The 72,089-nt window shown below is 35.4% G+C and overlaps 2 protein-coding genes across 4 annotated transcripts in view; one reads left to right on the top strand and one right to left on the bottom strand.

Moving 5' to 3' along the window:
- The first annotated feature begins 21,180 nt into the window (after window positions 1–21,180).
- LOC149789519 (CD63 antigen-like) lies at window positions 21,181–52,231 on the top strand. The gene is made up of 7 exons (XM_089971567.1): window positions 21,181–21,584; window positions 24,879–25,067; window positions 26,835–26,909; window positions 30,664–30,759; window positions 41,554–41,679; window positions 48,009–48,092; window positions 48,908–52,231. Exons 1-7 carry the CDS (start codon window positions 21,522–21,524, stop codon window positions 48,971–48,973), a joined length of 699 nt encoding a protein of 232 aa, XP_089827693.1. The 5' UTR covers window positions 21,181–21,521; the 3' UTR covers window positions 48,974–52,231.
- An 18,508-nt stretch (window positions 52,232–70,739) lies between these two features.
- LOC149789518 (outer dynein arm-docking complex subunit 2-like) overlaps window positions 70,740–72,089 on the bottom strand; it is an 88,502-nt gene continuing 87,152 nt past the window's right edge. For all 3 annotated transcript variants that reach the window (XM_089971565.1, XM_089971566.1, XM_089971564.1), the window contains exon 20: window positions 70,740–72,076. In XM_089971565.1, coding sequence (XP_089827691.1) covers window positions 71,963–72,076 — 114 coding nt within the window. In that variant the 3' untranslated portion in view covers window positions 70,740–71,962. The remainder of the gene's footprint in view (window positions 72,077–72,089) is intronic.

The following is a 72,089-nucleotide window of genomic DNA, read 5'->3' as shown; positions in this document are numbered from 1 at the left end:
AAATGGGGTAGAACGGTGTGTCGATTCGCTTCGATAGAGAAAGTCTGGAAAATAGCGATTGGCCATTTCTGTCATTCCAAAAGTTTTAGGCATTCGACTCAAGGGCATGGTCAAGTAGCTCATCGAATCTTTAAATTGCACTACTTGCCCCACTTGCATGGAAATGATTTTAGCTACGTTCAAAGTACTTTCAGATGTTCTATACTTTGTTCCGTATAGTATCTGAGAAGAAAATGCTCATCGTGTCCCAAGAAATTGTGAGCCATCACTATGGTATAGCGATGACATTTTCCGTAACGTTCGATGTCGTCTTGGCTCCACGTCTCGTCGATGGGGTATAAGATCCACTGGGCGAAATCGGCTAGCGTGTTTGGTCCCCGAAAGATTTTTTCACGTCCTCCAGGAATCTTGCTGCAGTGAGGACAATGATTAAAGATAGGCTCTTGGGTTCACTTCTCACACGCTCGATGAACCACGCAGGTATTAGGAATGTGAATTCAGGTCTCTTGCATGCATTCGAAATAAAAAAAGATGAAATTGTCTTTCTTCTGGTCATCTTCTTAATGTTTTAGACTGGTATTTTTTAATGTAATATTCGTGTTCCAAATCCACGATTTGGTGATGAATGTGACATCGTATCTTTACTCTACATACGTGCGTTTTTGGCATTATTGCTATGTATGACTTGTTCACAAGTAGAGCACAATCTCAGAAGTTAACAAGCAATTTTATGCTGTGAACCATTCATCTACAGATGTTGTTGATAACAGACAGGGCTGACAAAAGTGCGCTGACAAGCAGGGTAATGCACTCGTTATTGTCTTTCGTCAAGACAGCGTTGAAAGGCCATAAAATGCTGAATATTTCGATCCACAATCCTTGTGTCGCTCTCAATTGTTATAGCCATAGTCACATTTCTCACAATAATATCCGTATCCCAGAAATGCGTTTATACTGGCAATGTCATCGAAATGTTCTTCGTTATGATAGACGTGAATGTATTTTCCGTGTTTGAAATGTTTGCCTCGAAACAATAGAGGTCCATGCACTTCTTGAGGGTGTACTTTCAAGATGTATCGTGGAGTCAAGACGTCTTGCAATGTTTGCATTTCAAGAATGCCACAGAGGGTGTCTTTGGATGGAACCGCTTGCTGTAACAGAAGTTCTGCTTCACTTCGTTGTTTGGCTCCATTCGGTTTTCGAATGTTGGCCGAGGCTTTTTCCATTCTGCCGTGTCGTTCTTGTCGGCATACGTTCGTCCTACGACGATGACACGGGCTAAACACACATTGTCTTGAGGGTTGTTAATTCGGACGAGGCTCATTTTGGTGCTGAGAAGGTCGTCCACCAATAACACCTTTTTTGCGTTCTGTCCCTTGGGAAAGAGAAATGTGGGTCATGAACAGCGTCGCTCTTCCATCGGTGATGTGAAACTTGTTGTTGGGTTGTTGCACGTGTTGAATCTTGTCAATGACTTTGGAAGTTGTCAGTTCTGCTGGGCTAAACTTGATCCGAACGGAGGACTTCAAACTGTAGTGATGAATGGAAAGTCTCAAGTGGTCGTTTTCTTTGGCTTGACATTGTCGTTTCAGTGTGGTTAACAAAGAATTCCACACCTTGATGAACCCGTCTACTTTCTCCAACGGTAAGTCGGACTTGAAATCTTTAAACTTCACCGTGTAAGTGTAAGCCGTAATTCAAAATTTTCTAGACGAGCTCTTTTCCGTCCAACGATTGTGGAATAGTTTTGATGGGTTAATGGTGGTGGACTTTGGTTTGGTGTAGAATCTCTGGTTCTGGACTCTGACTCACTCATGTCATCTTCAAAATCGCTGGTACAAATTTGAGCCAAGACTTCAGCTACTGTGCGAGGTAATAAGTCATGTTTCTGTCTCTTGCTTCCTTTTCCTTTCTCCACGAAATGATGCGATCGTGTCATCTGGACTGGGAAAAGTCCCTTTAAATCCATGTCAGACCAGTGTATATATAAAGGGACCGTATTCATGTCACTCTCAAACCGACCATAACGACAGAAGAGCCCACACAGATTGAACTTCTAATCAGAGCTTTGCGAGGCGTCATACGAAAGTTTTCTTCTGACAAGCAGACGGACAACTCCCCCTCCTTTCGAAATAAAGTCAAGATACTTGCTATATCTGAAAGAAGAAAGGGCATCGGGCTACAGAGTGTTCAGACCGTCAAAAAAACAAGACAGGTATTAGAAGAGACAAAAGTCAAAGGTAAATGCTATCATTGTCAAGAAAAAGGATATTGGTTTCAGAATGGCTTAGGAAACAACAGGAGCAAGAGTAAGAGAGGTGTTTCGAAGAGGAAGAAGAGGTACCCTCCCCAACGATAGAACCCAGACACGTTCAGAACGAGAAAAAAGAGAAGAAAAGAAGACGATGAGAAAGTGATGAAGAAGAAGAGGATAAACCTGTGAAAGTGAAGAAATTTTAAAAAAGTAGAGAGAGTGAACAAAGACACAAAAGAAGTTGTGGATTGGATTGTAAAATATGTACCAAAATAGACCAAGCAAAAACGTAAGTGTCTCTTGGTTTTGATGTTTTAGAATAAGAACCTACACTCACACACTCACTTACTCACACACGTACATCATGGACACAAAAGGGATATTGAGTTTTAATTGATTTTGGCAAAATAAATGTTATCTCTTTTCGAGAGAAGTGGGTGGCCCTGAAATGGTCCGTTGTATGTTTGTTTTAAAAAATCAAACTCAAGGACGGGACTTAGTCAGCTTTAACTTCTTTAATTCTTTGCCATGGCCAAGGCCTACTTCTGGTCGGGCTCCTGTCGATGGTGATTTGGTAGAAATCACTAAGGGTGGTATCGCAGCGTAGTAACAGGGTTAGGTTGTTTGGCCCGGGAAGGTCTTTTTCTCGTGGGTCGCATTAACTAAGTCTGATACATTTGTTTGAGACTCCTTAATTCTGCTAAAATGTCTAAGAGTACCGTCACTGTTTGACTTTGACTGTCCTCCTTTTCTCCTTGACCTTGTTTCTTCTCTGCTTCTTCTTCATCTTCCCGTCATTTTATTCTTCTTGCCTCTTCTTCTCGTTGTTGCTGTTGAAGGAGGAAAGCTTGTTCTGCTTCTTTCTGCTGCTGTAAAATTCTTCTTTCTGTCTCTGTTTAAAATCCTCGACTTGTGGTAAGGAAGAAGGTGGCGAAGGTACTGGTACCGGGTCAAATTCTTGTGAAGAAGAGTGAAACTCGACTAAATCCCAATTAAAATCGACCACTTCTGAAAGTAGGAGTGTGTTGACTTTGGTAGCCGATGCTATAACCATCGCTTCTCGTCTCCACGGCCGGTGCACCCCAATCCATTTTCTTCTTATTTTCTTATTGGTGTGGTCCGCCTCAGAATTACATCATTTGGCAAACCCCCGAGCTCCTAAAAAGCGAAGGATTTTATGTATGTTTGCTGTTTATTTTAAATGTGTATGTTGTTTGTATATTTTATTTTAGAAATTTCGTTTGGATAAAATTTTGATAGTGTTTGCAACACCGCCCTATTCTAGTGTTTTAAAAACTCCATTGCCATGGCTGGTTTTGGAGTTGTTTACATGAGTGATCCATCGCCAGTGCATCGGTATTGTCTGGTGTGTGCTATATGTATGGTGCTACATTGTTTAGTTGTTTTTATTCTTGTGTTTGTGTTCGGACTGGCTTACTAAGTCAAATCTTTTCAAGTTGTTCTTTGTTGTTTTTATTTAATAGTGAATGGAAGCATTTTAGTGTGGGTAAATAGTAGAATTTAGAGGAGTAGTATTTATCGTTTTCTTTTTTCTTCTTTTTTCTTCTCCTTTGTTTGAGTAGAGTATGTAAGAAGCGGTGTATGTATTATTTGTGTGTTTATGTGTGCACTGTATGTGTAGTTGTTGTCAGAGATAGTGAAGTCTTACAAGGACCTCTTTTTCCCAGAACAATTTCTGTCACCTTACGGTATCTATATTTTTTTAAATATTCTTTTTGGAGTTTTAGTGTATTTAATTTAGAATTATATTTTAGAATTTAGCATTTATTATTCAAAAACTTCCCTTCTTGTTTTCATAATGGAGTTGATACACCATATTATGTCTTGTATAACCTCATTTCCTCGATATTATTTGTAAACAGTAGTTGCATGGTATTAAAAGTTCTATATTTATTTATGATTTTGTTTTTTTATAATTTGTCTCCGTATCTTTCTCTGTGCATCTTAATATTAAATTTTGTTCTTGAATCAATACGGTTTTTACATAACCTACATCTTGGTATTGTGTTGATTATATGTCTGTTTAAAGCCGCCTCACCGGTCATCCAGCTTCCATGTAGATATAAAAATAGTCTACCTTGGACAGCTGGTGATTTTATGTTCGCATAATTTTTCCATATTATCGGCCAGTTTAAGTTAGGATACTTGAATTATATTGTGTGTTTATCTTGCCTTGCTATATTTTTTAGTATATTGCATGTCTTCTTGTTTTTATCCCATATATATTTGTTATTTCTATATTTATATAATTGATCGCTTATTCTTTTACAAGTCCCAGGTGGTTTTAATAGTTTAGTTAAGAAGATATTTTGATGTATTGTTAAAACGACATAAGTATCCATATAAGTATATGTAAATAGCTTCCCATGATAGTTGGGGAAGGTTATTTATATATTTAAATCTATTCAAAATGTGAGACTTTTTGTGTTATACTTAAGTTGGGTAGGGCTAATCCTCATTTGTCGTTATGTCTGCATATAAGGTATTTCTTTAAATGGTGGATTTTGTTGTCCCAAAAAAAGCTCAGTATTTTCTTTTCAATGTTATTAATCATTGCTTCTATTAGTTGCATCGGGCTCATTAATCAGAGGGAAATTTGGAATTTTCGCGCCTTTTCACCTTTCATCTTCCGTCTTGAACTGAAGTGAATTTCTGTGAAGACACTAGAGGAAAAGAAGTATTGTGTGGATAGAGAGAAGAAACAAAGGAGAGTAACTTCTAAATATCTCTTTACACACACACACACACACACACACACACGTAATTGTTGGATAAAATCCTATCAATAATAATAATCCTTGCAAATTTAAAACACTAGAGTGTTTAGTTTTAGAAACAGAAACTTTGAAAAAAAATCGAAAAATGGCAGCAGCGCCCACAAAATTTATCAGAGGAGATGACCTCCTTAGAAAATTTTTCACGACTGAAGAAGAGGAAATAGAACAAGGCAAATTATTTAATGCCTAAAGAGACCAGTGGTCTCAAGACATTGATCTCTCGGAAATTCCAGCAATGGAAAGACCCAGTGACGTGTCAATTTTAGTGGGATTGGATGCTAGAGGAATTAATTCCACAAATCTGGGAACATTTTACAACATAGGGAGGGGAATCTACATCCTCTACCCCAAAAAGAAAGAACTTCTATTAAAAATAGGAAACATTATGATAGGAGACAAGGTAGCAAGGGTGTCATCATCACCCCACCCCACCCCCAATCATAAGACTGGTGGAGAAGAAATTTACGGAGGTATTTGTCTCCAAATTTCCTAAGGAGATCCCCATGGAAGTATTGCAAGAGGGTTTTCATAAAAGAATAGGAATAAAACCCATAGGGATAATAAGAGACTCATATAAAACCTTCCAAGGACTATACAATGGCAAGATAGTGGTTAAGGTAGAAACTAAAGATGATCCCAAAATACCAGAAATATTTAAAATTTATGGCATTTTAGTGCAAACCTGGTATTATGACTGACAAATGTCCAAGGCTTGTGGAAAGTGTGGCGCAACGGGCCATAGAACATGGGGATGCAAGCGACCCAAACAACAGCCACAACAAAACAACACAAAAAACATTTGCGCAAGCAGCAACACAAAACATAGAACCAGAAAACATAGAAGACATGTTTTTGGATGAAAATCCAATACCACAGGAAATATATACTCAACAACAGGACTTGACACAAACAACATCAGTAATAACAACAATAGCAACAAAACAAGAAACAGCACTGCCACACACTGCTGGAGAAAAAAATGACAATATCATCACCAGATGAACAGCCTCAACAGGAAAAGAGGATAGAAACAGTACAGAATACAGAAGAAACACAACAAATAATAACAACACAACTTAATGAACAGATACAAAATTAAAGAGAATATACATCTGAAAGTCAGGAACAAACACCCCAAAACAACAGCAACAATAAAAAAAAGTTAAGAAAACGACAACAAACAAAGAAAAATTAGCATCCCCAAAAAAGAAACCCCAAAAACAAAAAAGCAAAATGAATCACCTGGAACTCAAAATATTAAAGAAATGCTAAAAGAGATCACACAAATCCCACAACTAATTCCTAGTTTGCAACAAGAAACAACCAAGAAAGCCACATTACAAAGCAGCAAGAACAAAGTACCCCAGGACATCCACTCTGCTACACCAATCCAAACAATCAACAAAAATGTCTCAGATAAAATGACCAAACCAAATGCAGGAAAAAAGCAAAGCCCAAAACAGACAGCAAAACAAAGTGGAAAATACAACAGCACTCACCAAAATGAATCCACATAAGAAAAAAAACCCACAATAGTGTTTAGCCATACAGATAGACAATACAAATAAATAATATTTAAATTAAAAAGATGTAAATTCAAAATTTTTATATAAAAAATGGATAAACAGAAAAAATTAAAAAATCATATCAATTAATGTAAATGGTCTTGATTTTGAAAAATCAAATTCTTTAATTTAACTAATTAAATCTTATGATATCATTTGTATACAGGAAATACATAACATAAAACAAAAAATAATACAATACATAGAAGAACAACGCAACGCAATATTTATTATAGGCAAAGATCCAAATAACCCGTTTTCAAGAGTTGGAATAATTATTAATAACAAAACACTACAAAACAATTGGAAATTAATGTAAGTACAAATTAAATGCAAAGGCAGAGTCATACATATCTACACAAATAAAAAAAATATTATTAATGTTTATATCCCCCTACAAAACAGACCATTTCTTTACAGATTGTCTAATTATATACATGCATTTAATCTAGATAACTTAATAATAATTGGAGACTTTAACACAATAACCAATGACCTTGATAGACAACAAGGTATCACCAGATGGGTAAAAGAATTTACACTAATAACGAAAGGCATTATACAAAATCACAATTTCAAAGACACTTACAGATTTTTGCACCCAACTAAAGCAGAAGACACACATATGACAGAATTTACAGCTTCAAGAATAGACCACTCATATGTAACAGAAAATCTACAAAATTGTATTATAAATAGTAAAATTTTAGAAGAAAAAATATCTGATCATAAAGCTATAATGCTTGAAATTAAAATATCCTCAACCAAATGGGGAAAGAATAACTGGAAATTAAACAACTCAATACTAAGGTTATCAGAATATCAAGAAAAAATCAATAACTTTTCTAAAAATTTAAAAAGATTTAATATTTATGAACTGTGGGAACGGATCAAACAAGAATATAAAATAATTAGTCAAAATTACTCAAGAATGCAGAAATATATACAATTATTGAGACAGAGTGTATAAAAATAATAATAATAATAATAATTATATATATATATATATATATATATATATATATATATATATATATATATATATATATATATATATATATATAAAGAGAAGAAATTAGGAGAGGAATGCAAAGAAACATAACTAAGTTAAAAGATAATGATCAGGAAATAGAAGGAAAAGAAGCAATTTTAGATTATATAAGAGACTTTTATGCTAAACGTTATACGTCACAAAATATTCCTGATGAAACAATAACAAATTATATAAAAAATTTACAATTCCAAAAATGAAGTGAAATTAATAAAAATGAATGTGATGACATAATTTCAGAGAAGAAATAAAAAAATCCAATTGATAAACTCAGCAAAGATAAATCTCCAGGTCTTGACGGCCTAACAGCTGAATTTTATAAGAATTTCAAAGATTCAATAACAGCACTACTAAATAAATCATTATATAAAAACATAATTAAGAAGAAAAAAATGACAAAAGTATGAAAACTGGGACAGTAACCTTAATATTTAAAAACAAGGGTGAAATAACAGACTTGAAAAACTGGCACCCAATATCCTTATTAAAACTTGATTACAAAATTTTAAGGAAAATGTTAGCAAATAGATTAAAAACACCTCTAAAAGAACTTGTTAATACAAATCAAACATGCGGAGAGAAAGGTAGGAATATTCAAAATAATATTTTGTCCATTAAAACCATAATAGAATACATGGAGTCAAATGATCTGTCAGGTACATTAATTATCTTTGATTAAGAGAAAGTATTTGACAGGATAGAAATCAATTTTATAATACACATACTTCAAAAATATGGATTTGGACCAGTTTCAATACAGTGGGTTCAAACACTATACTACAACACTGAATCTACTGTACAAACAAATGGGGCTAGAACAAAGCCCTTCCCAATAAGCAGATCAGTAAAACAGGGCTGTCCCCTGTCTCTGTTGTTATATGTAATTGGTATTGAAGTACTTCAATTAGCAATAAAAAAGATGAAACTATAAAAGGAATAAACATATCCAATATAAAAAAGAATGCAAAACATTCCAGAATGCAGATGACTGCACTAATTTTATTACAACACATCAGTCCTATCAATATCTAATAAAACAATATGACCTTTTTGGACTTGCTTCAGGATCCAAAATAAATCGTGCAAAAAAAGAAATTGTACTCATAGGAAAATGGAAAAATAATCATTCAGGAATTCCACCAGAAAAAAAAAATTAGACAAAATGCAAACGTTTTAGGAGTATATTTAGGGCAAGACAATAAAAACCTAAATTTAGAACAAATTAAAAATAGGATTATAAAGCACAAGGCACCTGGAAAAACAGATACTTCAATATAGTAGAAAAATCACATATTGCTGAAACATACCTGTATAATTCTATATATGGAACAATGGAATACAAAAATTATCTAAAAATACACTCCAACAAGGAAAACACCAAGGGGGACTAAATGTCCTTAACCTAAAAATAAAATAAATAACAAACTATATAGAGAGATTTAATAATTTAACTAATGAACCAAGATATAACTGGCAAGCCATTTATTTATATTGGTTTGGTTTCTTAATGTCCCACCGACAAGATATATACCAAAATAATAAACTTACCAAAATCATCAACCCAACAATTAATGCATATAGACAAGCAAATACATTAAAAGAATATAGAAATAATAAGGAAATATGGGTAAAAAAGAATAAGGAGGAAATCTGCAAGCTTATGAGAGATATAGAATTACCACCAAATAAAATGAAAATACAGAAACCCCACATAATATGGAAAGATGTTTGGAAAAATTTCGAAAACATTAAAAGGGCCAAATAATAAAGCCAAAACATTTGAATATATTCATGATGCATGGTGGACTGGAGAAAAAGCCTTTTTGAGAACAATAATCAGAAATAATCCACCATGTTCAATATGCAAAAACACAATTTGATAATAAAAGACATATTATATTATTCTGTAAAAAAGTAGAAATACAGAGAGAAAATATAAAACAAAAATAATACATAAATAGGTTATTTTGAAGATTCCATCTTACTATACACAAATTTAATTAATGAAAAAGATTTATATAAAGAAGTAACCAACTTCATAATTTTATCAATCGAAACCAGGAAAAGTAAAATATGGCTTACTGAAAATGAATAAATAAATATATACAAAATAACAGAATATGGGAAAGCTGTCGAAAGATGAGCTACCTAAAAAAAACGTAACTGTATATTCACAACTAGAATATTGAAAAGCCGTTGAAATATGAGCTATCTAAAAAGAACCCAATAACTGAAAATTTCATAGCAATACTCATGGGAAAGCTTAGGCTATCTAAAAAGAACCCATAAGTAAACACCTTTGCCACCTTAACTTCAAATAACATTCTACTGTAATAGAACTTTCCTAATGTACTCTATTCCAAATTTAATTTATCCAAAATGGAATTGATCATAAAGAAGAAACAGAAGCAAGGCTCTTTAGGTGATTAAGCCATTGATAAGATGTGCACTTTAAAGAGAGATCACAGGAAGAGCCTTGTAACTGTATTTTAGAACTTATCTCAAGGATCCAACAAGTACAACACGAAATCCGAAACACAATAAAAGAAAACCTTTCCTCAAAAATTCTTAATAAGCACAAGAAAAATGCGCGTGACTGAATGGACACGTTTTTCATCATGTTTGAAATCACAAACATATAGGAGGTGCTAAGGTACCTCAATATTGAAACTTCCAGTATTAGGATGTTTTCAATCACGTCCGTGCCTATACTAATTTCGATCCGTTTTTCATATCAAGCTCGGGACCTAATAAGCATTATGATGCTATAATACTACAATACTTAAACCCAAAACAATGCATTATAACTTGTGGTGTAGCTTTCAAATTGCCGAAACTATTCCAACAAATCCTTTTCTTCGATCTAAATAATATAAGATTTTTAAATTATTAGTTTGATTAAAAGAACAACACTTCTTTTCAATTTATTTATAGCCAAGTATAACTTTCAGTTTGCCGAAACAAATAGTATCCAAACTCTGCGCATAACAGCATTGAATGAAGCTCAACTTCCAAATAATATAAAAAACGACATCCTTACTAGAATTTATAACCTCATATATAGATATGATAATATTCAATTACAAAAACAATGATACAAATTGGAATAAAATATAATGTTTTAATGACGTTCACGTGATGTTGATTTTCAAAAAGTGCTTAGGTATTTCCACAACAGAACTAAAGACTTAAACATACTGCCTACATGTTTTCTATCACGTCCGTGTGATAGAGATTTTCGATCCGTTTTGGGATGCTAAGGTATTTCAAAAGTAACTACGAAATGACTCAAAACATACACCAGAAAATTATACAACTTTACTAAATCATAATTGTAACTAACAAAAGAATAACTCTCTCTTGATAAGTATGTCTCATAAATGTGCACTCTAATCTCTTTAGAGAGAGATTTAGGACTAACACATAGAACTTCAATCACTTATATCAGGTGCTAAGGCACTTTCAAGTAAAAGCTTAAAGCACAAAACAGGCACTAAAGGAGCAACAATACAAAAATATTTGGACAATATGCCATGGCAAATAGAACAACTAGATAACAAATAAGAAAATGCAACTCATACACTCATGGTACAAAGATGCTACGCATATAGACACTTCATTATTTTAACACACATATATTTTTGGATACGATTCAAAATTATACACAGACAGGATTAGATAAGAAAACAAACCATAAAAGATTTGACCTCGATAGAGCCGTCCATACACGAAAAAGGGGACACAATAAACAGAACACATAAGCACACATCACATTGGACTAAAATGCCTCTGTCAGAGTCACTACTCAATATTAAAACAGCAGGGGAAAGGGAAGGAAAACTACCCTGGGACTTATATAGTCCCCAGGGTGGATAGTACTCACCTAGGTTCCAAGTAAGGAAGGATAGAAACCAGGCCCAATGCCAGTCCAGGCATAGGAAGGGAATACAACCGACCAAACTTTAATGGGATAATTTAAACTCTATCATATGATGAACAAAACTTAGACTAACCCTGACTAAATTTTTATCTTTATTCTTCTTGGAGACAAACAAACTTATAACACCTTATGGGTGGACAGGAATACACAAAGCACAAAACATCATTAGAAAACCAGGGTGTCACTTCTAAGTCTTAACCAATTAAATGTGTTGGGATTAGACTAAGAGGTGTCAACATAGTAGAACCATCTACCCTTGTATCGTCGATGCTATTCCGCACGGACTTACCCATGTATGTGAAATCATCATGGACAATCATCCGGATCACCGATACGAGCATTTGGAAAAGAAGGATTTATGTAGCTGTTTGAAGAGAGTCCTCATCTACGGTCCAGAAGTCAGAAGAAGTTTGAGGAAGAGAAGAAGACCTATGTGATGCCCACTATGTTAACGGAATAATATTAACATAAACCAAAAGGCCTTTTTCGGGGCCGGTCAGATGCCTCAAAACGATTTGCTTTCTTGCCTAAATTTTTTGTCGGTTGTGTATTTATATATATATATATATATATATATATATATATATATATATATATATATATATATATATATATATATATATGCAGTAAAGGAAAGACAATATCTTAACACATGAGTGAGAGAGCTCATTGCAAACGAGATATCTAAGCAAAAGAGTTTAAGAGAGGAAAAAAAGGAATCGGAATTATTTACATTCGACTGGAACGATTTAAATGGATTATCACATTGTCTCTCACTCAGAACACTTGTAAATAATTTATATGACAGACATGAAATGGGTCCATTTCCTTGATATATTAATAAAGTATCATATCAGATATCGTTTTCAAGTTCATCTGTTCTTCTGTACATTGAGTCTATCCCTTCAGCCACCACACATGAATGCCTGCCATGATTGATTATCCATAGAATCAAAGATGCCCACACTCTTGCCCAAAAGAATATGAAGTAATGAGTCATTGTCCTGACCAAAAAGCCAGTGCGAGTCTAGAATGCCTATTGCATCTATTATTTGTTCAAATATAGAATTACGTTAATCGTTTAGGGCTTCGCAGTATAGTAACATATTTTTTAGCTCTGTTTGTTGTCAATCTTTTTCAGAGTTTACAATTATATTCATTCTCTGTTGAAATTGAACACATAGGCAATGTTAGCGAAGGTCCAAGATTTATTAGGAAAACATTTACCAAACTTACAGACAGTAAGTGGTTGAAGATTAGTATGGACACTTGCATAATGTAAAAGTTCAGGTCTCGTTTCAAGTTTAGATCTCCATAATGATTCTTCGCAGCAGTGAACTGCCGTTTCAATATTCCTCCTCCATACTGGTTTCGGGACAGAATATAGGGCATTCACGTACAGGTGGAAAGAAACCGCCAAGCTGGTATTTAAGAAAGAACACGATTTATATCTTTAACAAAACCAACGCTCTCACTCTCATGTATCTTGTACATTTTGAAATAATTTGGACGAAGTCGCTCATTGTTTTATTCAGTCATACAATTCCATATTCTTTTGATCCCTTTAATTCTCCAGCTTGGGTTGTACTTTCATCAGTCGCTGTTGATATGGCGATTTATATAGCCACCGACATCGCTAACATTAATTTGGAACGTACTCTCGTGCCTCACGATGCATAATCAAGAGGGCTGGTTTCTTTGCCATCTCTCCCGATATAATAATCATCTTTGAAGTAGTTACTTTTGTCATAGTCTCATAATTTCATTTTTGTTTTGTCCTCATGTGGTATCATAATATATGTATTTTTTGTTTATGACCACCACCCCTTTTATTGTTTGTTTGCGGACTGGCATTATTTAGGTCAGATTCCAGTTTAATTTCCTACAGTTGTATAAGGTCTTTTAATACCCGAAGGATTATTAAAAATATAGCTAAAAATAAAATGATAAGGTGTCTAAGTGTATATGTGTTTTTGTTTCTCTCTCTCTCTCTCTCTCATCATTATTTCTAGATTTAATATTTAATTACTTCTCTGTATAATACTTCAGAGCTTGATTTTTAAAACGGTTCGAAATTTGCTCCTTTTCTACTTAGATGTTCGTACTTTGTCCGCTCTTGCAACTTTCTGCCACTGCGCTGTCTGCACAAGTGTTTATAGACACCTGTTACCATCACATGACCTTACCTAGCCAATCAATGCTTGTCCGTCTCCACGATAGCTTAAATGCACCGGGGAAAAAAAGCCTTGTAACACAAACTTCAGACAGAATTAAGTTGTTACCCTAATGTCCGTTGACTTAATCTTATTTGTACATTCATACATGTCATTCACTACAACTGAACAAAATGGACACGTTAATTTCGATGCGAATCGAACGCGAGTGCAACAGGTCGTAAAACGATTCAAATTAGTCATTATCATAGTTATACTACTTGCGCATTAAAATGAAATAAAAAGCTCTTCATAGTTACGAGCTTACAATACTGAAAAGAAACGCAAGTTTTAACTCGCTGTTTAAACAGAAGTCCGACAAATATTTTATTCTTAGCTGGGCACATGATTCCATTACAATCATACGCCACACTGATTCTATAACAAAACTCCACCTGATGACTGAAGTCACTCGTTTATGGGCTAATAGGATAGTTCTGGCTTTTATATACCATATTTCAGAAAGGAAAGATAATTAGTTTTCTTAAACTATTCATGGCAAACTAAATGACACACACATAGGGCACAATAACATCCAACATGAGAACTTCTCTTGTCGCTTATTGCTGACCTTCCGGGCCTGGTAGAGTTGATGGCATTAGACAAATCCCTCTATATCAGATAAAACGCTACCGAAGTAAAAGGACCAGAAAAGTTTAATATTCATACTAGTATAAAACACGGTACATATCCATAATAAATATAGACGGCGATCTGAGAAATGCTAGGTGTGGGTAGCCGGTGTGTGTGTGTGTGTGTGTGTGTGTGTGTGATTTGGATTTAGCTTCTCGTGGGTCGGTGGTTGTTTACGGGGTTTTCCCGGGTCTTCCTCCACTATTTATACTGACCGACATGTATAGTCTATCTTGTGCTGAAAAATGGCGTTAAACCCTAAAACAACGACAATTTGTCAGTCATATCGCTACGATGTCTGCAGGGTGGCAGTTTATAGTGATGTCTAGAACCGGGGGATCATGCGGCAGACATGTAGCATGATATCCCACCCAGTCACATTATCCTGACACCAGGCCGACCAGTCCTAACACTAACCTCTTATTGCTGAGCGCCTCGCGAGGCAGCTGTTAGTACCATTTTTTGGCTTTGGTATGACTCGACCGGGATTCGAACCCGCGAACTCAATTCACACCTGGTAGGCATTATGATGATGAATAAAAACGAGGTGACCAATGCTACAGTTTTGTAGATGGAACATTACTTCCCGCGCCAACGTTTCATGACACACTGAGTCAATCATGAATATACATGGGGAAAACCCACTAATAATACCACAAAGGTATTACACAGAGAAGAGAGATAGGGAGAGACAGACAGACAGACAGACAAAATACAATAATTAATTCTATCAAACCCTACAAATAGTAAGGAAAAGAACCCATTAAATACCATATACCTAACATTCAATATGAGATGATAAACATTCAAAATAACAATTTTGACAAAGATGTGGGGACAACTTTATTATACTGCTGATTGTTCTATTGTTTGTCTCGGGAATCTAAAGACGTCCACATATATTGATGTATGTGTGATGTTGCTTCTTTTCCTTTTCTCGTGACCATTATCAACAATGAAATCCTTGAATGGAAATATATTTCTCATCGTACTTTTATGTTTATAGAATGTCTTGATGATGACTCGTTACCTGAACATCCAAGAATGAATAACGGCACATGTCCTGGACATTTTAAAGTCAAATTGCAATCGTTAACAGATGGACCACTGTATTTATCTCTCAAGTTATCGTGGTTTCAACTTATTTTAGCCGCTTGTTTCACAGATGTAACAAGTTTGCAGATTTGCAATGTATTTCATATATGTTTGTGAGTACCAAAAGATTTAGGGTTGGGGTTTGATTAATTCTTCAGAGACTAAGTTTTGCAACTTTTCCAAACTGGACATTAAAATTATTAAAAATTATTTTTATAAACTATTGGCTTGTATCACTTACGAGTCTGGAAAAATAGTGTGTGTATGTGTGTGTGTGTGTGTGTGTGTGTGTGTGTGTGTGATTTGGAATTTTAACGCAATTATTTTTATAAAAAAATCAGTGATGTCGCTACGGTGTTTGCAGTGTGACAGTTTATAGTGATGCCTATCACTGAGGCATTATGTCGCAGACATGTAGCATCATGTTCCACCCAATCACATTATCCTGACACTAGGCCGACCAGTACTGGACGTCATAAATCCCAAGTACTGGACATCACTATGAACTGTCACACTGCATACGTCGTAGCGATATGACTGTAAAATTGTTCAAACTACGTTAAAAATGCACACACATACACACATACACACAGAACTTAGTAATACTATGATGCAAACTACAGTAAAAGTCACACGGGTCATGTAAGCGCGTTAAATGGTATAAGTGTCAAAAATAATTTTATTTTTAAACTTTAATCGTAATATAGTTATAACAAGGTTTATTCAATCGTGAATTTTTGAGTGATCTACACATTGTCATTATAACAAAATCCATACGAAAATTATCGATCAGTTCGGCATTAAGCTGGGTCAATAAAGTCGATATTGATTTGAACTATTGCTAGTGCAGGGGAAATTAAGTATACAATCGCATGAACAAGAAGTCACGTGCATCTTCAATCATCTCCTGTATGGGTGTTCAACTACGAATGGGATACAGGAGAAACATACAGTAAGTTTAATCCTTTTATGTGCATATGACATTTCTTAAAAATTATAATTTAACATGATGTGTAGATTAGGATTTTTTAACGTAGCTTTAATAATTTTTCAGTCATATCGCTACGATGTCTACAGTGTGGCAGTTTATAGTGATGTCTAGCACTGGTCATCATGCAGATATGTTGCATTATGTCCCATCCAGTCACATTATCCTGACACTAGGCCGACCAGTCCTAATACTAACCTCTTAATACTGAGCGCCAAGCGAGGCAGCTGTTAGTACCATTTTTGTAAGTCTATGGTATGACTCGGCCGGGGATCGAAACCACGACCTTCCGCATCCGAGGCGGACGCTTTAATCACTAGGCCACCGGAGCGGTTTTTAACATGATGTAAAATTTAACTAAAATCTGAATTGACAGCCGTCGTTCTAGTCTTTATTGTGTATGAAAGCACATACTTGTATGGGGGAAAAAAAAGTATTTATGTACGAATTGAAATAAAAGATATATACCATCCAGAAGATATAAACGAAGTTACATAACTGCCTCCCATATATTGGACTTTTTGTGCCAATTCTTTCCTGACGGTGTTTTTCCGTGCCTTGTTTATAAATGACGGCATTGTTGCGTCTGTTTATGCTTATAAAACAACTTTTTCCCTACTGCTGGCGCGTTCCCTCTTACCTCATAGCGCGCAGCGAGAAACGAGATCACCCCGCTTGCTTGACCATGCTTAAAAACGTCGCAGTACGTTATCATTGAATATGCCGTTAACAATTTTTCTTGGAATTTTTACAATAATCTTCAATTGACAAGGTTTGAAATAAAGTTAATAAACGACATTCAAAAGTATGTGTAATCAAATTCTCCAAAATGACACCTGTAGCTGCAAAAGTGACTTAGACCGCGTACATGAGCTATGTGACTTGTACTATAGCACTCGCCACTATGACTATTCACACTTCCAGAGAAGATCTCGGGATCCACATAAAGCATATGTGTGCTACAACACGTGCAATATCAATTGGTAAAGTACACGTGCACATCATGAAATACGGGAATTCTCGGTGCAAACGATCTACATGGAGATGCATCTATTACTCTATTACTATTAGTCACAACAACAAAAAACTACTCTAGGTACCGCTGTACGCGTCAATGAATTAAAAAGCATATAATCGTTATAATGCACCACCAAATTATTGTATTGACCTATTCCGTGACTAGATCGATTTCTTACGACTAATCAGCCAGGATTTCACTGAATCACTTCAATTACACAGTTGAATTTAATTCCCAATGGATGTCCAATGTCGAAAGGCTAGAAATTTCGTAAGTAATACAAGTCTGGAAAAGTGAAACTATCTCCAAATAATAAAGGTACAACGTAGTTTCGCATTCTAGATCAGATGAAGTAATATCAATTCCTTCCACTGATAATGAGTTAATGTTACAATAACCTTAGCTCAACGCATGCAACAAATCGACGAGTCAGGCAGATCGCAAGCGTGCACAGTTATAACGAAAGAACCAAACCTCAGACCTTTTGATCCATAATCGTGAGCAAGAGACTTGGACCATTCACTTAAATCAAACATTTTTGGTGACTTTTCACACACACACACACACTCACGTTTTACTCAATTAAAATTGATAGGAATAACAATATTATGTTATTGTAGTTATAAACAGGTAACAACATTGTATCAGTCGACACTAGAACATGCAACATTTTATGAAACTTCACTAAGCAATGATAAAGTCCACAACGCTTTAAAGATATTTTGAAACAACCCGAATAAATGTACATGAGAGCCCTGCCATGTATGCTTTCACACCATAGTGGCAAACCGCTCCGGTGGCCTAGTGGTTAGAACGCTCGACTCGGATGCGGGAGGTTGTGGGTTCAATCCACGGCCGAGTCATATCAAAGACTTATAAAAATGGTACTTACAGCAGCCCCGCTTGGTGCTCAGCATTAAGAGGTTAGTGTTAGGAATGGTCAGCCTGGTGTCAGGTTAGTGTGACTGGGTGGGACATGCTACATGTCTGCGGCATAATATCCCAGTGCTAGACATCACTATAAACTACCACAATGCAGATATCGTAGCGATATGACCAAAAACGTATTAAAGCTACGTTGAAAATGCAAATCACACACACACACACACACACACACACACAAATCATAGTGGGTACTGGTCGAATGAGCGAATAGCCTTCACTCTGGAACTACATGTCAAAGGTGGCAATTCAAAGCTTAAAATGAATCTGTAGGACTATGAAATTTTTTTTATGAATTATTGGAAACTAGACAGAAAAGAAGTCGCTCGTTCTTGTGATGTATTACATTGGGAACGGCGTTCCTCACGTTTCTGGCGCGTTCCCTAAGTTTTTGCGCTCGTCATTGTCCCCCCCCCCCCCCCCGTCTGAGTAACATTTGTTCCCTCACTATTTTACAGCGTGCTCTAACTTCTTTATTTAGCACTACACCACTGGTGTCAGTGGGTTAAATGATTTCTTTTAAGTATTTGTAATTACAGTCATATAATCTAGTCACTCTATCGGCTAGAACTAATTATAACATGGTTTCTGCTAAGCAGATTTTAAGTCACATGACCTAAATTCGTGGTATAAAAACCAGCTTGGTTACAAAAAGGCTTTTATTAATGTACATCTTGTTCGCAAATTTGGTAAATTGTTTACCAAAAAACCATGCTGTTTTCTATACAAATTCTAAAGTTATTCCCGCCGGTTATTTGTCCGCCATTTTTGCTAAAATATGCCAAAAATTCCACAAATGCATTCTCATATTCTTTGTCAATTTCTATGTTAAGAATCAAATGAATCTGAATCTGAACGTCCTGGGCCAATTACAGCTGAAAATCTGCACCGGAAGAGAGATACTCTAATAGCAGAATTGTTCAAGTGCTGTTTTGAAGCTATACAAACACACGGAACACTGTCACTGTCACGAAGATGATTCCAGTCCACAGTTTTGACGAAGAAAGAATTTCTAAATTGTTATGTTCTACATTGCTCAACAACAAAATATCTACTGTTATTTCTTACGTGATTTTTATTCAGTGTGTATTGTTTCAAAATTAGGAAAAGTTTCAAGCTTTAATTTCGCGTGTTTGTCATAATGGTTTTAGAAATATATTTCGTGAGAGCCGGCACTAACCCCATGACAAATTTGTTGAGAAAGGTCAGTATGATCATAATCAGGGACGTCATTGAATTTGCATGTGCTGTAAGATTGCTTAGCCTAAATACGAAAATTAACAAGATCGTAAAGTTTTGATTCCCCCCACCCCCATTGAAATGATGTCCCTGCTATTACTATCTCACTAATCTGTTATTTAGCCTGAGCCAGCGTGTTGATATTTGCATGAATCAAGTTTCGTCCCCCCCCCCACTTGAAAAAAGTTGAAATGACGTCCCTGATTATAATGGGCATGTCATTTAAGAGTTTGGTGACACACGCTGCTTCACTGTATACAGATCTTGCTGCCTGTCTTTGAACCGTCTCGAAATGAGCGCAATACGTGGATTATTATTATTATTATTATTATTATTATTATTATTATTATTATTCCTCTCAAGCATTCAATAAAATCTACCTTATGATCTTTTGCGTACCGAGAAGCTAAGGCAATGTTGGTGTTCGGTGGTTTGGTAACGTTTTTTTAAATCCCCTGTGTGTGTGTGTGTGTGTGTGCTTTGGATTTTTAACGCAGCTTTAAAAAACACAAGTCATATCGCTACGATGTCTGCGGTGTAACAGTTTATAGTGATGTCAAGCACTGGGGCATCATGCCGCAGACATGTAGCATGACGTCCCACCCATTCACATTATCCTGACACTAGTCCTAACACTAACCTCTTAATGCTGAGAACCAATCGAGGCAGCTGTAAGTACCGTTTTTGTAAGTCTTTGGTATGACTCGGCCGGGAATCAAACCCATGACCTCCCACATTCGAGGCGGACTCTGTAAACACTAGGCCACCGGAGCGATCTGCATTGCGTATGCGCGTAGGTGAGGTGACACATTAGTAACGGCCTTTTGCAAACGCGGGGCCCGATTTTGATCATTTTGGTGGGGCCCCGTGTGAGCACTCCTTTGGAAATAAATTTTAAGTAAGTATTATTTGATACTGAAATTAAAATTTTCTTCCATCGCTTTAAAATTACGTGCTCTCTACATGTCTATTTTTAAATAAAAAAATTACCAACACGCGGGACTCCTGTGATCACGGGGCCCAATTAGGCCTAATCGGTCCAATCGACCTAAGGCAGGCCCTGGGACTACTGGCCTTTGCCTTTACAGCAAACTCACATCTCACCTCTGTCTGTCAGCGTCGGTTCGAGTCTAGGTCGACCAAAGTGGATATGCAATAAAGTTTAGTGCTGAACAGCTTCACATGGGTCAGTGGCTATTCCTGCGACAAAATACACACTGGCAGCCACGTATCGCAATCATGTGCTGAATCAAGGCGGTAAACCTCACAAAATCAATTAAAACTAATACACAGATCCTAAAAGGCCTCGCGACTTATGTATATTGCTGGCGTATGTTATTTATTTCAAAACATTTTAATCACACCGCTATGGATCTATTATTCGGGTCAGGGTCACATGCTGATGACGTTGCCATTCATGTGACTACCTTTTGACTCATGCTCGAATATTTATCCGCCACTTACACAACTGCACGTTGAAATGATTCACAGATAAAATTCATTTTCTATAAAAAGGACCATACTGTTGGTGATCTTAGAAAAGAAAAGAACGTTTCGTAAAGGGTGTTTAATCTATTTAGGGAAAGGATTGTTACCTATTAAGTTTATTAGTTTTATTTTGCCACAAAAAAGGACACAGTGTAAGGATAACGGTGTGAAAAGGCTATTCGCGGAAATTTGTTGTGTATCGGACCTGCACAATTAGCCAAGAAGAAATTCAAGAAAAGGAATCGTTAATTCGCCTATTTTTTCTCTCTGGAAGACAGCAAATTACAACATTTCAGAATGGTTGAAGGCGGAATGAAATTTGTGAAGATTCTGATATTCAGTTTTAATTTGTTGTTTGTGGTGAGTATTTGGATAATATATTTGCCCCATGATTGAACGTTATATGTAGGTGGCATGTACAGTGCGTTGTTACGTTGTACAAAAGGTCTCATTAAACAGTCTGTATCTATTTTAGCATGAGAACAGAATTTTAGATTCATTAGTATAGCAAAAACAGAGCAACAAAAGAAAGTTGTGAGAGATGAAAACTTGTCAAGATAATGAGTTGAGCACAAACGCAGTAAGAAAAGGCCACGAACCTCGAGGGTGCGGTTCCAGATATGCGTTGGAAATCTTCAGTGTAGAAACCCATGACAAGTTTATAGTGGAACAGCGTATTTATCAGTTTATTTTTCAGTTTTTACATAAAATTGCGTTGAAGTGAATATGTGGAGGAAACGAAATTTATAGAGACCTTTTGATACAGTATGATGCGGACCTAGTTTCCTCCGACCCTTCCCACCCCCCATTTGAGATATTTTAACATTCGTGCATGTATGTCGTCGAAATATCTAAAATTGGGTGGGAATAGTAAAATTTGTGCAAAGTAGCCACTCAAACTATCAACTACTCTGTAGAAATAGCATGGTGTCCCCACTTGTACTCTTAAGCTTGTGATTTGATAAGGGCTTGCCTTTTACAATCATATCACACCCCCCCCAAAAAAAATGTAGAGCAAACATGAGTTTTGTTTTCAGATATAATTATTTCATGTAAATGTAAGAAGTTTTTCAGCTACAAACAAGGATCAAAACAATTTCCATTAATCTGTAAATCAGGATTCTCTGGCTGATCTAATGGTATTCTCATACATGCGTCATAAATGGACATTTTGGTTTGACTTCCTTGATGACTCTGTTGTCTTCAGCTCAAGAGACAGATGCAAGGACAGGTAACATGCGGAAAGTTTTAAAATAACAGAAGGAATTCTAGTCCCAAATAGAAGCAATCTTTAAAGTCCCTGCAACTGCAGCTGATCATCCCCCCTCATGCCCTCTTGTCTTATGATTATAAGCCACCTGGTGATGAAATTGACTCGTGTGTCAGTGCTCACTCACTCAGACAATAGCTTAAATTCTTTGCTAAACCTGGTTTGGCTTCAGACAAGCAGAAATTAGTCTTTACATTTGGGTTGTCTATTATCTGTTAATTTTCATATAACTCTTCTATAATGAATAAAAGAGATGATGGGCAAGTAAAAATTGCAACTGAGCTGTTGGGCTAACACGTTGAACATGTTTTTCTGACCCTGTAAATACTGGAAATGTCTTTTGAGAGTTAAATTGTTTGACGTTCATATATGTGGGCTCATTTATTGTTATAACTTCACTAATATCAACTACCCTCAGAAGAAATGAAGGTAAAAGGCGTTTATTTGAGGATGGCCAGTGTGACGAGAAGATTAGATGGCATAAGTTTGACAGTGGGTAATTGTTGACAATTCTGCCATGCAGATCTATGCAGTTCAGATAGCCATAACAAATGACTTTGCCAATTCCAGGGATTTTCATGTACTTGGGAAGTGGGTGGGGAGCAAACTTCATCCCCATTTCCAGTTCAGATAATCTGTATTTTCAAAGTTGTCTAAAAATTCCCAATTTCGAGCATGAATGCAGGTAAGAAAAAAATAAAGCACAATAAATAGAGGACTACTAAAAATGAAAAATTGGTCTCATTGTGGTTCTTTTTTGGGAACTCGAACAATAAACATAATTGCATGCAAACTTTTATGATGGGTTCAACTGACTTCACAACATTACCCAGTGACTTTAAAATATCAAAATAGTTTTTTTCGTTTATTTCAGACATTCAAAATTTGTAGGTGGCACACATAAATTTTTTCCAATTCCATTGATTCGATGCCTCCATATAGATAATTGTAGGAAAATCCTCAGATTCTTATGTAAACCTGTTATGAGCGACCACTTGTCGTTTCTGACCAAAATCGTAATGCATGGATTGATTTTACTATATAAACACTGTAATGAGCAACCAGCGACCATGATATCTTGTCAGAATATTCATTTTGACACTGCTTTGGATGACCACATTGCAAAAATGGGGATAAACTCTACTTTTATTTAAATTTTAATCCCCTGTAACAGTGATCACTTACACCATTCTAAAATATAAAAATAATAATTGTATGATTGCCTAGTGTTTTATATTTTCTGTTGTAAACGAGACTATGGAGATGATTCCGGCACTTAGCTTCCTTCACAGCCTTATCATGGGCCATTTGTATGAGTAGGACCCTGTATCCAGCTCTATGTATGACCGTATTGTGAGTAGAGATGGACACCACTGACCTTTTGATAATCATTTGTAACAGCAACCTTTGAATAGTTGAGATTGCTTTTATCATAAACAAACATAAAAGATGTTCTGGCTACCTGTATGTATATTGTATATAGTGACAGGTGATACTTAGTGGACCAGGCTAATGTACATGTTGCTAATTGCCATAGCAGTGCCAAAATTAAGGTAGTGGTCTTGTTTGTTGTTGTGTCTTGATATTTATTTCATATCGCTTGGAGGTGAATAAGGAAACCAGCAAGTGAGAATTGTTTGCTTGATTTGATTAATAGTGTTAAAGGTTTGTGATGTTTGTTCTCTTCTCCCCCCCCCCCCAATGTTAGTGATTACATCCCAATCACCAAGCTTTTGTCTGTTTTCCTTCTGAGCAGTAGTAATGTTAATACCTTGTACCTTAATAATAATGGAAGAACCTCCAACTAGACAAATTTTAATGCTGGACAAAATAATTAAATTAACTGAAAGAAGTGAAAAAGACCATATCACTTGTGAAGTAGCAGATTAAATGTTGGTATAGCAAATTTACATTGTTAGAAAGGAAAAGGAGTAAATCTGAAATGATTTCATGTGCTAATAGTGTACATGTGATCTTCTGTACATGTGATCTTCAAATATAAATGTGATTTCATATTTAATGATTATATTTTTATTGCTATATAATTTTATTTTCAGATGAATGCTTACAGTAATTTAGCAAGAACTATTAATAAAGAATAGAATATATGTACATTGATTGTGGTTATTTCTTTCAATTGTTCAGAAAATGGAAAATGATCTTTTTGTACAGACCTGTTATGATAGACCACCTGTCTTGAGAGACTGCTTTTTTTGTAGGCAGAATGGGCAATCTCTCATAACAATTGATACTATAAAAGTTATAGAGCTTGGTGACGTACATGTAGGATTTGAAATTGCCTCACAAATTGCCAAGGTCACCACCTGTTGACTTAAATTTGAAAAGAGTTCCTCTGACAGCAATGTTTTCTTTTTCTTTTTCAGTTAGTAGGAATAGCTCTTATAGCATGCGGAGCATATGTACAAATAGAACTGAAGAAGTACTTTCAGCTTATAGATGGCTCATTCGATTCTGCAGCAGCACTGCTTATATCGGTGGGCGTGATTGTTTTCTTGATCGCTGCCTTCGGATGCTGTGGAGCAATTAGAGAGAACCACACCTGTGTTATGATTGTAAGTAGCACTTTGACCTGTCAAATTAAAATCCATACAAATCGGTAATTATGATTTTTAAATAAATGATTATGAATAAATAGTTTTCTTTTCATTGTAATTTCTTTGGTATTTACACATTTTAATTTTATTTTTGTTTTGACCAGTTTAAATTTGCTTTTAGTTTTTAAATGCCACAAAGTTTATATATTTTAGGACATTGTAACCCATCTAACTTTCAAGGAAAGACCTAAATTTGACATGCATGTGAAAATGACATTCATGAAAAATAAAGAAAATATTTCGAGATGATAACATTAAATTATGAAATGATGAATTCTGAAGATGATATATTTATACTGGTGCAGTCATTTCTGTCTTAACCTTGGATGCTGAGGGTCGTGGGTTCAATCCCCAGCCGAGTCTTACCAAATACTTTACAAAAATGGTACTAACAGCTGCCTCGCTTGGCGCTTAGCATTAAGAGGTTAGAGTTAGGACTGGTCGGACTGGTGTCAGGATAATGTGACTGGGTGGGACATGTGCTACGTGTCTGTGGCATGACGCCCCAGTGCTAGTCATCACTATAAACTGCCCCACTGCAGACATTATAGTGATACGATTTAATTTTTTTTAAAGTTACATTAAAAAGTCCAAATCGCACACACACACACAACATTCCTGTCTTAAAGTGTTATAGCTTGAATTACACCATTTTTATGAAAGGTATATGACAGAATTTAATGTCAAAATCTTCCATCCGTATAAAACAGTTAAAACAATATATAGGTATAACAATATATAGGTGATAAAAAGTGACAATGTAGACTTTTTATTTGAGCAGAAGGAAAATAGATTTAAAGTTACATTATTAGTCTCTATACTTTCTCCAGTCAATAGTTGCATGCTTATTATAATTTGGATCATGACTAAAAACTTGAGGGTCATCGACTCCTTTGTTGAAAATTTCAGGATTCTAAATTTGAATATTTAGTCATTTTCAGACCACCATTGAAAAATATTTGGTATTTGTCACTTGAAGCCAAATTTCCGAGAGTCAAACTGATGCATAGGTTGGAGTACTCATGTTGGTTTTGTTTAAGATATGCAATTCACACATTCATGTAAAACCCAAGAGTAAGGTCGAAGGAAATTTCTGGTCATGGCTAGCGTTCATCTTTAGCAATAGCGGAGATTTATGGGCTTTAATCAACGATTTTGGTTGATGCTATGCACAGACAAGATACTGTCTGCCATAGTTTGTGAACTTGCCTGAAATTTACAGAAATGTCATTACATCATTTACAGCTGGTCACTGGTGATTTTTGTACATGAGCTTGAAATGGTGATATAGTTTTAGGAACAAGAACAAAAATAAACCCCACATTAGCAACCAGAATTTATTTGTCGAAGAAAATTTTGAAAACTTACCATGGAAGTATTCTTTATTGGTAAGCAGTAATATTTTGCAACCTAGTGTACCATACTTACCCTGTCCACCACTGCATTTACTGAGAGCAGCAATGTGACTATATGGTTATTAATTTTGTTCAGAATAATTTATACCTTAAAATTATAATTTTAATTAGCACATAAATTGTATGGAGTTAATTTTTTTTTGTAATTGTCAGGGAATTCACAGTAATGATAGTATTCCTAGTTTTTAATGGGGAAAAAAAACAAAATTTAAAATTTGACATTTTTTCCCCCACACCTTCCACTTTTTTCTGCCAATTTGGGCTACTTGATTAAAAATCCCAGTGATGAATTGATGCTTTCTTTCTGCAGTATGCTGCTTTGCTGGCCATCATCTTCATCCTGGAAATCGCTGGAGGAATCGCAGGATTTGTGCTGAAAAGCCAGGTATTGCTTCCAATATTTTATGTGTCACTATATTTCATGGAGGTGGCGTCTAGTGTTGCTGATGTATGTCCACCATGTTGTTTCCAACATTTTTTGACAAGCTATTTGACCACCACAACAGCAATCTTGATTTTTTTTATATCACTTTTCATCCTGATCAGAAGGTCATATTGACATGGGGCTTGCAGCTGAAAGTTTTTTTTATGTTTTGGTCCTAAACGAAAATGGCGCTGCTTATGCATGCAGTATAGCTGCCACAGTAGCCGTCTTAACAATTGTTATCACTTCGCCAGAATGGATGGTCATATTGAGATGGGGTTTTCAGTATAGTCTTTATGAAAATTTTATCATACTTTTCAGAATGGATGGTCATATCAGCATGGAATTTCACTAGAAGACTTTTTATGACATTGAGTAGGTTCTAAATGAAAATGGCACCAATCTGACATCCAATATGTTCACCATAGCAGCTAATTTAAAAATCTTTTTATCACTGCAGAATAATGATTGTTTCAACACTTCAACAGTTATAAAGAAGAAATGATCTTCTCTTGACTTCCTTTAAATTCTTTTTGACATTGGGCTCCTACGTTTATATTAAGAGTGAATTAAGATGTTAATGAAAAGTAAAATGTTAAATCCATGGAGTCAGGTTTCTCTTCTGGAGTAAAGGAACCAGACATAACTGGGGGTGAAACTGTTTGTCAATTTATTACAGGAACATTAATATAAAACAAGGTAATTTTTGAAGGAATATGGGGTTAGAATTTTTAATTTAATTAACAAAATGATACCTAGTCTTAAAATTTTTATTTCGTCTTCAGCTAGTCACTACTCAATATTTCTGATCTGATTTTGATCAAAATTGGAATATATGGATATATTGTATCATTAATATTGTGTATTAATTTTATAAAGATCCATGCTTACGAGATGATTTTGTATCCAAGTATCATCAGGATCTCCATAGAGTTTGATAATGAGCAAGATCCAAGAGATTTATGCATATTAATGAGCTGATTCTTTCTGATTAGCTGAGCATGTTACCACTATGGGTGTCAGATTTCTGATCAGTGTGAGATCAGATTTATCATCAAGATATTTGACAAGTTTGACAATGAGCAAGATCCATGTGTTGAAACTTCTGACAAATCTGAAAATAGTATTTCTGATTCCATATTGATCAAACACGAAATGTGGGTTTATATTATCAAGATCTTGGATGGGTTTGGTAATGAATGAGATCGACAAATATTACTAATGTAATCTTTTATCTGATTAGCTGATCATTTACTACTGTGGAACTCGTATTCTTAATCTGATCTTGATCAAACTTAATATGTGGATCTATCGTCAAGATTGGGACTGCTTAGATGAGGAAAGTCATGTATTTTTATAGGTGATCGCTCATTTTATTGGCTGAGTTTAATATTGCTTTGGAAGTCATTCTGATTCAGGTTTTAGTCACAATTGAATGTTGGTTTGTATCATCAAGTTCAAAAAGTATGTGGAATCCACACGTTCGTGAAGTGTTCTTGCATTTGAAAGGCTAATCCAGGGGTCGGCAACCTATTTTCACATAGTGTGACACTTTTTTCTGGGTTAATTAGAAAATAAAAGAGCATGTGCCACCAGTAAGAGAGTAACACTGTTATAATCAAGATTTTTGGCTGCTTTTTGTGTGCCACACAAAACCTCTTGACGTGCCACCATGTGGCATGCATACCTTAGGTTGCCGACCCCTGGACTAATCTTTTTCACCACACATGAAGTTCTAGTATTTTATCTTTTGAGTTTATTATCGTCAAGACAAGGAAGACTTTTGAACATGAGTGAGAGACAATATAGAGTAAAATAGGCAAAATCATGAGAGAATGCTTATGTGACAGATTACATAGGATGTGTTTTTACAAATACCTCGTAAGCCTGCTTCATGAACTGGTCAGGTAAGTTAGATAAGCAATTTGTGTGACATTAGTACCAGTTATGTGTCTTGTTAATACTTGTATGGATGTTGCATACATGGCCAACCATTATGCTTTTGGCAGAATCGTTTTTCCACTAATTTACACCTTACACTACACGTAAATGTATATGGAATACCCGATTTCGATATATCCCCCTCCCAAACAAATCAGTAATTTGTTTTTTCGTTTTTATTGATATCAGAATGTATTCTAGAAACGATGGCTTCTACGCAACTACGACATAAGAGTACGCTTTTCCATAGACTTGCATGTACTTTCCTAATAGTATTATGTTCTATTTATAGCTGCTGTCTTATTTTCAAGACAACGTGCTAGTTTCTACTTTCAAATTTTTGACCTCAAATTCTATTTATAGCAGTGTATGGCTTAGGAGATAACAGACTGGTTTTCTAATCTTTAATCTTTACTCGCAGATTTGTTCTAATTCATATTTGGTACAGAACCAGTTTGTAGGTATTTGGCGCTAAAAGTTAAGTCAGATTTGTTCTAGTTCATGGGTGTGCATGAGCAAAAATGATTTTCAAACAATTTCACAGATGGATTAAATAAAGACGAAAAACTGATTCAGAGATGAATACATGAATTACATAACACAGCTTTCCATTCTAGGGCACATTCATGCCCATTGCAGGCTGTGTGGAAAGGATTTTAATATTCATGATGGTAAATTGGTAAATTGAATCTGGAGCAACACTTTGAAACTAAAATATCTTGAATTATACAAACTCCAGTACTAAGGTAACTTCTTTTTAAGGCAAAACTTTATTGTGGACACAAATGTTATAAATGCAGATTTGTTATTTAGCAAGTTCTTAAAAGAACATGGACAACCCTTGGCAGTAGAAGACTATGTTGGTCCTTTTATTCAGACAGCTGTTTCCTGATTCCAAATTAAAATTGCAGAAGCCATGAAAATTGGATCGTTTAATATTGTCACAGGTGGGAGCAGTGATCATAATGACACAAAGTTGTACTGTCTGTATAAGAGACTTTGACAATGAAAGGGCAAAGTCAGAGTGCTCTTGTTTCATTACCAGAATTAACAGTAGATTCCACTGTAGAATACATTTTTGATTTGTATGATAATGCTTTGAAAAAAACAAATTGGCAGAACTGTATGGGGTTTTCAGCTGATGCTGTATCAGTAATGACTGGAACTCATAAAGGAGTTGCATTCTGTATTTTGAAAAATGCCTCATCGGTGTATATCACAGTTGTCTGTCATTTGATGCATCATGCTGTACGAAAGGCTGCCAGTAAATTAGGAAAATGCCTGAAGTATCTAGGAAAATGCGTGGCATTCTACCTTACAATGTACTTCATGCGATATAGTTGATTTTTTTCTTCATCTTATTTCCCAGCTAAATGACCCAGTAACTGGAAAAAATTGTCTTCTTTGTCAGGTTATGAAAGGAATATTGGTTCTTTAAGATTCAAATGCTGGCTGAGAGGTTGTTCAGTATTGTTAACAAAAATACATCAGAATTCATATCCAGTCTCAGTAATCTAGTACTTAGTGCTCTACTGGTGTGCAAAACATTCATGGTCTCAGCTGGTACAAAGTGTTTTGAAATGCAACACGAGTCTGTTGCTTTTAAATCTAAAAGTGCTGCATATGAAAACTTGAAGCTGAAAGACCAGAGGGGTAAAAAATTTTGTACACATGCTCATTGGATTTGTATGGTGTTATATGTGGATTACACTTTTTCCTTGCCAGGGATTGGCATGTATGGTGTACTTATCTATGTATTTATTTATATCCTCAGGTTACCAGCAGTGTGGAAAAACTGATGCTTTCTAGTCTTGACAAGCAAAGGCTAAATCCCAAGACTCCCAACATCTGGGATGATCTTCAGAAAGAGGTAATACCCATAAAAAACAATTCTAGTAGCTGTTGTTTCTTATATCCCCATGACGTGCAGTGTAGGTTGTCACTTTTCCATTTTGCTCTAATTGTCATCAGTCTAAAATTGCTATGTTGCAGTTTTTGAAAGTTGCACATCTTCAACTTCATCTTTCATGGAATATTACTCTAAATTTAGTAATCTGATTTATTATGTGACCTCGCCTGTTAAACAGAAGTACTCATTAGTGTGTGTGTGTAGCTGAAATGAATATCAGACTTTCCTGTTCAGATAGAATTCTAAATAATTGTGGATATTTATGTTGACAAGTATTACAGATACATCACCCATGCAGCTGAATCTAAATTGAATTATATTGGGGGGGGAAGGCTTTAAGCGTCAAGTTTAGACTCATCATCAAAGGAAGATGGGAGATATTTTCCCTGTTTATCTTCAAACTCAGTATTAACAAAATGTCTGTTACACGGGGGAGTGAATGTCCCTCCGTATTTGGTTTTCGTTATCTAGGGGTTGACCGCCCTCGATGTTATTGCCCGGTTCGAGTAAATATAAATATAAGGGGTGAAACTTATAGGTGGGATAGATAGAGATCTGAGCAGGTATATAGAACAAACCAACACGAGCCCCCGTACATGTAAACAAACAATTTAATCAATTACATACAAACACTGTGAGAATTCATTACATCAGGAATGTACTCTGCTTTTAGAAATTTAACTTTCACCGAAAAAGAAAGAAACGCAAATAGATTAAAATTGAATTAGTTCATCATATGATCGAGTGAACAATCGAAGTCAACATCTTGTATGATTTCATAACCTGCTCGTCCTCAGTCTGTTTTTGCTTCCTTGGATCTCGGGATGATACTTTCTACCACCTGTCTCAGGACACTCTCAAAATACTTCTTCAGAAATTAATACGTCGCAGGGTTGCGTCACAGGATTATATGTCTCACTGCACTCTTCTCTATGCTTCTCCGTATAGGTCTCAGAATAACATCACTCATTCGTTCCATACGTCTCTGGAGCTATTTTCTCCCTTTTAAATAAATATAAATAGAGACAACCTAAATTTCATGTTATTTATGAAACGGTTAATTCTTCATTATTCTCCCTCGTTATCAGATTTCACTATCAGTGCCAAACAGACGCTAAGGCTATCAATCGACTCCACATGTCCTATAATGACCCTAGTTAGTCAAATGGCTAATTCGTTACGCCTTGACCTTACACATTACCACATACACAGCGAATAAATAGGATCCATTACGTCAATCAATTACTAGATCATTTCCGTCAATACACACTTATTCTTAATCATACGTGAAATCTTCTAAATTCGGCGAATTCACACGGATTCTTGTAATCATATTAACTAATGTAATGCATTAAATTCTTAGAACATAATTCTTATGCAAACAAGACGACAAATTCAAACAATTCGTCAAACTTATCTAAAGAAGATTAATATACAACTTCCTATGCATAAACTCAACACAGTTATACTTCATAAAGCAAATTATTACACGAATGTAGAAAAAAGATTCATGCAGATACAAATAAATAACTTCAGCAAAGCATTATATATGGCATCAAGAAATTACATGGAATTGTCACACTACCTTTGCTGTCAACGTTTTCTCCCTCTAATCGGTAGATTAGTTCGTCGGTTCCTTTCGACAATCGTCCCCTTTTTGGACAACAGTTTTACGGAAATTTCTTGCAAATTCCCGGAGTCGTAACCGTTGGGTGTCCTCTTGTAGGAAAAGCTTAGACTGATTAAAATTCGATGCGGGCGATATTAAAACCTATGAAATTTTGTGTTGGAACACGCCCTCTCATTTAGCGTACCAATCAGAATCAAATATCTCTGCTGCCTTTTTCCAGAGGCGCCAAAGTCAGGGTCAACTTGACCCTGGTAGTTCGAGTAACAGAGTTTCTGTGTTCTCTCAATTGTGACAACTTTACCATGAAAATGAAGTTTTCCTTGTCCTAAATTGTCCGCCTGGCTGCTGTATAAACAAATGTTTAATTAGGAACAGAATTCTCCCTCTAAAGGACATTACCGTACACTGTAGTATGGCGATATGATACGCGCTTGTCTCCATAAATCTAATTAATGGTTGTCTGGTCTCAGCTAATGTATTCATGTTAGATCAACATAAAATTTGCCACTTCACAATGTCGATGGATTATATTTAAAATCTAAGGCAATTATTCATTCAGCATTGAGGTGTATCTAAAAGTTAATGTTATAAAACAATTTTTTGTTATGATAAAAATAGAAGAAATTGACTTTCGATGTAACTTGTCTGTAGTGCAAAAAAAACAACCTGAAGGCCTGTTCATGTTTTGATTATTTCTTAAATTTGGTGTGTAAAATAAGGCCAATTTGACTGGTTCACAGGATCATAAAAGTTTAATCAAATAGTGCTCAAATTTTGAATGAAGTTACTTTGCAGAAAGAATTTGACTTTTGGTATGACCCTTGTTGTGTCCCCTTTTTTATGGAATGGAATATTCTGATTGTAAGGTTGATACTAATCCATTCCACTCTAGGTAAACAATAACCACCAGTCAGAATTGAAAAGAAGTCTGTTGCCTGCATGACCTCAAAATTGTGTCCAGGTAGAGAAGACATGAAACAGCAAAGAAGCTTTGAATAAAATTACAAATTTTACAAGTCACCTTGCCCAGGGCAAGCTGACTGGAGAATTGGACTTGGCCTTGGGAAAACTGAGCTTGCCCTAAACATAGTATAGCATGACCCTGCTATAACAGTGGTTGGAGTCCATAAAACCCGACCATGTTACATACCAAAATGATGCTTGTACAAAAAAAATGGCTGGGGTGGGGTGGACAATAAAAGGGTGTGCAAAAATACGTTTTGATCAAATGAAGACAAAACTATTCTGAAAAATACTGTATATTAGGACAATCCATAATACGTTTAGTACTTTATACGTATATGAATAAAACATGAAAATGAGTAATAATCACATTATAAAAGTCATGTTCCAGCCAGATCCTATTAGAAAAAAGAAATAACACAAAAAAAGGGTTGTCCTTGTTTGATACATATCCTGTTGTCAACAAACACATGCCACTATACATTCAGTATGATATTCTTTAGTTGCCAGTAGCACGTGGCTATAATAGTTTACATGCTACATGTACGTGTCCATACATTGGCCTTGAAATTTTTTCAGCTGGAGACGACTATCATTTTTCCAAGGCTACCTGGGGGATAAGGTTAGTCATAGGGAAATGAAAATGTGAACAGATTAAAAAGTTTTAACAAAGATATTTGCAAGATGTCCCACCGTCTGTTAACGTGATTGCTAGATATCTATGGTTTCAAGAGATTGGAAATTTGTGTTTTTATGCTGTGGTTGGTAGGGATCATATGCATAAACTTCTTTTGTCTGCAAATTGGAACTTTCATGGAACAACCTGTTCCAGTCACTTTGGAAAATGCACAATCCATTAGATTCATTGCTTTTATTCAAGTTTGGCGCTGACTTTGATGAAAGGTACTTTGTTTTTATGGCTGATTGTAGTCAACTTGCTTTGATGAAGGATGCATGTGTTATAGAAGTGACAACTGCAAGCCATATTTGGAGTATCTAACAAATGCCACATTATTATTGTGGTGGCATCATTAAATAATTATAGATCATTGATTGAGACTGAATTATTTTTTAATTTGCTTAGTATTTATATAGAATGGTTGGTGCTTCAAAGGTAAGTTTTCTTTGAAGTTTCAGCAAAACTTTTTTCTGAATGCGTTTGAAAAGAAAGAAAAAATTGGTGGTTGTTTGGTAGATTGTGTAGCCATTCCTGTTTCTGCCTTCAGAAGTTGTTGCAACTGGTTCGGTAGCATGACTATTTGAGTGTATCACAGCATGCACTACTTCAGCCAGATGGCAGTATGAGCAGATATTATCATACAGTAGTGCACTGTAAAGATGGTTCATCAGAATGAATAAAGGATTTGTTTATGTAACAAAAGATACATTCCAGTGCATTTTATATCCAAGTTCGTGGCATCTTTTCATGGTTCCTTTGAATTTCTCCACTCCAAGCCCCTATATTGTATATCCAAGTTTGTGGCATCTTTTCATGGTTCCTTTGAATTTCTCCACTCCAAGCCCCTAGATTGTATATCCAAGTTTGTGGCATCGTTTCATGGTTCCTTTGAATTTCTCCACTCCAAGCCCATAGATTGTATATCCAAGTTTGTGGCATCGTTTCATGGTTCCTTTGAATTTCTCCACTCCAAGCCCCTAGCTTGTATATCCAAGTTTGTGGCATCGTTTCATGGTTCCTTTGAATTTCTCCACTCCAAGCCCCTAGATTGTATATCCAAGTTTGTGGCATCGTTTCATGGTTCCTTTGAATTTCTCCACTCCAAGCCCCTAGATTGTATATACAAGTTTGTGGCATCGTTTCATGGATCCTTTGAATTTCTCCACTCCAAGCCCCTAGATTGTATATACAAGTTCAGACAGCCAACAATGTTGTTACAAACAAAATTGCCAGATGGTATATTTCTTTGCCAGTAAGGAAACAAATAGCAATTTATGACATTGGCGAGACCCAGTGCAATCCATGAATAAACACTTTAAATGCTATTTTGTGTACTTCTAAGGAGAAAAAAGATTTTTTAATTTATAAGAAAATGATTATGAAATTTCAGGATTTTGGCTTGAATTTCATGACTATAGCAATTCATGAATTCATGCCATATGCACAAAAATCACAAATTCCCCAATTTTTCAATCGGCTTAAGTCGGGAATAAAATAACTTAAGTGCTAGTTACGATATCAGCAGTCAATAATGGTCCTGTACTGTTAGTCGCAGTGTTAGAACTATATCCAGTTGTTAGTTTGCCCTGTAACAAGCATTCAAAAGTGTTTAATATATATTTAGAACAGAAGTTTTACAAATTCTTGTGAAGAAAACTAGGGCCCTATTGAATTTTTTTTAAACAGCACATATACATGTTCATAGCAACTGTAATTTAAAATTAAAAAAAACATTAAATGAAGACAGCTTTTTCAAGTGTTGGAATTTGAGATATTAAAATATTAGCATATATTGTAATTTGCTCGAGTTCATGTTTTTTCTTGCACATGCTGACCCCACTAATTGGTAACCATTCAATGCCTCATTCTTTGGATTAATACCATTGCATGCTATAGTGGGGTCACACTGTATACCAAACTTGAGTATTAAAAAAAATTAAACAAAATGTGATTTTAAGGAAATGTGCTGTATTTAACCATTTTGTTTTTATCTTTGTTAGCACCACTTAAAAATACAGTGGAACCCCGCTATAACGCGAATTCGGATATAACGTGGTCGTAGCATGGCTCCCGAAATTTCGTATATTCATTCACACATGGAGAAAAAAATTTGGAGAAAAATAAAAAAAACAAAACAAGAAATTAACTTCATTTTGGGCATGAGATTAGTTGTGACTTTTAAAATATGATCGTGGCATGGTTCCTGAAATTTGAAATTCATTTACGTGTATTTTTATCGGACCGTGAAAATATTTGTTTAACGTACGAGAAATAGTGTGTAAAACGTTTATTATAATTTGGTGGAAGAATTCGCGTATGACTTTTAATAATAAACGATCGGAACTTAACAATTTATCCAGGTTCTTTAAGTGATTTTGGAGAAGTGATCGTGTATGAATTCTAAAATAATACGATATATATAACGTACACTGTACGAGAAATAGTGTGTACAACGCTTGGCTTCTGAAATTTATCAATTTGAACAGGTTGTGGTGAAGCTCCGTATTCTACTCTAGAAGAGAAAACTGGTTTCATTAGGTTTTTGAATTGTTAAGCCGAAGTAAACATTATCGGAAGTGTTACTTATTACGGATCCATGAGTAAAGCCAGTAAATCGTCTTTGTGATTGTCTTCCATGAAATCTGTATACAGTCGTTGCACAAACAATAGCAGACATTGGCTTCTTATTTAACTGCAATCACAGCCAAGCAGCAGACAAAGCTGTGGTTGATACAAGAGTCGCACAATTTAATAAACATCAAAGGACGAAAGCCGCCAACATGTATGCTGTGCTTGGCGGTGTGATCAAACAACAAACAGTTGAAAGTAAATAATATCCACTTTATTATCTGTAAATTAAAAGGGTATGAAATTGTACATCCGTTCAGCTTAATTTTATTTTATATAAAAAGTGATTCGTAACCATTGCAGGCCTTCATTACTTAGTTATCGAGCTTTATCTGTGTACGTTGTTTGCTTATATAAAAAAATATTTTACTGTTATGGAAAAGCAAGTTCAAAAACGCAAGTCGTTTTCTGCTAAAGAGAAACTGTATGCCCTAGATCAACTAAAGAAGGGCAAACAACAAACTCAGCTTGCCAGAGATCTAGGAATCAGCGAGTCCACTTTGCGAGGGTGGAAAACAGATAAAGGAAAGCTCCGTAGTCTACCCAACATTCTTGAAGAGGAAACTGGTTTACAGCGTAAAAGGGTTCAGTTAGCTAATGACAATGTCCTAGATTCAGCTTTGTACCAATGGTTTGTACAAGCTCGCTCAGAAGGTGTTCCAATTTCTGGCCCAATCCTGAAAGCCCAATTTCTGGCCCAATTCTGAAAGCCCAAGCAGAGAAATTTGATCGCCGTATCAATGGAGATGATTCCAAATTTAAGGCGAGTAATGGCTGGCTAGACAGATTCAAGAAAAGGCACGCTATCAGCCAAGTTCTTGTGTCTGGGGAAATCCGCTCCGCTGACAAAGAGGCTGCCAATTCCTACCCAATTGGGCTTAAAAAGTTGCTGGAGGACGGTTGCTACACAGCCGACCAAGTTTACAACTGCGATGAGACTGGTTTATGTTATAAAATGTTACCCGATCGCACCCTTGCAACCAAGACTGACAGTCACAAACGAGAAGGTTTCAAGAAGAGGAAGGACAGAGTGACTCTCTTATTTTGTGTTAACAAGTCTGGCAGCCACAAAGTCAGACCTCTGATGATTGGAAAATCGAAAGCTCATGTAAATATGAAGGCACTTCCATTTCAGTACACTAACAGCAAGAATGCTTGGATGAATAGCTCCATATTTGACGACTGGTTTCACAAAACATTTGTTCCAGATGTTCGGGCTCATTTACGAAAACTCAAGCTGGAGGAAAAAGCTCTCCTCCTGCTGGATAATTGCCCTGCCCACCCCCCAGCGGAAAATCTTGTCAACAGTGATGGCAAGATCAAAGTTTCGTACCTCCCAAAAAACACTACGTCGAAATCCAGCCACTTGACCAAGGCATAATTTCCGTATTTAAACAAAATTATCGCCGTGAAATGATAAAGGGAATGGTAGCAGATAATAACGCATCCGTCGACACATCATTGGCATTACTCAACTTAAAAGAAGTATGTCACCTTGGAGGTAAAGCCTGGGATGCTATCACTGCACGCTGCATTGAACGATGCTGGATAAAGGGTCTTGGGCCAGCTTTTACGCCCTCGACACAAAATGATAGTGACGATGAGCTTGAATTTACAGGATTCACTGAAGACGACGTACGTTTAGCAGAAGAAGCACTCAAAAAATACGAGCACAGTCATCATGATATCCTTAACTGGTATTCAGTAGATGACATCTGCCCTATATACGAACACATATCAGATGAAGAAATTGTTACAAATGTCAGCAGGAAGAATGAAGCTGCACAATCAGAACCTGAAACCAGTGACGATAATGATAACGATGATGATGGCACCCCAACTCCCCCACCAAAAGTGTCTGAAGCAGTAGTACATTTAGAAGCAAGTTTAAGGTGGCTGGAAACAAGATGTTGACAGCATCAAAGTCCTTCAATTAAGAAACATTCTTGACTTTGCTAGAACCCAACAGTTCGCGGCAAAGAAGCAAACGTCATTGGATATATTTTTCAAGAAATGATGAAATTTAAATTTGGAACCACACTGACTTTGCACTTTGCGCAACGATTAATTTAGCAGTTTTCACATGTTTCTTTTGATGTTCACAAAATCTGAAATAAAAGTTATTTGCACGCTGAAATCATGCGTTGATTGTTAATTATTCTTGCAGTTGTCGCATATGATAAAATTTTAGCGGTATGAAATTTGTACAGACACCGTATGTAGACCCGGGAATAGCTGCATGCAATGACCGTACGATATCAGACGGCAAGTAAATGGTTTCAATATTTTGTTCATCCTATATTTTACACGACGAATTCAGACTATTACAAAATTATTGAATATTTTAAATCTGTACGATTTTCAATGAAATTACATCCATTATGGATGAACTGCATGCCACGACGGCACGGTAGCATACGGTGTTGATACACTTTTCATGATATAGCGATAGTCTGGTATTATCGGTCAATCTGTATTATCGTTCAAACAAATAAAAATTAGTAAATGTTTTTAATGCACAGTAATAACCTATAAATATATTAGCCATCGATTATTTTGAATATATCTTAATTAATGCATTCCAGTTAATATTCATCTGATGATAAGCCGACTTTTGATCATTGTACATGTATACACGTATATGTTCTCGGAAAAAAAGTTAAATATTGTAAAACCCCGCATTAATGCGACCCCGCTTTTAACGTGATCCGATTTTATGGACCCCGATCATCGCGTTATAGCGGGGTTCCACTGTATATGTAGATAGAGATGTGGATGAGAAAGAGTTGGCATACAGACATAGCTTTAGAAAAGCAAATACAGATGTGTAAATGTATGCAGAGGTAAAGGATAGGTGGAAATGATAAGAGATTTATATAAAAGGCCTTAAACTGAAAAATTAAACTTCCAATAACAGCTCATAGATGTATGCAAAGATAAAGGATAGGTGAAAATGGTATGGAAATGGCTAGATTTTTGAGTAAAAGAGAGATATTTATATAAACTGAAAAATTAAACTGCCAATAACAGCTCAACCATCCAACTTTTGACGTTTAAGCAAAATATTTTTCTTGCTGTTTTGTGCACGTGTCATGTGCAGTCCAATTGAACTTTGATCAAATCATAGGATCTGATATGGTCTTTCCTCTAATTGTTAGTCTCTTGGAAAATGGATTTACTGTCCTTTTTGCTTTTAGGAGCATTGGGATATTTTCTGCAGTGGCTGCAGAACATCAGAATATTTTCTGAGTCGTATTTTAGTCTCATTAATCCATGATGGCTGGAGCTTTCTTGCACATTTTGAAGCATCATAACTGGTTATTTTTCCTTGAAAAAACAATTTCCTTAGATATAGAAACTTAAAATTCTCCCCCCCCCCCCAAGAAAAAAGTAGCAGACTCGCAGCGTTTCAGATAGAGATGGATTTTTGTACACTTGTTTTATTCATTTACCTAGAGTTTTCATCTTGAAATCAGCATCAGGATATTTGGCAAGCAGATTTTTGAGATAGAACACTTTTTTAATCCATTTTAGTTTTTTTTTGGTCAAGCAGTTAAATATGTACTGTTCTCCTGTAATTATCGTGTAAACATCTTAAACACCACATGTGGATGTTAAATTTCAGTACATTGATTACTCTTCGGTACAAAATACTCTTGGTGGTTAAATGCTAGAGACAAGTCTTTTATTTCTGAACACACCTGTCAAGGAAATCTCACTGGTTGCATATGTTATTAACAACTTGCCTTAAAATTGGTGACATGCATCAAAAGAATAATGTGCAAGCAAATTGTTTAGAGTTGGCAGTCATAAACTGCCTGAGCCCAGAAGTCTCCAAAATCCTGGATACTAAAAAATATTATGAATAAAATGTAACACAAGTTCAAATATAAATATTTAGTCAAACTTTTCTTTAAATAGAGATAACGTACATCATGTCTATAAGCGAAGATGCAAACCTGACCATGACATTGACTACAAGATGGTAATGACATGCAATAGATGAAACTAGCTGAGTCACCACAGCTCTCCGGGTCATTGATGGGCAATATACTGTATTCCCTGGAACCATTGTTTGACTTCATTATATACATTTCCAGTAGCCTATGTGGTTAGAGTGTCCACCTTGGATGCAAGATGTGGCTGGTTTGAACCCCAGTAGAGTCATACCAAAGACTTATAAAAATGGTACTTCATACCAAAGACTTAAAAAATAGCACTAACAGCTGCCTCGCTAGGTGCTCAGCATTAAGAGGTTAGTGTTAGGACTTTGCCTTGTGTCAGGATAATGTGACTTGGTGGGACACGATGATAAATATCTGCAGCATGATGCCTCAGTGCTTGACATCACTATAAACTGCCACACTGTAGACATCGTAGTAATATTACTGTAAAATTGTTAAAGATGTTAAAAATCTGAATCACACACACAATTATATTCATTCCTTTCTTGATTACTAACAAATCAAAACACATTTGTGCATCATTGATTTTTTTGCAAATTGAATAAACTGTCTTGACAAATTTGTTTGCAGGTTGATCTCCAACAGTAGGCACTTTGTATAATTATGCTTTAATTGATGTGCAGAAAATGATCTCATGATCTGTTTTGCAAAATTAAAAAACTTTCAAACTTTCTATGATCCACATTATAAAGGTCTGCTTATGTCTTCACAGATGTAACTTGTAATTTACATTAAATTATTTTGTTAATATTGCGATTAAAGATAAAATGATTACAAAAATCGTAAGTGAAATATTTAGTTATTTTATTTGTCTCAATTTTTCAGCTTGTTCATTTAGATTAGGAAGACATTTTTGTGCAATGTATGCATTTAAAAAAATCATATTTCAGTTCAAATGCTGTGGTGTTGACTCCTACAAAGACTGGATAAATGATACCCTCAATAGTACTGATCCAGATAGTTGCTGTAAGGTCAGTGGATGTGACCGTCGCAATTCCACTCAGGTGTATACAGAGGTAAGTACATCAGTGAGAATTCTGTTGATATATCCTGATAAAACATGGCTGAATTGGATTCATTGTCCAGAGTGGCACATGGTGTTCAAGTTGATTCAAGAGTGATACATAATCGCACATTCAAATAAAGCAATAATAGAGAAGTTATTATCCCCACACTTTCAAAGAGTTGAAGACCATGTGAATCTTTCTGTGCAGACTTGCCTGCCTGGGTAAAATCATGTCACCATTCATGTTCACAAAATTAAACATGAAGGTATTTAGAACTTTTGGTATGTAAGTGGGAGGAAGTGCTCTGCAGATGTGGAAAAGAATTTCAGAATTTTGGGTTATGGGGGCTGAATTATTGTATATTCTCACATTTAGATCTGGTCCAAGTGCAAATAACATCAACTCTGTTTTGCCATTGCATTATGTGATGGCAGATCTGGGTCTTTGTTGTTTGCACTTTGATCCAACTGCGGAAAGTACAAGGATAAGCTGCAGGCTTGTTTACCAATGGTATCAATGTGTTGCCTTGAGTGACACAATACAAGTAGTGTTAACTCATTTGACTTCTGTCTTTTTGCCTGCCTGACCGCTCCGGTGGCCTAGTGGTTAGTGTGTCTGCTCGGATGCGGGAGGTCGTGGGTTCGATCCCCAGCTGAGTCATACCAAAGACTTACAAAAACAGTACTAACAGCTGCCTCGCTTGGCGCTCAGCATTAAGAGGTTAGTGTTAGGACTGGTCGGCCCAGTGTCAGGATAATGTGACTGGGTGGGACATATGCTACATGTCTGCGGCATGATGCCCCAGTGCTAGACATCACTATAAACTGCCACATTGCAGACATCGTAGCGATATGACTGAAAAATTGTTAAAGCTACGTTAAAAAATCCAAATCACATCACACACTTTTTGCCTGAAATGGGGGTAGGAAATGCATTTTGGAGGTTAATTCTGAATACATGCAAATACATCTGCTTCTAAGAATTTTTTACTTAGACTGATTCCTGGTTGTGATAGAAATGTTTTTCATTGGCTGTTTGGCTCGCACATGTGCAGAAGGGCAAAAGTTGTTTTTTTTTTGCTTATTGGACCTATCATTTTCAACTCTTGGCCACTTCTTACTCCCAATCCCTAACTCCTAGTTTTTGCAAAGCTTCACCTGTCTGTGCATTTCAGACCAATCTGCCTTGGATCACAGGACAAAGTCTAAACACTGGACACAAAATTCGATTTCGACAGTGGGCAGAATTTTTGTTGTAACAAAATTGGGTCTCAAAAGATCAGCTTCCCCTCTTCATTTTGTAATGCAAGTAGAAAGTCCAGATTAAATGGTATCATTGTACAGGGTTCCCATGCTATCAGAAAAGTCGGGAGAAATAAAAAATTTCCGACCGTGAAAAGTCCTGGAATTTCGTAAATATTGACGAAAATCGGGGGAAAACCCGCCACTTGATGTCCAAAACAATCATGTAATTGAGTCGTAACTAAACTGATCGTGAGTTAAATTTATCGAGTTTTAACCAGAATATTCGGAGGGTGCAGTATGAATGATTTGGGTGCTTGCAATAAACATCTATGTTCAGTCAATCCAAATCACGTAATTGAGTCGTAACTAAACTGATTGTGAGTTAAATTTATCAAGTTCTAACCAGAATATTCGGAGGGTGCAGTATGGATTATATGGTTGCTTGCAATAAACATCTATGCTGAGTCAATCCAGACACTCAGTGGATTAGATTCATCTAGTAGACTTTTATTTTCAAAGTCTGCTCGATATCCGTATTTTTCCTTACGTGGAAGGTATGAAAACCACTCTAGCATCACAAGAGGCAAACATCGTGGTGGCAAAGCGTAGCCGCTTACTGGATGGCGTAGCAAACTTTAAACATTGTTAGATCGAGAGATCGAGTGATACATACATGAAATGGATATGAAAATTACTTATTTTCTCAGAAATTGTGAGTATTAAAATCGTTACATCTTTAATCTGCTGAAAGACCAGATAAAACTATGGCATTGATGAAATGTGACCTGGTACTCATGATTTGCATTGCTAGTCGCAGGAGTACAGTACTACACAAATCTAACAACCCACATTTTCAAATGTTGAAAAGAAAAAAAAAAATTAAATGAAAGTCATATACTGGTTCACCCAGCCGCCAACCCTCACGATTTTGGCTTGAATTTCATGACTTTCTACAGCGATTCACAGAATCACGCCGCATGCCGAAAAATCATGAATTCCCCAATTCTCAGTTATTTTAAATTTTCCTGTTAAGTGCTAGTCGTGATAGCCGAAACGGTCCAGTTCTGTTGGTCGTGATATTAGAACTAGAGCCAATTCATATAATTAGACCAGTAGCAAGCATTTTAGCATAATTTAATCTATATATATATATGAGTAGTTTTACAAATGCTTTTGAAAGAAACCGGGGTGTAACCGGAATATTTTTCCGAGCATGTGCCACCAACACTGATTTGAATTAACCATTCTGCATCGCATCTTGAAAATATCTTCACCACCAAAGAAAAAGAAATGTATTGCACAAAAAGTGAAGTTTAGTTTGGAAGATACCAAAAATTGGCCGTGCATTCAGCCATCAAATACCGATATACATCATGGCCACAAATTTTATCATTGGGCATGGTGGCAGGGACCATGTGAGGAAGCACATTGGTAGCTAAAATCATACAGAGGTTGGGAAACTGCACGAAGACAGCTTTTTTGAGTGTTGGAATTTACTAGATTGAAATGTTAGCTTATGTCATAATTTGCTCGAGTTCTGAGTTTTCTATGCATGCGAAGACACCACTAATCAGTCACCGTTCAACGTTTAATCTTCTGGATTAATACCATTTCATAATTAAGGTCCACTGCAGTTAAAATGTTTTCACCTCCAAGGAAAAAGATTTGTGTTCCACAAAAAGTGAAGTATAGATTGGAGTAGGCCAAAATTTGGCCTAGCAATCATCCATCAAACATCGATGAACATTATGCTTTTTGCACATTAGTGTGCCGCGAATTTTACAATTGGGAATGTGCACAGGGGCTGGTATTGTTGCTTACGATTTACCTTACCTGTCATACATGTACCATATAGTAATATTATATAGCACATGTATGACATAAATTGTAGGCAACGATACGATCCCTTGTGAGCATGTGGCAGAACAATGTGAAAAAGCACTGTTATAGCACCCAAACAGATTTCAGTTTCAGAGTACTTAAAGCACCTACTCAAGTCCTGCATGCAACCAGTGATGAAGCATTGTTTGTGAGATTTCTTGTTGAACATGACCTGTCTTTCTCAGTTAAAGATCAACAATAGTGACAGTGAAAGATTATTTCCTAATGTGAGGAAAAATAAGACAAACTTTAGTGCCTCCTTAGGTGCTGAAAATTTGCAACAATTTTAGTCACCAAGATTAACCAGCAGACAAGAAACCTGAACTGTTTTGAAAACAAATTTACCATGGCCTGATTGAGGAAGTTCAAGACTGCCACAACATCATATCATGACATATAGCGTGAAGTTTGTGTATATCAGTAAATTTGGCTGCAAATAAGGTACATGTAATCAGTGTAAGGAAAGTTTTATTTTTATTTAGGGATTTTCATATAATGCAGTACTGATCATTGAAGTGGATGGAGTTAGTGTCATGATATAATTGTTCACTAATTGCTTTTAAAATTCACTAATTTTTATCCTAGTTTTCACTAATTGCGAGTCGAGAGAGTTGGCAGCTCTGTGTTTATAATAAAAATACAAAAATGAAAGAACACAGAATTTTCTATATTTATATATTCTGAGAACAAATTCTGTAGTTATATCACGTGACTACCACATTGACATGTGCTCTCTGCTTGATAAATCAGACTGGCCAGATTGCTGGCTTTTACAAAAAGTATCTGACTTTCATTTAATATAATTGAATTTCTCAACAACAACATTAAAATGGAGTTTGTTGTTGATATCACGTGACTAATGGACTTCCAATGTCATCGTTTGAGATTTGTGAAGTGACTGGTAATGCAAATGGCGAGTACCAGGTCAGGTTTCATCAATGCCATAGTTTCATCTAGTCTATCAGCAGATTAAAGACATAACGATCACAATACTTGCTATTTCTGAGAAAATAAATCATTTTCCCATCGATTTCATGCAGTTATAAGTCGATATAACATAAGTTTAAATTTTCTAGGCCTGCTGGTAAGTGACAATCGTGTCGCTATTGAATGGTGACGGCAAATTCCAAATTTTTGATAAGCATTTGCAACGTCCCCACACCCCAAATTAAATGTTGAAATTTGAAAAATGGGGTGGGAATATTCGAAAGAAACATGGATTAGAAAACGGACTGCTATTCATTTTAAACCAAATTTGTAGTCCATAATTATTGAATCTCAGAGCTGAAATGAGTAATTGTTGTCCCTTGTATTATATATTAAAAAATGACTCGAGTTCCTGTATCAATGCAGGTTTGGGGACTGGTTTAATGAATTACAAGACGACAAGTTGATTTTACAGAAAAATCTGTCCTTGTTTATACAACAGTATATAATTTTGAAGATCTTTCGTCAAAATTTAAATCAACTCTATTGAATGTTTTTTTTTTTAATGATGGATTTTAACCAGATCATCTTAAGGAGATTAGGTTGTTTGAAAAATCTTGTTTGGGATTTTATTGGCCCAGATAAATTCGGGGTTAACTCTTCGTTACAAGACAAGATTCGGGGCCCCGAGTGGTCTAAAACGCTCTCCGTTACAGATCACTGCCATCTCACCCCTGTCTGCATGGGTTCGAGTCTTGGATTCGGCCAATGTTGGTATGTGAGAAAGCCCACCGATAGCTTCTCGTGGGTCGGTGGTTCTTTCTGGGGTTTCCCGGGTTCTTCCTCCACCATTAGTACTGGCCGCCATGTATAGCCTATTGTGTGCTGCAAAATGGCATTAAACCCCACAACAGCAGCAACAAGAAGACAAGATTCTAATTCTTTGTGTTTGTTTTTTTTATATATACTATAATAGGAAATGTTTACTTTCGATAAGATGCAAATATATATTCCTATCTTGAGACTTAAAGGTTTGAAAGGAAACAAAACTAATTTATGTTCCCACATAGCAACATAATGCAGGTCAGCAAACTAAAGTTCAAATGTTTATTTTGTACATTAAAATGACTTTACATGCCAGTTTATAGGAATATAATCAAACTTGTTTTGTGTGATACATTTTGTGGTTTTGTACATGATCATCTTTTCTGGCTTAGATGTTTTGGAGAGTCTTGAAAGAGAACAATCTTTTGATTTAAAAAATGCATGTTTTATAATCTAAAATGTTCTTTAATTCCATTAAGTAATGGTCATATGTGAACCTTGAAAAAATTTCATCCTGGAAAAAACCCTGGAAATTTATCTTTAGAAAAGCGTGGAAACCATGATTGTAGAGATACATCTGTCTGCTTTATTGTAATACCATCCACTTTGGTGTATCTTAAATGACCTTGATGCTACAGAGTTCAAAAGTAGGGTGCTATCTCATCATGCCAGCAGGATTTCAGCTGAATGAGCTAAAGGTTATGGTTTGTACACGAGGTTGGACTTTTGTCTAGTTATTGCTGATAAAATTTGGTTCTAGTCGTAAGGTTAGTATAGTCATGGATATCATTTCATTAAATCTTAGTAAAATTAAATGTGTCACATACATAATTGTAAGGCAATCATACTGATGGATGCATTATGGAGTACTTTTATGCTTCATTCTAAAGCAGTCTCACTTTAAGGCATATACTTTACGACTCTTATGGACAGAATTATGAGGTAGTACTACAGAAATGAAGTCGTCAGTTACATTACTGATTCCACATATCCAGTCATTTTGTTTAACTCTTAGTTTAGTGTAACCAAGGTTTGCTCAATCCAGACATCAAGTTCAAATTTTGTTGGTTAGCTAGAGGTTGGCTCAAAAAGTACTGGCAAAAAATGCTTGAAAATGCTTCATTTGACAGAAACAAAAGACCCATTACAAATACAAGAAAGTTGATCTTTAAAATTTGTACATGTGTGTTGGGTTCCTTATGTATTCAGCAGGGCTGGTTGGGTTGATATATGCTTAATAGTAATCAGCATTGTTTGAGATTGAAACCACATCATGATGTTCAAACGAATGTATACTAGATCGAGTGTAAAGGTTGTTCAGAAAAGTCAATCAAGTATACTACAATGTGAAGTGTACCTATAAACTATTGATAGAAATATAATGAATTTCAAATTTAAAATGAGGATACTTTTAGAAGGCTTCCATTTTCATGCTTTTTCACTAAATTTTTTCTGCCTCAGGGCTGCCTCAGCAAGTTTACAACATGGGTGCAGGACAGGATTGTCATTGTTGGTGGGATTGGAATTGCATTTGCATTTGTTCAGGTAAGTTTTTGGTGTAACATTGTAAATCTGTAACAGTAATTAATATTATAAGCTGTACATTAGTGGGAGGTATTAGTTGGGATATTTGTTTGCTCTTGAAAGGCTTGTCTGATAAATTTAGTCGTCCAGCTTAAATTTTTTCCCATGTAAGACTCGTCTAATGAACCTACTAGCCTCGTCTAATGAACCTACTAGCCTAGTAGCTTCAAGTTTTTGTAACTATGAAAGGTTTTTCACTATGAAGCTGTGAAGAGCATTATTATTAGATTCTTTTTTGTACTATTTTATTGTTCTCTCTTGTTATGTATGTAGGAGTGTTTCAAGACACTTGAACAAAAATTATTAACTACATGGTACCTACTTGAGGTAAGGTTCAAAAACCGTAAAACTGAAGAATTGCATAAAAATTTCAGGAAGATAAACCTTCCCCAAAAAATCTGTACATGAAGGATAGCAAAGGTAAAGATCTCAAAATTCTGCTGAAGATATCTAAATAAAAGATGATGATAAAATATGTAGTATCTTTTAAAACATTATCAAAATTTGTTAAACTGGATTTCCTTTTTAAAAAATTAGATTTTCTTTTGTGGAAAAATAGGTAGAAGTTGTGATAAAATAAACCCGAATCGGCCTACCTGAATTTACCATAACAGTTGCCCAAACTCTGCATTCCCTTAGCCTTTCAGCTTCAGGCAAAAGATTCCTTAAATTAACAAAAAGGTATACTTGTGCCTGGTTATTAAATATCTTCTTAATGCATTAAACAAATTTTTTAAAAACATTTTCCTTAATTTGTAAAAATTTATTTTGTACAGGTGGTTGGAATCATTTGTGCATGCTGCCTTGCAAGAGCCATCAAGAAGGAATATGAAGTTGTGTAAAGGCTGAAAAATAAGGAATAAATTCTGTTCATCAAGTCCATGGAATCTTTTTATGTTTGAATATTGCAGTTATAAAATTAACTTCTAGGCCAGGTAAAGCATATGAGGAGTTTACAAATTTTGATTTGCTGGATTTTTTTTTCTTCTTTTGGATTTTTTTTAATTGGTTAAGCAGTCAAGTTATGCTTGTAATCTTTCTTGGAAGAGAAAATAAATTTACACTGTAAGTTTATCATGGGATTGGTTTTATTGATGCTAGTTTCATCTGTATAATTTGGTAGCGTCCAGAAATGCCAATACACTTTCTTCGAGACCCGATTATTTCTGAACAGGGTATACTGGGCTGGACAGGCAGTCCCTAATTATCTTTTCCAAGTTACCTTACTGTGTTTGTGAAAATATTCTTCAGTGTCATTTCCATTGTTTAGAATTGATCAAAGATTGGTTAAATGGTAAGAATATAATGCATTTCATATCAAATGCAGAGATTTTAAGAACAAGAAATGTATAAAAGGCATATGTAATTATTCAGGAAAAACTTGTCCAATGAGAAATTATAAACTAGTACCTAACTTGATAACAGTATGACCAAATTTCCCTCTTGGTGGTGGAAGGTGCTGTTGAGTGTAGTTCAGTGTATTATTTGAAACATCATGTTTCTACTTTTATCACCAGGCATAACTCTGCAATTCAGAAGTGGTGATTACCTTTGTATATGCTATAAGGATTGAATAAATCATGGGACATAAATCAGTTGTCTACTGCACAAGAACAAAGTGTAGGTTAGGCTAACTGTACCTGTAATTCCTGGAAATATCACTGTGTATTGGGGTATATTTCAGTGAATATTAACTGCATTGGAGTGGCAGATGGTTGGTATTCTCTTATGTACAGTTACGGCAGTAAGTAAAACTCTAGAAAATATTTCTTAAAACATGATCACATAAGTAATGGTTATAATTAAACCATTATTTTTTAATACAAGTTGTTTTCACATTTGATTTTTCCATTTTGTCAGCTAATGCTGTCACTTTAACTTAAAAATCGATGCAAGATGTTACAAATTTATTTTGTTTGGTTCATTTCTATTTTTATAAAAAGGAAGCACAATTATGTGATTAACAACTTTTCATCTTTGATAATTCTGTTCTTGATGTTTAAGCAAATAAAAGCTGAAAAAATTTAAAGCTTCTCAACATGAACAGAAAAATATATTTCTTGAGAAAAATATCTGTAGATAAATGTATGTAAAAATACATATATTTTCTTAAATCATTCTATGATGAGTAATTCATTTTCTCCTTTTCCCCACATATATGAATTTCTGAAGAAATATTTTGCTGTTCATTATCTTAATTACAGACCTGTGAACCCATACAGCTTTACTGTAAGGTTCTTAAGCAACTTCCAAAGTTACAGACTTGCTGAACATGGCCAAAAATTGGAAAGGACAACTGCTGCAGTCCGATTATATTTACTCATTCAGGTTTAGTCATGATCCAGGTTTTCATGTTAGTTTCAGTGGATTTGGTCATGGACCCAGACTAACTTGATAAGAGGAACCTTGAAAGCTTTTAACTATCTAAGTAAATCAATACTTGATCAGGCTTTTGCATTATAACAAAAACAATGTCTAACAGTTGAAAACACTTATGTAGAGGGTTGAATCAACCTGTTGAAAAAGTCCAAACAGTTGGCATAGAAGTATCAAAAAGATGCTTGACAATCCAGAAAGGTGACCATTGCATTTATTGGAGTTGAGATTTTGATTATTCGAGTATTGCCCACTGTCGATGTGAAAGCCATCTCCATGTGAATGTTACAAAATGTAAAGATTATGTCGAATTAAGTGACCTAGCAAGAAGTTGTTGATTTCTTGAGGTTTGCAGCTGCAGTTTGTGAAAATAAACTAGAAACCATTAAGATCCTTTTAGTTAAACCACATTTCTCAACTCGTATAACACATTTTCGACATCAACAGCAGTAATGATTTGTTAAACTTCTTGAAAATTGATCGCACCAGGAAATGTCTTCCCTACTAAGGTCTTCTAATGGTTATCAGGTCTGTAATAATTGTATTGTATTTAATATTGTGTGCTATAAATATTTAAGGTTTTGCAAGTATATTAAATATTTTTGGAATGCTCTTTGATAAAGCAATTGCCACTACACAAAGTTCTCTCTCATTGATTAGGATTATCATGAGAGAAAAAAATTCTGAAAATGTAGCTAGCAAGGTTTCAGGTTTTTTCCTCAATGTGTATTTGTACATTTTGACGTAAATATTTAATTTGTATATCATGGAAATCTGAGTGTATACATATTTTAATGTAGCAATATTTTACATGTGAAAATGTATGTGCATCGTGGCAATGGAGGACTGGAAAAGATGAAGAGTCATGAGAAGTTTGCTTTCTTGAATCACAAATGAAAAAGTAGTGCATGCTAATCAGTTATGTAATCTTGAAATTAAACTCAATGATCAAGAGAAAATTCCTTTTTCCAGAATAAAGAAATTACCCATTATGTTGCATAATCTTGAAATATTGTATACATTTGCTAGTTGAATCCAACAGCACAGCACAGAGGATCAGGATCAGTGTTTGCAGTTGGACTTGAATCTTAGTGCAAATTGGGGAATGTCTGATAAAAAATGTTTCATTTTAACTTTTAGGCTGCTGAAGAGAAATCCATTGTCTTAACTAAAAACATATTGGCCATGTTGTGATACCTATTTAGAGACCTGGCTGGAACTGTAAAGGTTCTAATATTTTGGATAAATTTTAAATTGTTTTCCAATAAGCAGAGACCATGCAGTATTTGTGAAAGACCCTTGAAGTAAAACAAGTAGTTGTAGTTGTAGTACCTGTATTAGTACAATTTTTCTTTAGACCCTGTATTGAGATATACACACTTTCATATAGCTTTCATAGCAATTACTTTTTCCATTCTGGTTAAATATTTAAAAAAGACTTTTAATGGAATTTTTGAAGAAATATTAGGTTATCAGTGTTCACAAATTTAATACTCGACTTTTGAACGTATTTAAAGATTCAGCTGAGAAACTTTGTGTATTGTTTCAGAATTTGCGGGTAAATTGGAAACGTTTGGTTAGCTCATTTTTGTTGTCTGTTAAAAGTTACCTGCTCACAAGTAAATTTTATTGTAAGTATTACAGTAATCACTTGTTAATGTTTACATAGTTCTGGCAGTTTATCACTTGTCTCGCTATTAATAATAAAAAAAATTCTTTAAGAATTTGTTGTGTTCTCCTTTGCATGCAATCAGGCTATTACAATTAGTTATTTTATATCAAATTTATAAAACAAGTTGAGATTTGCACCATTAAGTTGCACTGATTTTATATAACATTTTAAACACGAGGGCCAAGTTCTATGGAATTGCTAATTTTTTTGCATCAGCTGCTCAAATTGGAAAATATTAAATTAGAAACGTAAAAAAATTAATCTTGAACACTTTTTTGACTCTTTAGAACCATCCTTACACTTGTATCAAAAATAGGTCATTGTAACATACTTTATACATCAGTGCTTTTTGAAGTTTTGCATTTTCCAAGTCGTTTGCAAGATTATATAATTTGTTTTGGTGCATCTAGATCAGTAAAACACCAACCCACCAAAAGTAGGTCACTTTGGTAAAGCGTTTAGGTGAATAAATCAACTACCACCGACCACTTTCTTGGCCTAAGTGGTTAGAACATCCACCTCTGATGCAGGTGGTCATGAGTTTGAACCCCAGCTGAGTCATACCAAAGGCTTAAAAATATCTAACAGCTGCCTTGCTAGGCACTTAGCATTAAGTGGTTAGTGTTCGGTATGACTGGTTTCAGGATAATGTGACTGGGTGTGACATTGTGCTACATGTCTGCGGCATGATGCCCCAGTGCTAGACGTCACTATAAACTGCCACACTGCAGACATTGTTGTGTTATGACAGTAATATTTTAAAATCCGCTAAAAATCCGAAATATCAAAAATGCACAGAATACCACCAAAAATAGATGGGTTAATGTAACAACAGTCCACAAGAATTACCTCATCCAAACAGAATATTCTCATCAACCAGAATATCACATCATCCAAACAAGCGTGGGTTACTTGTATATGTGAGTAAAACAGCAACCCACCAGGTTTAAATTTGTACTTGTTAACCTTGCCATTTTCACAAAATACTTGTTGTTCTGCACCATCAACTTTGACCTACTTTTGCTGATGGCTTTTGGTAAGGAAGTCTGTTTTGGATTCGCTAGGTCCAGGTTTCTGATAAAGTAAAAGTCCAGTGTAGACAAAATAACATTAGTTATACATCAAAGACGGACCAAACTTTGTGAGTGGTTTGCACTTTGGATAAAGATGTTCAGTGATTTTGGGGACAATAATGCAAAATTCAATATCATTTTGACAAAGATGGGGAAAAAAGGTTTCCCATAATATTTAAGAGCACTAAATGGTTTCATATCAGACTTGTGTAAAATTTAGATTGAAGATAGTCATGGTTTAGTGCCACATTTCCCATCTTTTGACCACTCTGGTGGCCTATTGGTAAGAGTGTCTGACATGGATGCGAGAGGCCGCAGATTGAAACCCCAGCCGAGTAATACCAATATTTATATTGTCATGAAGGCACGATTTCATGCTTGCACAAAGGAACAATTCCAATGAAGAAACACATGTCCTAAGGTTTTGAGGTTAAAGCCACAAAGCTGACAGTCATAAAAAAGCTTTGCCATGTTGATCTTTTTACTGGTTAGGGTTCATCATTCCTTGATGATTTTGAAAATGTATTCACACTGAGGCTTATAGCTCTGTCATAAAAGTGGTTGGCTTCAATGGTGAGAAGGTAGATCCTTAAAGACAGCAGGAAATAACAGAATGACAGTTACCTGTAGCAGGATGCAAATTAGCAACAAGTGGAGAGGGAGAATTTGGAAAACATCATCAGGGACAGTTGATAATGAGTTGTGGGGTTCAGGAAGGCAATGACAAATCGAGGTAACTGGGACATATTCTTCAATGCTGGTTCAGCACCATTTGGTTATGGTATCGTCAGTGTGGCCAGTCCTTCATTTAATAAGGGATAGACAATATTCTGTATGAGAAGGAAGTGGGTGATACAGTATATATAGATGGAAAGAGATTGATACGAGATAGTGAAATACAGAGAAATATACAAGGAGCAATATATAATAGATACATAATAGATATATCCAAGATATACAAGAGATAGGTATATGTTATAGAGAGGAAGGGAGATGGGGATCAGAGAACTTGTTTGACTAAAGTGACAAATTGCCAAACTAGTTAAGACTGCTGTGTAAAAAAATTAGGGAGGTGGACTGAACATTGGAATCCATGTACATAGATCTAAACAGTAGTTCAAAATAAATTATTTATGATTTATTAGATTACTGAAATCCCCTCACCACGAAGCCAAAAGTAGAAAATCCATCTGGTCAAAATAAATTGGCTACAAAGATGAGACTGTAGATCCCAGATCATAACCATGGCTACAAAGGTGAGAGGTTATATCGTTGACCATAACCATGGCTACAAAGGTGAGGGTAGATCCTAGATCATAACCATGGCTACAAAGGTGAGAGGGTAGATCATTGATCATAACCATGGCTACAAAGGTGAAAGGATAGATCCCTTGATCATGACCATAGCTACAAAGGTGAGAGTATAGATCATTGACCATAACCATGACTACCAAGGTGAGAGGGTGTAGCCTTGACCATAACCATGGCAACAAAGATGAGATGGTAGATACTTGATTGTAACCATGACTACAAAGGTGAGAGGATTGATCCTTGACCATAACCATGGTTACCATGATCAGCAGGTATATCCTTGATGATAACCATTGCTACGAAGGTGAGAGGGTATATCCTTGATCTTAACATTGACTACAAAGGTGAGAGGGTAGATACTTCATCATAACCGTGAGTACAAAGGTGAGAGGATTCTAACCGTGACTACAAAGGTGAGAGGATTGATCCTTTACCATAACCATGGCTACCATGATGAGAGGGTAGATCCTTGATCATAACCATGTCTACAAGGTGAGAAGTTATATCCTAGATCATAACCATGGCTACAAAGTTTGATGGGTAGATCCTTGATCATAACCATGGTTACCATGATGAGAGGGTAGAACCTTGATCATAACCGTGGCTACAAAAGTGAGAGGGTAGATACTAGATCATAAGCATGGCTACCATAATGAGAGGGTAGATCCTTGACCATAACCATGACTACAAATGTGGGAGAGTAGATCATTGACAATAACCATGGCTACAAAAGTGAGAGGGTAGATCATTGACCATAGCCATGACTACCATGATGAGAGGGTAGATCCTTGACCATAACCATGGATACAAAGGTGAGAGTGTAGATCATTAACCATAACCATGGCTAGAATGGTGAGAGGGTAGATCCTTGACCATAACCATAGTTACAAAGGTAAGATGGTAGATCCTTGATCATAACCATGGCTGTCATGATGAGAGGGTAGATCATTAACCATAACCATGGCTAAAAAGGTGAGAGGCTAGATCTTTGACCATAACCATGGCTATAAAGGTAGGACAGTAGATCCTTGATCATAACCATGGCTGCAAAGGTGAGAGGGTAGATCCTTATTCATAACCATGGCTACAAAGGTAAGATGGTAGATCACTGATCATAACCATGCCTATTATAATGAGAGGGTAAATCATTAATCATATAAATGGCTACAAATGTGAGAGGGTATATCATTGACCATAACAATGGCTACAAAGGTGAAAGGGTAGATCCTTGACCATATCCATGGCTACAAAGGTGAGATGTTAGATCCGTAACCATGGCTACAAAGATGAGAAGTTAGATCCTTGATCATAAGCATGGCCACCATGATGAGAGGGTAGATCCTAGATCATAACCATGGCTACGAAGGTGAGATGGTGGATCCTTGATCATAACCATGGATACAAAGGTAAGATGGTAGATATGGGTATCATGATAAGATGGTAGATCATTGATCACAGCCATGGCTACATAAGTAAGAGGGTAGATCATTGACATAACCATGGCTACAAAGGTGAGAGGGTAGATTCTAGATCAGAACCATGGCTACAAAGGTGGGAGTGTAGATACTTGATCATAACCATGGCTACCATGATGAGAGGGTAGATCCTTGATCATAACTATGGCTACAAAGGTGAGAGGGTAGATTATTGACCATATCCATGGCTACAAAGGTGAGAGGGTAGATCCTTGACCATAACCGTGGCTACAAAGGTGAGAAGGTAGATCATTGATCATAAGCATGGCTACCATGATGAGAGTGTAGATCCTTCATCATAACCATGGATACAAAGGTGAGAGGGTAGATCCTTGGTCATAACCATGGCTATCACGATGAGAGGCTAGGTCATTGATCATAGCCATGGCTACAAAGGTGATAGGTTAGATCATTGACATAACCATGGCTACAAAGGTGAGAGGGTAGATCGTTGATCATAAGCATGGCTACAAAGGTAATAGGGTAGATCCTAGATCATAACCATGGCTACCATGATGAGAGGGTAGATCCTTGATCATAACCATGGCTAACATGATGAGAGGGTACTTCATTGACCATGACCATGGCTAGAATGGTGAGAGGATAGATCAATGACCATAACCATGGCTACAAAGGTGAGAGGGTGTATCCTTGACCATAACCATGGTAACACAAATGTCACCAAATGCATTCATCATTGGTAACACAAATGTCACCAAATGCATTCATCATTGGTACTACAGATGCATTTCAGAATGGAAATACGGTTGTAACCTAATGCAGTCTGAAATGGTACTACAAATGCAGCCAAATGCAGTCCTAATGAGGCACCAGTTGACCTAGTGGGCTGAGGCATTCACTTTTACAGATTACTTACATATTTCACTTCTGTCTGCATGGGTTCAAGTCGGGTTCAGTCAACAGTTATGTGTGAAAGCTTACCTTTAGTTTCCTGGGGTCTTGGTTTCTTCCCAGGGTTTTCCCAGGTGCTCTTCCACCAGATATACTGGCCACCATGTATAGCATGTCATGTGCTGAAAAATGGAGTTAAACTCACAAGAACAAAAACAAACATTCCTCATTGTAATACAAAAGTAACCAAATGCATTCCTAACTGGTGATAAAAATGCAACCAAATATATTCTTAAAGGGTAACACAGATGTTACCAAAAGTAACCAAATGCATTCCTAACTGGTGATAAAAATGCAACCAAATATATTCTTAAAGGTAATACAGATGTTACCAAAAGTAACCAAATGCATTCCTAACTGGTGATAAAAATGTAACCAAATATATTTTTAAAGGGTAATACAGATGTTACCAAATGCATTCTTAAAGGGTAATACAAATTTAACCAAATGCATTCTTAAAGGATAAAACAGATGTTACCAAATGCATTCTTAAAGGATAATACAGATGTTACCAAATGCATTCTTAAAGGGTAATACAGATGTTACCAAATGCATTCTTAAAGGGTAATACAAATGTTACCAAATGCATTCTTAAAGGCAAATACAAATTTAACCAAATGCATTCTTAAAGAATAATACAGATGTTACCAAATGCATTCTTAAAGGGTAATACAAATATAACCAAATGCATTCTTAAAGGGTAATACAAATATAACCAAATACATTCCTAATGGTAATATAAATTTGATGTATTTCTAAATGGTACTTAAGTTCAGAATATTTCTTACATGGGATAAATGTTTGAATAAAGGCAAGGGGAATTCAACATGCCCTGTTAAGAACAGGCATGTGTATGCTAGCACACATTGAATAGACGGGTGTAGTGGTTTGGGACAGGACAACAGTCCCAGGCACATATTGAATAGACGGGTGTAGTGGTTAGGGACAGGACAACAGTCCCAAGCACATATTGAATAGACGGGTGTAGTGGTTTGGGACAGGACAACAGTCCCAGGCACATATTGAATAGACGGGTGTAGTGGTTTAGGACAGGACAACAGTCCCACGCACATATTGAATAGACGGGTGTAGTGGTTAGGGACAGGACAACAGTCCCAGGCACATATTGAATAGACGGGTGTAGTGGTTTGGGACAGGACAACAGTCCCAGGCACATATTGAATAGACGGGTGTAGTGGTTTAGGACAGGACAACAGTCCCACGCACATATTGAATAGACGGGTGTAGTGGTTTGGGACAGGACAACAGTCCCAGGCACATATTGAATAGACAGGTGTAGTGGTTTGGGATAGCACAACAGCCCAATGCACATTACAATGAATAGATGAAATGGTAAGGGACAAAACAACACTTGTAGACATTGTAAATATATGGGTGTATTGGTCCCATACATGTTATGAAGAGTTAATGCTAGATGAAATCATGAATCAAATCCTCAGCACAACACCTGTATTTAAACAGGGTAACACAGTTAGCTGAAGAACTAATCCACCTTGGGGCTCTCATACAAAGGAATACTTATATACAACAGACATACACCTATAAACACACATATGCATATGCAGCATGGATGTACAACAATATATATTCAAACTCTTTCCTTTCCTTTACAGGGACACTCATTCATGCATACCTCCCTCAATATACAGTTGGTAGTACACTATATTGAGGTAATCATGAATACAAATACAGTTGTTTTCATTTTCATTTTAACTAGATCTCTGAAGCCACTGGAGATATTAGGTTTGGAAGAAGGAAACAGAGTAGTTCTTTCTAATCTTAACTGGGATACTATTCCAGGCAAAGTTTCAGAATGTTGGAAAAGTTTTTTGGGGAATAATTCCTTTCTTTGCTTTGGGAATTTTATTTTGTTTGGCAGACATGGATCAGAGGTGGGGAGTATTACCGCATAGCCATGATACTGGAATGGTGACTATAAATAGACAGGTCTGAACACTGTTATTGGATATCTTGTACATTAATATAGCTTTTCTCATATGTGTTCGATTTTTAACTGGGAATATTTTTAACACTAAGTTTGTCATTTTCTGATTGGCTTAATGATATTTCTTGATTTCAAAAGCTTTTCTGAAGTCAGTTTATTAAGTACACTCTGATCCTATTATTCTACCCTGAGCAAGTGTTTAAAGCCATTTATTTACTGAGTATGTAAGACCAGGACAGTCTCATTTGAATGATTATGTCAAATGCCCGTTTGATAAGTGTGTAACAGTGAGTGAGTGGTTAAGTAAGGCAAGGTTTTCAATCAGTATTTAAATTGGTTGTTAGTTATCTGCAGTTTTCTATATTCTGAAGATGCAATATATTATATTGATTATGAATGTTATACTTTCCGAAATAGCTGAGGCACACATTTGTAAGGACCAATCTGATCAAGTTTTATTATTATCAAGTCCAGTGAGACGTTTTTTACACTGCTGGGATCGAGAAACATTACCTCACTGTTTTTTAAAAATACTTCCCGGATAGAGAAACAGATCTCACTAGCTTTTATGTACTGCATTGATAGAGAAGCATGCCTCACTAGGAATTTTGCTGGTGCAGAACATTTTCAATTCATCAAAATTTCTTTTATGTCACTAGTCTCTTTCATTTTGTGGTCACGTTGTTGAAAAACTTGGTGAAAACATTTGCAGTATCAATGTCATCAGCGACAATAGTGTTATTCACCAGATGTGGGTAAATTTTATTGGTCTCATTATAGTGTGTTCCCCCAATGATAATAAAAAAAATTCATATAGAATATTGAATTGTTCTTATTGATTTCAATAGAATGATAATAAGTTTCTTTTTGTTTGTTTAATCATACTTAATATTTCATTTCTCCATACTTATTATACTGTGCCTTGGATTGGTCTCATGTTTCCATTGTATTTAAGACTACAGTTGTAAACCATTTAGGTTTGATTTCATACTTGATGCATTAATGTAATTTTCAGTGGTGTATGTTTCTGGACTGTATCTGTAAAGAGGTCAGTTCACACCCCTAGAGCTTCATCATCATCATAAAAATTTTAGATTATACATCATGGAACTTTATTTTGGTCATCAGGAACTGTTCTTCATTATAGTTTAATTTCAATGAAAGTGGTTATTAAAAAATTTTATTTAAAATTTATTAAAGGGTTAACTACGTACTGCCATAGTCGACAAAAATGTCAACTTTGCCTTAACACATTCTTACACAATTATTCTGGAGATCATCCAAGTAAAACTTGATGACAGAATTCACTCAAAATTATGTGAAAAGTGAAATTCAGAAGAAAATGGAAATGTATGACCAGTTAGATTTTTATTCCTGGGACACCATTTGATCTAAACTTAAGCCCAATAAATTTTAAAAAAATAACTTTCTAGACAGGCAGCTGAGATCTATATTTCTTTGCACCATCATTAGTAATGGAGAGGGTAATCCATCTAATTATTTCTTGAAAGACCAGTTTTCAGAGACCATTTGACCATTGAGACTTGATTGTTCATGAGCAAATTGGTTTTGTTAATTATTGTGATTTTGGAACCACCTGGTACAAGAGACCATATTTTTCTGTTGGAGAGGGTTGTATCTAAACATTGATTTTATTGTAAAGCTATCATGTAGTAGTTTATCCTACATTAATACATAAGCCTTACATACCTGCATCAATTGCAGACTCTATTAGAAGTATTACTGTAGTTCATTACAGGTCTTTCACCTGTGACTTTAGTTGAAAAGTCATGTACATATGTTACCTGTATATGAGCAAGTATCTATGCCAGTAATGGAACACCTTTGCAGTGTAGATGTCAACAGTATCATGGTCAAGTAATTGAATGACCTTTTTATGGGCTGACCCACTTCTGCCTTATTACTTTTTCAATCCTACTAAACTAGAAGACAGTACTATCCAACACTGACAAAACAGACTGTGTGTATTACTTTTAAAGACTCATTACAACTGTTGAAGTAGCATATAGAGTAGCCTTTGCTGTCATTCTGTCTGTCAATCTGTCTGTCCATTTGTATGTCATTCTGTTACACATTGGTCTAATTGTTGTGTTTAGGTAAGTTTTGCATTGTTATCCTCAGAGTCATACTTTTGTTGTTGTAGGGTTTAACGCCATTTTTCAGCACACGATAGGCTATACATGGCAGACAGTATTAATGGTGGAGGAAAAACATGGGAATAACCACCAACCCACAAGAAGCTACTGGCAAGCTTTCTCACATACCCACATTAGCCAAATCTGAGACTCGAACCCACACAGACAGAGGTGAGATGGCAGTGATCCAAAACATAGAGCGCTTTAGACCACTCAGCCACTCAGGGCCCCTCAGAGGCATGCAACTTAATAGGTAGATGAATCTTAATGGGTACAACATGATGATACTAAAATTAGGTCAATGTGACTTGAATGCTTCACTAACATAGTTCATTTGGTGGTTTAAAGTTTCACATTAGCATTTTCAGCAACAAAGTTGTTAAAACTTGGCATGCCGATGCATCTTTGAGTACAACACAAATGTGCCAAAACTAGGTCACTGTGATCAAATGTTTTGAATTTAGGTCAATCATTTTGGCATAGTCCAGCCCAGAATTATGCAACTTGGTATGTACAAAACCATTCTATTAAAGCTAGGTCACTGTGACTTACATTTCACATTTCAGTTATCATCTGGTTAATTAAACAGTTTGGTCAGATCTTATGCATTTATTAGGCCCTGGGTCCTGCAAGATGATGTATCGACAGGTCTGGATGAGTACATTTGTCTGAAAGTAGGTCACTGGGACATAGATTTTATGCTTCAAAATGTTTTTGGTGCAATACATCATGTTGGCCACGATGACATTAACTAATGGAATGTAGATTCATTGGGATGAGCACAATACCATTTTGTCAAAATGAGGTCATTATGATCTTCATTTCACATTTGAATGACTTGGGTTATGTTTCATGTTTAGGATCATTTTCTCATGTAGATTTGAATGACTTGGGTTATGTTTCATGTTTAGGATCATTTTCTCATGTAGATTTGAATGACTTGGGTTATGTTTCATGTTTAGGATCATTTTCTCATGTAGATTTGAATGACTTGGGTTATGTTTCATGTTTAGGATGATTTTCTCATGTAGATTTGAATGACTTGGGTTATGTTTCATGTTTAGGATCATTTTCTCATGTAGATTTGAATGACTTGGGTTATGTTTCATGTTTAGGATGATTTTCTCATGTAGATTTGAATGACTTGGGTTATGTTTCATGTTCAGGATCATTTTCTCATATAGATTTGAATGACTTGGGTTATGTTTCATGTTTAGGATCATTTTCTCATGTAGATTTGAATGACTTGGGTTATGTTTCATGTTTAGGATCATTTTCTCATGTAGATTTGAATGACTTGGGTTATGTTTCATGTTTAGGATCATTTTCTCATGTAGATTTGAATGACTTGGGTTATGTTTCATGTTTAGGATGATTTTCTCATGTAGATTTGAATGACTTGGGTTATGTTTCATGTTTAGGATAATTTTCTCATGTAGATTTGAATGACTTGGGTTATGTTTCATGTTCAGGATCATTTTCTCATGTAGATTTGACTGCAGGGTTATAGAATGGAATAGCAGGGCATTTGTGTTCTGTGAACACATTTCTATTTGGTAAAAATTCAATTAACCTCTCTCTCAGATAGAATTTATTAAGGTGATAATATCAGAAAAGAGAGAGATTAAAATGGCCATATTCCAATTTGCAAATGAGAAATACTGTATTAACAGTTGCTAATTTCCATGTCCTTCCAAAATTTCATCAAGGTATATCTATTATATACCTACTTAGACTTTATGCTTGGGGCTATTATTTTCATATGCTGTAAATCGATGATGATAAGACACTGCGCAGTATATTCCACTATATATATATATATATATATATATATATATATATGAGTAAATTCTTGTTGTAATTGTTAGGGGGGCATGTTTTCAACTGCGTTCTCCATGTCTCCATTGTAAATTCCAAAGTCTCAGAACTAAGGAGTATGGACCTTACAAACCTCTCATATCTGTTTCCAGTACTGTAACTGAAACACTAAAAGATTTAATGAAAATTCAATAATTTGAAACATATGTGAATTCTCATTTCAAATGAAAATAATTAAATGACAAAAATCAGGTAGGCCAAAGCTTTACTCTCAATATTGGAGAAAGTTCAAGCACAAACACACACACACACACACGCACACACACACACACATATATATATATATATATATATATATATATATATATATATATATATATATATATATATATATATATATATATATAAATATAAATAACAGTTGACAAGTATACAACTGCATCACACTTCTGGCATATTTGCTTGTTCAAGTTAAGACCAGAATTTACATCTCAGTCTTCCTTCCTATTTGTCTCTACAGAATACTGGCAAGTATGCAACTGCATCACACCTCTGATATATTGGTTTGTTCAAGTTAAAATCAGAACTTGCTGTTTACAGATGGATCATGGCTATATGCTATTAGTATTTTAGTTTATTACTGACCCCAAAAGGCGTTTTTATTAGGTTGGTAAAATTCATGAGATGAAGTGTGAGCCATTTGCATAACATGGGTTCCAATTTCTCCATAAAAGCCAGTATCAGATTATTAATAAATGAATTATGAATTTTTCTCTTTGAAAAACTTTCTCTTAATACTATTGCATATACTCACTTATGAGTCTAGTCCAACTTAATACAGCATAGACCCTGATTTCCCATCCCATAATGTGCCTGCAAACAGCATAGACCCTGATTTCCCATCCCATAATGTGCCTGCAAACAGCATATACCCTGATTTCCCATCCCATAATGTGCCTGCAAACAGCATAGACCTTAGTTTCCCATCCCATAATGTGCCTGCAAACAGCATATACCCTGATTTCCCATCCCATAATGTGCCTGCAAACAGCATAGACGCTGATTTCCCATCCCATAATGTGCCTGCAAACAGCATAGACCCTGATTTCCCATCCCATAATGTGCCTGCAAACAGCATAGACCCTGATTTCCCATCCCATAATGTGCCTGCAAACAGCATAGACCCTGATTTCCCATCGTATAATGTGCCTGTAAACAGCATAGACCCTTATTTCCCATCCCATAATGTGACTGCAAACAGCATAGACCCTGCTTTCCCATCCCATAATGTGCCTGCAAACAGCATAGACCTTAGTTTCCCATCCCATAATGTGCCTGCAAACAGCATAGACCCTGATTTCCCATCCCATAATGTGCCTGCAAACAGCATAGACCTTAGTTTCCCATCCCATAATGTGCCTGCAAACAGCATAGACCCTGATTTCCCATTGCATAATGTGCCTGCAAACAGCATAGACCTTAGTTTCCCATCCCATAATGTGCCTGCAAACAGCATAGACCCTGATTTCCCATCCCATAATGTGCCTGCAAACAGCATAGACCCTGATTTCCCATCCCATAATGTGCCTGCAAACAGCATAGACCCTGATTTCCCATCCCATAATGTGCCTGCAAACAGCATAGACCTTAGTTTCCCATCCCATAATGTGCCTGCAAACAGCATAGACCCTAATTTCCCATCCCATAATGTGCCTGCAAATAGCATAGACCCTGATTTACCATCCCATAATGTGCCTGCAAACAGCATAGACCCTGATTTCCCATCCCATAGTGTGCCTGCAAGCAGCATAGACCCTGATTTCCCATTGCATAATGTGCCTGCAAACAGCATAGACCCTGATTTCCCATCATATAGGTGGCGCTATACAGTTTCGCATTTTGCATAGGGTTAGGATTTTAAAGAAAAAGAATGTCCCCGGCTTTCCTCACTGGTTATACTGGCTATTTAAAAAAGACCTTGTATATCTTAGGTATAATGCAAAGAACCTTTAATTCCCTTTATTTTGGTGCATGATTGATGGGTGTACTATGGGTTATAGAGTATACAGCTTGGCCTTACTTCAAATGTGCACCTTTCAAAAAAGTGCTAGCTCTACTTGGTCATTTTCACTTCCTGAACTTCAGAGGTAAATTGTATAAAAAAGAGCCGATAACTTTTTTTACATTTGATATATTTGGCAATTCATTCATTGCACTTTCAGAAGCTGGTATTGTCTAGTCTGGCAAAAATCATTTTCCCTATTTTAATAGCTGCTATGTATAGTGTACTTTAGACTAATTCAGACTGATTTTTTAACACAAGGGAGCAGTCATTTTAGTTAGCAGTGTGCTTAAATCACGTAAAATTTCCAAAAGTACAATATCCAAAAGAAATATCATCCACATTACATTAGTGTAGCATAGAGGTATGCAAACATTCTCTCCACTGTGCATGTTTTAAATGCGAACTACTTCACCTTACATACGTCACTTTCTCAAAAGTACATATTATCTGGTGAGCGCCACCATAATGTACCAAATGATCATTGTCTATGTTAGTTCTTTTACTGATTACTTCTAACTCAGTTACTGCATATACATGTACTCACATCTGCTGGCACATTCAACAATGGTAAATTTGGGTCTGTGAGGTTTAAAGTTGGACTTCACTGAATGAGTATATGCAGGAAATCATCAGAATCTTTGTTGTTGTTGTAGGGTTTAACAATATTTTTCAGCACACGATAGGCTATACATGGCGGCCAGTATTATTGGTGGAGGAAGAACCCAGGAAATCCCCGGAAAGAACCACCGACCCTCAAGAAGCTACTGGCAAGCTTTCTCACATATCCACATTGGCCGAATCTGAGACTCGTACCTACGCAGACAGAGGTGAGATGGCAGTGATCCATAACAGAGAGCGCTTTAGACCACTCGGCCACTCAGGGCCCCCATCATCAGAATCATTCTTCTTTAATTTCTTATAGTGTTTATATGAATTTATATTCAGTTTCTAATATTATAAAATGTGTTTATATGAATTTATATTCAGTTTCTAATATTATAAAATGTGTTTATATGAATTTATATTCAGTTTCTAATATTATAAAATGTGTTTATATGAATTTATATTCAGTTTCTAATATTATAAAATCTGTTTATATGAATTTATATTCAGTTTCTAATATTATAAAATGTGTGGATTAGGGCTAATCTCTAATTTTTCATTCAGGAGAGAGGCAAGATACTTTTAATTTTATTTTTACTAAAAATTAAAATTCCAATGTTTATGATGAGCTTTCTGATCAGCTCCATGTCACAATCGGTGTATCAATCATGTATGATATACTGTAAGGAACTTTGCCACAGTTGTGATGACTTGGCACTTGTAAGTTATGTAATACATACATTCATGTCAGTATCAGGCAGTAATTGTTTTGGCACAGGATAATATTGGACAGTCAAATTGCTTCAACCAAGGCTCAAACACTAATTTTTGTCTATGGTGGGATGAAGACCGACATCATACTTTGTTGATTTGTGCTCATTTTACAATGTACTGACTACATTTCAAAATTGGACTTGCTTCATTTATTTGCATACTTACTCATGCGAAGTTAAGAAAATACACTATATTAGAACACATCTTTCAAGTTCATTGCTTCTATAAAATAAATCATGGTCTCTCAAGACAGGTGGTCTTATAAAAGGTGATTGTAATAAAGAATCAATAAATATCTGCACTGCTTATATTGTCTGTTGAGATATGATCCTACATGCAGTAGTTTTTCAAGATGAGTTTGGCTGTATTACCTCATCTCTGAGTAATTACCATACGCCAGTGTAATTTTATATTTGATGCGTCCATGAATATCTGAGCAGTAACATTAGCATTATACGGACTTATTTGACATGGTGACTGGAACAATCAATATTAATTTTGCAATCTTGTGAATTATTTGGGGATTTAAAGGTCAAAGGTTAAGATCATAGAAATGGGACACTTAGGAAATTGACCATTTTGGTTGGTATGCATATGAACTGTTTCTCCATTGATAATATCTCTTTTTCACATTATGGTCGTATATTTTCTGCCATTTAATAAGAATGGATTTTTGAAGAATGTTGTTCATTTTTGTGACACAATTACGTTAGGACCAAATGACAATGAAATGAGTTAAAATGAAATAATAATGTAATTATACTTCATTTTGAGTAATTATGATAATTTATGCTAAATCCTCACCATAATCAATCTCATTGTTACAAATTCCTTGACATAACAAACATCTGTATTGGACATCAGACAGAAGGAAAATACAGGTATTTCCTTATGGATGTACTGACTGCATCCTTATAAGGAATGGTTTGAATGGACAATAGATATGTTCATTGTGGTGCAGGAGTACTGTATTATAATTTTATTTAGTACAGTACTTTGTCATTTGCATTCACGGTCTAATCTCAGTTTGCAGACTGCAAATTTAGTCATTTACAGTCTTGGTCGGATCTCAGTAAAGTGTAAACTTTGTTATTTACAATCATGGTGAGATCTCAGTAAAGTGCAAACTTTGCCATTTACAATGTTGGTCAGATCTCAGTAAAGTGTAAACTTTGTCATTTACAATCATGGTGAGATCTCAGTAAAATGTAAACTTAGTCATTTACAATCATGGTCAGATCTCAGTAATGTGTAAACTTTGTCATTTACAATGTTGGTCAGGTCTCAGTAAAGTGTAAACTTTGTTATTTACAATGTTGGTGAGATCTCAGTAAGGTGTAAACTTTGTTATTTACAATCTTGGTGAGATCTCGGTAAAGTGTAAACTTAGTCATTTACAATGTTGGTCAGATCTCAGTAAAGTGTAAACTTTGTCATTTACAATCATGGTGAGATCTCAGTAAAATGTAAACTTAGTCATTTACAATCATGGTCAGATCTCAGTAATGTGTAAACTTTGTCATTTACAATGTTGGTCAGGTCTCAGGAAAGTGTAAACTTAGTCATTTACAATGTTGGTCAGTTCTCAGTAAAGTGTAAACTTTGTTATTTACAATGTTGGTGAGATCTCAGTAAGGTGTAAACTTTGTTATTTACAATCTTGGTGAGATCTCGGTAAAGTGTAAACTTAGCCATTTACAATGTTGGTCAGATCTCAGTAAAGTGTAAACTTAGTCATTTACAATGTTGGTCGGATCTCAGTAAAGTGTAAACTTTGTTATTTACAATCTTGGTGAGATCTTAGTAAAGTTTAAACTCAGTCATTTACAATGTTGGTCAGATCTCAGTAAAGTGTAAACTTAGTCATTTACAATCTTGGTCAGATCTCAGTAAGGTGTAAACTCAGTCATTTGCAGTGTTGGTCAGATCTCAGTAAAGTGTAAACTTAGTCATTTACAATCATGGTCAAATCTGAATTAACAGTGCATAATTTCTGTCTTTACCATTCATGTTCAAATTCAAGTTTGAGAATAATAAGCCATTTAAATTCATGCTCAAATTTTAGTTAGCAATGTAACATCTTCATCATTTATACTCATGCTCAAATTTGAGTTAGCATTTAAGCATCTGTTATTGACATTCGTGCTCAAATTTGAGTTAACACTTAAGCATCTGTTATTGACATTCATGCTCAAATTTGAGTTAGCATTTAAGCATAATCTGTTATTGACATTCATGCTCAAATTTGAGTTAGCATTTAAACATAATCTGTTATTGACATTCATGCTCAAATTTGAGTTAGATAAACCATAATCTGCCACTGACATTCATGCTCAAATGTGAGTTAGATTAAGCATAATCTGTTATTGACATTCGTGCTCAAATTTGAGTTACATGAAACATAATCTGTTATTGACATTCATGCTCAAATTTGAGTTAGATGAAACATCTGTTATTGACATTCATGCTCAAATCTGAGTTAGATAAAGCATAATCTGTTATTGACATTCATGCTCAAATCTGAGTTAGATAAAGCATAATCTGTTATTGACATTCGTGCTCAAATTTGAGTTACATGAAACATAATGTTATTGACATTCATGCTCAAATTTGAGTTAGATGAAACATAATCTGTTATTGACATTCATGCTCAAATCTGAGTTAGATAAAGCATAATCTGCCATTGACATTCATGCTCAAATCTGAGTTAGATAAAGCATAATCTGTTGTTGACATTCATGCTCAAATTTGAGTTAGTAGAGCATGATTTCTGTATTTAACATTAAATGAAATCTGACCAAAATTAAATGGGCTGCTCATTAACAATACATTTGAAGACAATTTTACTTTTGCATGGATGCAAGAGATGGGGGGGGGGCTGGTTTTTCTATTCTTTTATTTATATGTTTCCAATTACAATCGCTGGACCCCCACCCATTTTCTTTGTATGTATGTTCCATGTTACTTGGTGATAAATACTGTCTTTAATAGGGAACAAAATAAAAATGGACTTCTCTGCTCTACATGATTAATACCAATCAACTAGTTCATAAAATATATTCCAATGAACTACAGCCCACTCTGATTATTATGAAGGTGTCAATGTTGACCTAATTGCATATTTACAGGGAGCATTTTTGTACAACAAACTGGGCCACAGATACACTGGGCATAACATGTACAATTCCAAATCTTTCATTCAATTTTCATGAAACTGTCACAACTTACTGAAATGCATCCGATCAATATCCATGATTATTTGTGAGGAGTAAAAATGCTGCTTTCAAAAAAAAAAACAGCTATGCAAATAAGGGGATTGAACAATAGCAGCTTTAGCAAAATTGGGGCTCAATTTGGATCATTTTGGCAGGGCCCCCTGGATTTACATGCGGGGCCACCCTGTAAGCATGGCATTTGGAGAAAAAAAATTCAAACAAGTTTTATATAAAATTGAACTTAAAATTTTCTTCCATTATTTTAAAATTACTTTCTCTCCTTAGATATATTTTTAAAAATTACTAGCACATGAGGCCCATTTGAGTGTGGGGTCTGTTTGGGCCTTATTGGTCCAATCAGCCAAATGCTGGCCCTGGGGTGGATCATTTTAATTCAAGAGGTCATTTGTATGAAAGGTCATCAAGGAAGCTCTCACTTAAATTGTCATATTTTCCAGTGTATTGTGAACACATCTGTAGTACAAGTTACATGGGTCATGTAGGCATTCAACACTGGCTATTTCAGTAATGGATGTCATTTGTTAGAATTTTATTCTACATACCTTTAAGCGGCAAGTATTCACATCATTTTGATTCATATACATCCATATTCCTTTGGAAGGTCATTTGTTAGATGCCCCGAGAGGTCCAATCAGCAAAATCAACATTAAAGTACGTAGACGTTTTTGGATGAAATGAACCTAAACGTGTGATCAAATACAATCCAGATTGAATGTCACGTACTGTGATGTCATAATGAAAGCTATGCATATTGATAAACAAATTCATACAACCTTCAGTTGTGATGATTCCACTCAATGCGCTCTCATATTGACCCAAATTTAGTACATGGCCACCATTGTAAAAGTCCATAGCAATAAATATATATATATAATTTTTGTCTGGAAGATTCTTAGTGACAGTTAAGGTGCAGAGCATTCAATAACCAGGACTCATTAGACATTGGTTAAAGAAAATTAGTTTGAAGGTTTTCAAGAACAATTTATATTTAATTTAAAATGAGAAAATGCACATACATGACCCATGTGACTTGTACTATAGGCTTTTCTGACAGACTAAATAACCACGATCAAAACCGATTTCATCAACCTGATATTTTTGTGGATTAATCAATTTAATATTCTATTGGCATTACTTGTATTTGTGATGGAAAAAATACAATGGAGACACATTAAGTTTTTTTGAATTTTTTTTAATTACAGAAAATGCACTTAATGACATATCAGTGTATATATTCTGGAAAGTTGCATAATTAAAAAGCACATTTTTAATAACAAAGATCAATATTTGATGTTACTATAATTTTTGAGAGAATATTTTTTAAAAACTATTTCACTCTATCCATTTACCTGACATCATTTTTGGAATGCTAATTAATATTTTTGTATGACTGTAATGGTCAACATACATGATACCTCTAAAAGACCTATAACAGCAAATATAAGTCTCAGGATACAGACACATATACGTTAACATTTTTAAACACTTAACTGGAAAAATGAAACCAACTTCTCACTATATTTTAAGCTAAAATAAATTTCTATCATGGCTATGCCATATGTACTCACTTATAAGTCATGTCCAAATGCATACAACGTCGACCCTAATAACTGTTCTACTCCTAACTGCATAGACTCAGATCTGCCAATGTATTATGTGACATCTGGGTTTGTGCAGTTTGCAGCAGGACATGAGTTATAAGCAAGTATATATAGCATATTGTATATCTGAACATAAAACGAAAAAGTGAATAGATTAGCAGGTAATGTTTTATGGCAATATTTACTGAAGCAGCTTTTTTAGCCAAAGGTAATCATTTAGTCAATATAATAAAAAACAGCTTCAGCAAGGATTTAAAAAAAAAAGCTCAATCAAATGCAACAAGTAAACTATTCATGTTAATGTGTATCAAATTTGAGTATCTTTTACTGTGAACAATATTAGCTAAGAATTGAGGAACTTCATTACCTTCGCACTATGTGCTTTTATTTCTTGTTTTTAAATGCAAGTTCAGAATAGCATTGTTCTCTATTATATTTAAAATAATAGATTAAAATGCAGTATTTTTAATATTTAACCAGAAAAGAGCGCAACAATTATTTCAATATCATTTAAAAGAGAAACAATAGTAAGATTAAACATAATAATAACTGTTTTTTTTTTGCAAGTAGCAAACGTATGGAAACTTCTTTGATCAATAAATTTCCAAAACAAAAACATTATTATTGAAATATCATGTTGGTTGGTTTTTGGTTCAAATATTCAAATAGTTCTGTGAACAGTTCCTGGAACAAGAAAATGTAATTTCCTCTAGCTTGATGTCCGAACATCCAATCACAATACATGTAATTCTTGACTTTTAATTGGTTGTTAACTTTTCCAATTATGTTGCAGCTAAGAATATTTTGCTTTTTCATTGGCCAGTGCTAATCTTCTGATGTTTCCAATGCACCCAGCTGCTGCTTCTTGTAAATCTTCATCCACAGAACCAACCATCTTCATCAAAGGCTGCAACAAAAAA

This window comes from Sinohyriopsis cumingii, chromosome 10 (assembly GCF_028554795.1).
Source record: "Sinohyriopsis cumingii isolate HCF-2022 chromosome 10, ASM2855479v2, whole genome shotgun sequence".
Lineage (NCBI taxonomy): Eukaryota > Metazoa > Mollusca > Bivalvia > Unionida > Unionidae > Sinohyriopsis > Sinohyriopsis cumingii.
Note: the sequence above shows the minus strand (reverse complement) of the source record. Positions and strands in the feature narration are given on the sequence as shown.

Bases quoted from the DNA above. Each gene is read 5' to 3' on its own strand.
- LOC149789519 (XM_089971567.1), top strand. From the start codon at position 21,522: ATGGTTGAAGGCGGAATGAAATTTGTGAAGATTCTGATATTCAGTTTT. The intron at 21,585-24,878 runs GTGAGTATTTGG...TTTCTTTTTCAG, and splicing joins GTTTTAATTTGTTGTTTGTG to TTAGTAGGAATAGCTCTTAT. The intron at 41,680-48,008 runs GTAAGTACATCA...TTTCTGCCTCAG, and splicing joins CCACTCAGGTGTATACAGAG to GGCTGCCTCAGCAAGTTTAC.